At 47.1% G+C, this 72089-nt stretch overlaps 2 protein-coding genes across 2 annotated transcripts; both read right to left on the reverse strand.

The window, feature by feature from the left end:
• Nucleotides 1-4898: 4898 nt before the first annotated feature.
• On the reverse strand, nt 4899-6500 carry LOC136529219 (uncharacterized). Its single transcript, XM_066522310.1, has 2 exons — nt 5877-6500; nt 4899-5821 (listed from the first exon to the last, which is right to left on the reverse strand). Exons 1-2 carry the CDS (start codon nt 6154-6156, stop codon nt 5331-5333), a joined length of 771 nt encoding a protein of 256 aa, XP_066378407.1. The 5' UTR covers nt 6157-6500; the 3' UTR covers nt 4899-5330.
• A 2060-nt stretch (nt 6501-8560) lies between these two features.
• LOC136527447 (SPX domain-containing protein 1-like) lies at nt 8561-21639 on the reverse strand. Its single transcript, XM_066520188.1, has 3 exons — nt 21038-21639; nt 20811-20943; nt 8561-9289 (listed from the first exon to the last, which is right to left on the reverse strand). Exons 1-3 carry the CDS (start codon nt 21332-21334, stop codon nt 8796-8798), a joined length of 924 nt encoding a protein of 307 aa, XP_066376285.1. The 5' UTR covers nt 21335-21639; the 3' UTR covers nt 8561-8795.
• Between the last annotated feature and the right edge of the window lie 50450 nt (nt 21640-72089).

Below are 72089 nucleotides of genomic sequence, written 5' to 3' on the forward strand. Positions count from 1 at the left end.
TAGATATCTCTATAAACGGCTCGGGGACTGGCTACCTGCTCGGCTGGTCTTTTATTATTTTTATGTTTCTGACCCTGGCACCACATGACTGTGTCACCTACTATCAGGCTCGGGGACTAAGTGGCACACTTCACCTTGCGGTGAATGTGCTCTCTCTCATTTTAGGGCTTCACTCGAGGACTATTGCCTGCTCGGCTGGTCTTTTACTATTCTTCTACTTTGGACCCTGGCACCACATGACTATGTCATCTACTGTCAAGCTCGGGGACTAAGTGGGCACACTTCACCTCGCGGTGAATGTGCTTGCTTTATTCCGAAAGACTCCATGCCTCTTGAAGTTGAAGAAGACTATCTCCTTTTCACGTGGTCGGACTCTAAGTGGGCACACTTGTTCCACTGTGAAGAAATTTTCGGTTCTGAACTTGAGCTCCTTACACCCTTATGGCAAGCCATGCTTGGGTTATGCTGCTCGGCTACGGTTTGAGCTGCTCAATGACAGTACACGCTGCTTGGCAACTGCTCACAACTGCTCGGCAACTCATCATGGTGGTCAGACCATGAGTTCGACTGCTCGGCTTCGTTCGCACCTGCCCGGACAAGCTCAAGACGGTGTTGCACTATGGGTATAAGGCGCTTGGGGACTAGCTATGGGGGTATGATCCTAGATACCCACGGCAGACCACATGGGTTGCACCCTTAGGGGCGGCCCAGCCCATAAGACGAAGCCTTACGGGGCATAACTCTGGTCGGCACCTTTTGTAAGACATCTGGAAGATATGCTAAAGATACTACGATATCTGTTAGGATATGTATGATCCCAAGATTCCTGTAATCAGTTATTACTTTCTGGTTATCTCTCAGATCTAACCGACTTGTAACCCTGCTCCTCGGACTATATAAGGCGAGCAGGGACCCCCTTCAAACTCACACAATATCATATGATAGCTAATACAAACCAACAGACCACAGAAGTAGGGTATTACGTCATACTGATGGCCTGAACCTGTCTAACTTGTGTGTCTCTGTTGCCTTCTTGTTCTTGATCTTACACTCCTCTGCCAATCAATCTACCTTCGTGGAATACCCCTTAGAGGACTATCGACAATATTCTGTCGACACTTGTCTCGTAGATGCTTTTCCCCAACCTAGCCTAACCGCTGCACCACTGAAGTCGCCGGCGTATGAACCTCGCCGGAGTGAGCTTCGCCGCTGCGCGGCCAGGATTCCTGAGCACATCCCCTAACCCTAGATAGTCCTAACAGCTTTGCCTAAGCACCGTGGTACCATGGACCCTCTCGCCTAGCCTAGTCATGGTCAGAGATGGCCAGCTCACCGCCGTGCCGCCATGACCGGCGACGGGCCACCTCCAGTGCACCTTCGTGCTAACCACCTACATGAATCGATGCAGGAGAGAGAGAGGAACATCACGGTGGGGTTGGTTTCGCCGAAGGATTCATCATCGGCGATCGACCGTCGTCCCCTGTCCCTATGTGGCTGACCTGTGGGGTCTGCTGACCACTGGGCCCCGAGTGTCAGTGTCTGTAGTTCTAGGTTTTGATATTTCTTTTCCTGATTTTTGTGCTAACTTTGGAATTTCTAGACTAGATGTGCCTGTTTCTAGACTAGATGCATGTTCAAAGTTGGTCTTCAGAAATTGTAGCTCTCTGGAATTTCTAGACTAGATTTGATAAATGTGCCTGTTTTACCTTGTTAACATGGGAATCATGCTGGGATGTTTAAATATGAATTGTAGAAAATTTCTTAAGATTTCCAGATTGTCTTGTTACATGTCTTTTGGATTAGTACAACTCTAGTTATGAGTTAAACTAGCAGCTGCTGTTTGCAGCCTTGAATCTTTGAATGCAGTGAATAACTCGTTTGCTTTATATGAGTTGATGTGATGATTTAGATGCTAGGCTAATTAAGATAAATTGTTAGTTGCAGGTGCTAGACCTCTTACTGAAGATGAACAACTTTATCTTAGGTTGTTAGAGCTTGGTGAGTGTGTAGTTCTTGCCTTCATGAAGAGATATGCATCTACTCAGTAAAATAAACGTTAATCTTGAATCATCATGTCATTCATGTGTCCATCTTGACATGGCTGTACATTTCATCATCACCTTTCACCTCTTGGTCATGCATGACTCTTATGCTATGCATATGCATGCAATAGGTGTTCTGGAGGGAGTCACGCTTCTGAAATTCGAGCAAAGACTTCTGGATGAGCAGCAGCAAGCTCAGGAGCAGGAGGTGCAGGCCCCAGAAGGAGGAGCCAACGAAGAAGAAGTCCTTGAGTGTCTCGATCACCAACCTTCATCTTTTCTAAAAGGCAAGCCCCGGAGCATTCTAGGTCTCCTATGTTTTGAAAATGATTACTTTGAGTATCTTTATATGTTTGATGCATTAAGTGATAGGAATTGGATGCAAACACTTGTTGCATATATATCTATTCCTTGTCCAGTTAACGTACCCTAAATCGTATTTAGGTCCAGGAGCGAATCAAAGCTTGGCCTTGCTTAGACCGGTAAAGTCAGGTGATTTCCTGTCACCTGCAAGATAGGATGATTTCTGATCACGGTTGGCTATATTTGCTATCATGGAAATAACCATGTGTTAATAATAAATGGAGACCGGGTGGGATGTCGATAGAGAAGCAACAAGGCACGGAGGTCTTGGGTGTGGATCTATCCCCGTCAATGTCAGTTAAGGACCAATTCGCTGTACGTCCTCATGTCATGTTGAACGCATGCCTATCACTTAGTTGGCCAGATAACTCGTTCCGACCGTGAAGCCGAGTTGCTCAACTCAGACCGGGAAGTGAAAGTGCGCACTCTGGCGGTAGTAAGGATGTGCGGGGAGCCATTGGCGTAAGTCCAAAGGTGAGATTGACCACCTGGTAGAGTGGATTCCCTGAGAGTGCGGCGCTGCTCGGACCCGTGAGTTTGTTCCTGAGTTGTACCAAAGGTGACCCAAGACAACCACTGATCAGGTTGATTGGGTTTGTGTTAGGAATAATTCCCCAGCTGGGTAGGAATCGATTCGAGTCGTCGTCTCTCTCGGATAGTGAGAACTTGACTGAGCAGCGGCAACGTAGAGACACTTAATTAAACTTGATGGTTAAAATGATGATGATGATGTTACAACATTATACTGGATATGGTTACTAATGTTTGGAGTTTAATCAATTGCTTGCTCTAGTACATGTGCTAATCTAGTTGATAGGTTAATATTGATAACTTGCTGCTTAACTAATAATTTAAATTATGCTCTTGTATCATTAAAGCTTTTATGCAAAATGGTTGTCAAGCGAGATCCACTGATAAAGCCTTGCATACTCCTTGGTGTCATTTATTTTTGGTTTACGACGGATAAGTGTAGCTGAGTACATTCTCGTACTCAAGGTTGCAGATGACGTGCTCTATAATGGCTACTGCAAGTATTGTCTCCACCCTGTGGGGGATAAAGACTAGATCATGGGGCATGATCTTCTATGTTATCTTATCATGTTGTTTTTGCTGGATATGACTATGGAACTGGCTTTTATTTGAACTAAGTGTGTGTGATGGTCTCAAACTACTTTACTTCCGCTATTTATGAACTCGTATTGTAATAACTATGTGAACTCCAATGTATGAGATACTTGTGAACTACTTGTGAAATGGATGTAACATGTGGCTTGTTATGTTGAATCACTACGATCTTGGTTGCATGCAAGTTGGTTTGAAATCCTTCGCGGTTTCAGTTAACTACCGGGTTTATATGGGTTCAAGTATGACGGTTTGATCACTCCGGTGATTGCTTTCGTACTTGTGCTCTTATAAATTGATCGGTTCTGTTACAGAGGGGTGTAGTCTTGGCTAAACCGATAGTTTTAATTCCGCACTTGTATCGGTTAGCCGGCGTGATTAAGTTTTTGAAAGAACTATTCACCCCCCTCTAGTCTGTCATCTCGACCCTACATCGTTAGACGAGGAGATTTGTTTTTTAGTTTGGCTTTTTATCTTCTTAGGTACTTTAGATACCTAGAGACTGATTACAGCAGTTGATAGGAGTTTGGTCTGATTAGGAGATAAGTCAAGAGTTTGTTGCTTGAAAGACGTGTGTGCGTGTGTGTGTGATTACAGACAAGCTAAGCTAGCCTCTATCCCCTTCTCCTTACTCTGCCTCTTTATTGTGACACCTCTCACAGTTTCCAAGTCGTGGCCAAGAGGGACCAAGGCCTAAGCCGACTACCACACAAGACTACGCCCTTCGCCATCCTCCACGCACTACATCCCTGCTCATAACACCTGATGATCATGCAGAAGTACATAACACAGAGGTGAAGACAAAACTAAAAGTTGAAGTACAATACGGATGTGGTTTACACTGTGAAACAGCTGAACCTGTGCTGTGTAAGCACGGAAAAATGGTGAGTAAACTCAAGCATATATAATTAGCTACAGCCTACAAAAGTAACACCATAACATGGACAATCGAGCATATATGTCAGATCAAGTTCCAGTGCAAGATAATGGGCTAAAACAATCAAGCAACATGGATACTGTACCTGAACATTGCGGTTGCCTATCATCGCAGCCATTGCGATTGGGATTTTCAATAATTGGCCAAACAGAATATTGTACTGTATTTCACAATCTAAGTTTTGTTAGGCCTTGTTTAGATTACCCCAAAATTCCAAGTTTTTTCACTCTCTCTCCATCACATCAATTTTTAGCCACTTGCATGGAGCATTAAATGTAGGTAAAAAAAAAACTAATTGCACAGTTTAGTTGGAAATCACGAGATGAATCTTTTGAACTTAGTTGGTCCACGATTGGACAATATTTACCAAATAAGACGAAAGTGCTACTATTCATCGGGTTGAAATTTTTCTCAATCTAAACAAGGCCTTAGTTTATTAAGTTTAGTGGTCCTACAAAGTTGAATAGAAAGCACATCTTTGTTGGTCCTTTGGCTGTCAAACAGGAACACTTTGGGTTCACATGCTCAATATATATCTTCAGTACAAGAGCTGAAATGTTTGTCGATTACCTAAATATTTAAGATGTTGATATGCAACTTGATGAAATAGATACATATGAAAGATTATACCAAGCTAAAAGGACTAAGTAGAAATAACTATAGAGATGATTCTTAATATGAGTACCACCATCTGAAACTGGACTTTTATACCTATCCTTTCAGAGGTCACGAATTAAACTTTTCAATCTAGCCGAGTGTGATGAGTGTGATCCAACAGCCCCAATTGGTCAATGTGAAACTGAATTCTCCAATGGACTCGAACACTCCATCATGATGCACAGGTACAACAGAAGAGGGCTCACCGCCTAGAAGTCCATCTGCAGCCACTTCTTGTAGTAAACGCAGGTGCTCGGCGAGATGACCCCCTCCGGTGAGCACTCGTCAATCCTGGGGCAAACCCCACAAGGAATTTCCTCCATCGTCCCTCCCTGCGGAGCCCCAGTCACCTGCCGGTAGCACATTGTGCCGGCCCTGAGGGCCTTGAACTCCCCCGTGCCGGTGCTCTTGACCTCCTCGAGCACCATGGTCTTGATGATATCCCTGATCTTGTCGATAGTGTACACGGCCCTGGGGTCGTCCTTCAGAATGCCGTGTTGGATCATCTGGACAGTCGCGGCGCCGAGCCTCTCGACCTGCGCCTGGCAGCAGCGGCGCGCGGTGGTCACGGCGTCAGTGTCCAGGCGGCCATCGTGGTACCAGGTGCCGCCGGTGATCTCGGCGGAGGGCTGGAAGTCGGTGGTCATGAAGATCTTCCTACTGCGGTGGCGCACATCGCTGACCTCCTTGAGGAGCCCCCACAACCACCCCCCCCCCCCCCCCCCCCCCCCCCCCCCCCCCCACCCACCCACACACACACACAAGGGTGCGCACAACCTTGGTGGCGATGTTGGGGCCCATCAACAACTTATTGCGGATGTCCAGCATCCACATGCCCTTGTTGCCCGCCTCGAAGATGAGCTTGTACGCTAGGCGCTCCTGGGTGGGCAGTTGGGCGAGGATCGTCGCCGAGATGGTCGGCTGCTCGGAATCGGGGGCGGGTTTGGAGGGTTCGGACGGCTGGGCGTCAAGTAGAGGCTTTGAGGAAGGAGAGGGCTCCTCCGGCGGCGGCGGCGGGCGCTTTCGCGGTGGCATGGCGCAGGTAACGAGGGGTTGGCGGCGGCGGCGCAGGGCAGGGGAGCACAACTGCAAAGGAAGGAAGAGGAAGGAGGTTTTTGCTCCTGGGCCGCTCTTGGGCTTTTACGTGGGTTTTCGATTCCCATTGGTGATGTCAAAAGCATTTTTTTATCATGTCAAAAGCATTTTTAGCTGTAGCATTTTCCTTTTCTAATCGCAAAATCTAACCACTGTCCTCAAATATAAGAGATCTAAATTTATCCCTAAGTCAAATCAAACTATGTAAAATTCAACCAGAATTATAGATAAGAATATTAATATCTATTGAATCAAAGATGTAAGTTATGAATATACATAATTTTAATATCTATTAATATCTATTCAACCAGAATCATAATGTATCCATAGATGATAAAGTACAGGTCACTTAATTTTTGCCAAACTTCTTTTAACTTTGCCCAAGTTTATGAAAATGCAAAACATTGACAACATCTAATTAGTTTCATTTTATCCATTAAATAGTCCTAACTTCTTTTAACTTTGCCCAAGTTTATGAAAATTTATAACATCGACAACATCTAATTAGTTTCATTTTATCGATTAAATATTTTTTGATAGTGCATTTATTTGAACTTCTAGAGTTTGATATATCTATCTAACAACTAGTTAAAATTTAGAGAAGTCTGAGTTCAAATAAAACTAAAATGGACTATAATTTGGAACTAATGGAGTAGCAAGTCAAAAACTGCTTTTCTTTTATAATCACAAGCAGTAGCAACACCCAATCATAAACTCAGTAAACGATTGTAGATCAGCAAAAATACATGATCAATTCACAATAGTGAATAAAATCAGTTCAGTTCTAATATTCAGAATGCAGTGTCTCTCCTATTCAATGTTCAAATGAAGACTTGGCTATGGTTCAGACTCAATTTCCATGTGTAGTTCATGAGTTTCCCTGCAAATATCTTGGCCTTCCTCTTTCCATCAAGAAGCTGTCTGAGACACAGTTACAACCTCTGATTGAGAAGGTGGCTGACCATCTGCCAGGTGGAAATCTGAGTTGATGAATCGAGCTGGTCGGGCTACATATGTGCAATCGGTTCTCACCTCAGTTCTAATCTATTTCGCCACTGCCTTGGAGCTTCCTCCATGGTGCCTAAAGGTGGTGGATAAGATTCGTCGTAATTTCTTGTGGCGAGGCAGAAAGGAGGCAAAAGAAGGTCACTGTTTATTAGCTTGGCCCAAGGTGAGCCGTCCAAAGGAGCTTGGTGGCTTGGGCATTTTAGACCTTCAAAGATTTGGCTGGGCACTCAGGGTCCGTTGGTTGTGGTTGGGTAAAACTGAACCTGATAAGCCATGGGCAGCCTTCCCGGTCACGGTTCATGGGAATGCATAGGCCCTATTTGATGCTGCTATAACTACGGAAGTCAGCAATGGGGCGAACACCAAGTTCTAGACTGATCGGTGGTTACAAGGGTCCTCTATTAAGCTATTAGCTCCCAATTTATTTCAACTGTACCCAAGAGGCGGGTTGGTTAAGAAACGTACAGTTCAGGAAGCACTAATGGACAATCAGTGGGTACAGGATATCCAGGGGCACCACTCTGTGGAGGTCCTATCAGAATTCTTAGACATTTGGGACTTGGTTCAGGAAACATTACTCCTGCCAGAGGTTGAGGATGTTCATAAGTGGAAATTAGACAATTCAGGTCAATTCTCTACTAAGTCAGCATATGAGGCTTTGTTCCTTGGAGCAGTCCAGTTTGAGCCGAGCACTCTAATTTGGAAGAATTGGGGCCTCAGGAAGTGCAAATTCTTCCTTTGGTTAGTTGCACATAATCGATGTTGGACAGCTGATAGACTTGCTAGAAGAGGTCTTCCTCATCCTGAGCACTGCCCCTTCTGTGACCAAGAGGATGAAACCATTCAGCACCTCCTCTGTTCCTGTGTCTTCTCTCGGCAATTCTGGTTTCAATTATTTCACACCTTTGCACTCCCGGATATTGCACCTCAGCCATTTGCCACTGGGTTCTTTGACCGGTGGCAACAAGCCGGTAGCACTCTTGACAAAAGAACCAAGAGAGGATTCAATTCATTGGTCATGCCGGAGCCTGGATGCTTTGGAAGGAGAGAAATGATATTGTGTTCAATGGTGCCTCGCCTAGGATAGAGCGGGTGCTTCTCCTTGCACAAGAAGAAGCCGCTCTCTGGAGGTTGGCAGGCGCTAAAGGCATTAGTGAACTGGTCGCTGCTCGACCTGGGGTTTAGCAGCGCCGGTTGAGGAAGGTCGTCTTTTTACAGTTTTAACAGGCGCATATGTAATCCAGAGACGGTGTGTGTGTGCTGTTGTATGGCTATATAAGCCCTTTATCCCATTTCTTAATGCAATGATACGCATCTCTCCTGCGTATTCCAGAGAAAAAAAATCAGTTCAGTTCTGTCTCATGGTTGTGCAAGTCAGTTCAGTTTTGTCTCATGGTTGTGCTGGGATTCTAAGATTTAACATTTCCACCATTTTACAGTTGTTAGGAATCCTGAATTCATACAAATTACTGAATATACGACAGGGAGATTGAGATCCCAGTCTCATCTCCAGCAAATGTAAGTCTAAAATTGTGACGAATTGAGGCATCAGATGTTGCACATTCGCCCTGTCATTTGGCCGCCTGCTCTATCACTGTTACTTTGCTCCACCTATCTGGCTCCTCATCTAGTTTGGTTTGCTCTGCCCGGATCTGGTAACTGTCCTGTGCATTGTTGCCCTGAAGAGGTGGCAACGAGAACATACTGACAGTTGAACTCTTGCTCCGGATCTCCTTCAGTGACCTTAGGGCCACAACGGTGCTCTTCATGTACATACTCTCCATGTACTCAATCTCATCTAACTCTGGAATGCCACCACCATTTACCAAGGAAGAACTTGGCTTTGCCAGCTTCTTTTCATCATTACTGTCTCCTTTTACATCTTCACTTGATACAGATGCCTCACTAACCGGAAGGAGCTGCTCCAGCATGGCTTCACACTGCTTCACAAGCTTGTACAGGAGATCAGTGGTGAAGAAAGGCTGCTGAAGAACTTTCTGGATGAAGGGCAGCCGGATCAGGGCTCCAGTTCTCTTGTCGTATTTCTTGAGAATCTTAACCAATCCTGCAAATGGCAACACGGTAAATAACCATAGTGATGATGAAAGATCTAAATAGCTAAGGTATCAAGAAAGTGATCCATGAGCATAAGTGGTACAGACAAGCTAGAAGGTCGACAACACTGATTTGACACAGAATACAACCAACAGAATTACCATAACAATGCAGCAAGCATGCCAACTATACTAAATTGATTGTAATCAGTTTCTCCAAGACCATCATATTCTAGGCAGAACTCTCACAAAAATGCTTCAAATTCCAAATAATATATGATTATCAGATTACTATTTTCATGAAACCAAAAATGTATGAACTACAAAATCAGCAGACAACAAATTCTACTGAACGCAAATTACATAAGTTTAATTTTTTATTAGCTGGTACATGTGGAAAATGTCCCTGTTGTCAGCAAAAACTTATGGTGTCTTTCTGCATTCCTGTTTGTCAGCAGAAAATTATATTGTCTTTGTATGGTTAGAAAGGGGCTATGACTTCTGAAACAGCATAGCCAAATTATACCTAATGATGTGCACCACTAGTGAACCTTAATTCTCAGGAAATGGCCTATGATAACACGCTGTAAAGGAAAACAGCAAAAACTTATATTGTCTTTGTATGTGCACCACTAAAGGCGCCATTGATCAACTGAAATGCATAAACCATCATATACTGGGAAAAGATGATAAAAAAGAACAGTTTGGATGTTCCTATTCACAAAAGTATGTGAAATGGACTAACAAAAGAAGTAATAATCAAGCAACAGAAATGAGTCACGTAATTAGAGAACACAAATAATTCAAGTACAGATATCCCACAACAAGAAAGAAACTGATAAGTATAATGTTTATATTAAACAGCTTGCAAGATTAAATCACCTTGTTATTATATTCCACAAAAATAAGAACCTAAAAGTTGTTTCGCCTTTAGTGTCACAGTATATCAATCAGAAAGCCAACGAAACTTCATGAGTGCATCTAGATTCAGATGCAATTTAATAAACTAGACAAGTCACCTGATCCAAGATAAGAGTGACTCAACAACTGGCTCTAAGCAGACGCTTGAACACTACGAGTCTTATTGGTTGCCTGCATACCCAGGCCCCCGTAGTACAACTCGTCCATGTTTGGTTACCTGCACAAGCCCATGTGCAGGCTAGCACTATCCTCAAAGCAAGCCCACAGCCTGCATCCCACAATTCAGCCAAATCCTATGTATCCAGCTATGCATCCTCCCTCCCACACCCGCTCTGCATCCCAAGGCTCAGTCTAGCCACTCATGCAGGAAACCAATCACGGATAACACTATACAACTTCCTATCCAGACAAACCAAACAACAACAAATTGTGTTGCCTTATCTAGGTTAAGGGTATGCTCCATAACCTCTAATGCAATGCAATACTAATGTGAGGAACCAATCAAACCCTACAACAGAAGGAATGCATATAATGAACCTTATGCAGAGTCAAATTTATAGGGGAAAATTGTTCCCTGCTACACTGAAACCACGCTCCATTCAAGTAATCTTTAGTTAAATGGACACATCAGAACAGAGAAAAATTGCATACATGTGGGAGAGGGAGTTAGTGGCACTGGCACTGTTGGAACTTAGGGACCTGAGGGAGTAGGAGTGGGAGATGAGAGGCATGGGCTTGAAACCCCGGCGACGAACTGGTGGCGCCGTGCTCGGCGCCTGGCTGGAAGATCGGTGACAACAGGAGATCGTGAACAGTAACGCCCGAGGGCCCAAGGTGACATATACTCAATCTCAGGCTGATCTTTATTCCTTTAGATTGTTTAATACTTATAGCAACTCAATAACAAACCTTTCCTAAATCTAAGGGCTAACAGCCCTGACTTAACAAACTCCAACTCAACTAGGACTCTTAATAACTAACTCCTATAGAACCGGCTGAAGCCCAAACCGGCTCCCACGCCTGGGCCTGGTGGCCGCACCCTAGTGCCTGGCCCCGCCCCCCTACCTTAGCCACTCTTCTTGTCACGGCGGTGGTACACCTTTCCCACCATAACATCACTCCCCCCCTCGACGAACAGCTCGTCCTCGAGCTGGAAGGCGGGGAACTCAGCGCGGAATTCGTCCAACGGCTCCCAAGTGGCTTCCTCTTCAGGCAGCGTTGCCCACTGGATCAAGACATGCCAAGTGCCCCGCCGAAGCTGGGCACGCAGAGCACGTGCAGGTTGCTGGAGGCGACGGCCGTGGCGCAGTGGAGGAAGGGCCGGGGGCGTTGCTGGAGGAGTCTCCCGGAACGGTTTGAGGACGCCAACATGAAAGACGTTGTGGATGCGCGCTCCTTCGGGCAACAGCAGCCGGTACGCGACGTCGCCAATGCACTCGGTCACCTGGAAAGGGCCGGCGAACCGCGGTCTGAGCTTGCCTCGCGGCCCCGGCAGCAGCGACTGTACCGGTCGATGAAGGATGCGGAGCCACACCCAATCGCCCACTGCAAACTCCAAGGGGCGATGGTGGCCGTCGTAGTAGCGCTTGGCATATTCCTGGGCCTGAAGAAGGCGTTCGCGCACCTCAGCCAGGAAGGCGTCACGATCCTGGAGAAGCGCGTCAACGGTGTTGGTGCGCGCTGTTCCTGCAGTATAGGGAATTAAGGCAGGCGGAGGTCGGCCGTACACGACCTGAAATGGCGAAGTCCGTAAGGTCGTGTGGTAGGCCGTGTTGTAGCAGTACTCTGCCCAAGGCAGCCATTCCAGCCAAGACCGGGGACGGTCGCCGGTGATGCAGCGCAAATACATGGCGATGGTCTTGTTGACTGCTTTGGACTGGCCATCAGTTTGCGGGTGGAACGCCGTACTGAGGCGGAGCTTGACCCCCGCCAACTTGAATAGATCCCGCCACACATTGCCAGTGAACACGGGGTCCCTGTCGCTGACAATGGAGTTGGGAAACCCGTGCAGGCGAACGATGGCCTCGAAGAACGCCTTGGCGACCGAAGCCGCGGTGTACGGATGACTGAGCACGATGAAGTGTGCATGCTTGGAGAAGCGATCGACCACCGTTAAGATGACGCTCTTACCACTAACACGCGGCAGTCCTTCGATGAAGTTGAGCGAGATGTCGGACCACACTTGTGATGGCACCGCCAGGGGCTGCAGCAGCCCCGCCGGCCAAAGGGAGTCCACCTTGTTCTTCTGGCAAACGGCGCAGGCGTGCACGAAGTCACGCACGTGTGCGCGATCGCCCTCGACGTAGAACTGGCCACGCAGGCGGTGGAGGGTCTTCTGAACGCCCTCATGCCCAACCGAGTGGGCAAGCTCCAGCACTGTGGGCAGCAGCGCCGACTGCACCGGCACGAAGATGCGGGTGCCGTGAAGGATGAGGCCGTCCACAACGCGCCAAGGGGCGCCGCGGTCAGCGGCTATGGAGTCCCGCAGCGCGCGCAGGGCTGTGTCCTCGTCGAGCTCGCGGCGGAGGCTGTCGAAGAGGTCGAAGGACGGTCCTGACAAGGCGTGCAGATGACCAGCAGCCTCGTCGCGCCGGGACAGCGCGTCTGCCACCACGTTAAGGCGCCCCGGTCGAAATTCGACGGCGAAGTCGTAGCCGAACAGCTTGGAGACCCACTGGTGTTGAGGCAGGGTGGAGAGGCGCTGGTCGAGGAGGAACTTGAGCGCATAGTGATCTGTGCGCATGACGAAGCGACGCCCCAAAGATATGGCCTCCAGTGCCGAACAGCTTGTACCAATCCAATGAGTTCCCGCTCATACGCAGCGAGCTTCATGTGCCGTGACGAGAACGGCCTGCTGAAGAATGCTATAGCGCCCGTGCCCTGGTGCAGCACAGCGCCGAAACCCGATTGTGGGGGTATGGCCCCCAAGACATGGGCCGCACCATCGGAGGTGGCCCGGCCCACAAAATCAAGGCGTGCACGGCGTTGCTCGGCGTGCATCGCAAGACATTGTATAGTACCAAATAGGATACTTTACTTGTAACCCTGCCCCTCCAGAGTATATAAGGAGAGGCAGAGGTCCTCTACTCGACATCATGTATTCAATACAATACACTAAAGATACAGGACGTAGGGTATTACGTTGATCAGACGGTCCGAACCTGTCTAAATCGCTGTCTCTGCGCCTTGTGTCACCATTCGGTTTCTGATCACGTGCACCCCCACCGATCAATCTACCATCGCGGGATACCCCTCGGTGGACTGCTGAGCATATTCTGTCGACAGTTGGCGCGCCAGGTAGGGGTGTGCGCTTGATCCATGGCGAGCCAGATGGATATCAAATCAAAGCGCATTCTCGTCATCAATCTCGTGGAGATCCATGCCGGTCCATGACGACGATTCATCACTGGCTATACCAGCCCTCGCGATAGCAGATCCGATCTCGGAACCACCTCCGAGGTCGTCTTCACCAACAACTCACCGCCCGCCAGGTGCTCACCGTCAACGCCGACCAGAAAGCGTCATACGTCGCCGACCAGACGCTCCGTTCAAAGCTAAGTCACGCTTTAATATTCTTCTAAATATTCTTCGATCTTCGTATATCACCATAATGTTTTTCCGAACTGTTTTCTCCATGTTTGCTCTCCAAACGATTTTCCGAACCTACGAACAGTCCTGTTGATGCTCGGACGCCTCCAGAGACAGCCCTGTCTCCGGCTCCTCCCTACACGTGCTACGGGCTCCGCGCTCTACGTTATGGGTGGTCGGCAGCGGCTCCTTGGTCACGCCTATTCCTCCTACACGTGCACGGGCTCCACGCTCGACGTTATGGACTATAGGCTAGCTAGGGCTGGAGACTCAGCTACACACTAACTGATCGGGCGGTTTATATTAAACATAAATATATTTTCACGCCAACTAATCGCCGAACTGCATACGCCGTTTCATCACCATTGCTGATTTTTCTCCAGAGTTTCTTTATTTGTACATCATGTACTACCCGTTCTACATATTTGTATTGCAGGATCGTCGTCCAGGTGATCGGACCACCTGGTGCTCGGGCTTCTCCACCGATCAACTGGTCGGACCGCTTGGTTTATGGACTCCGTCGCCGACCAGTTGATCGGACTGTTCGCCGGTCGCTTCTACTCAATGTTCACTTCGCCGCCGACCAGTCGACCAGAATGTTCGTCGCTCGTGCTTCATCGCCAGTTACGTCGGTTACTCCTCAGCCCTCGGATTCTTCGTGCTCGAGGACTAAGTGGGCACACTTCACCGCACGGACGTCATCAGCTACGTCGGTGCTCGGACCTCGCCACCTACGCCGGGTACTCCTCGCTCCTCGGTTCTCAGTCACCGCCAGCTACGCCGAGGACTCCTTGCTCCTCGGTACTCGGTCATCATCAGCGACGCCGGGGACTCCTCGCTCCTCGGTGCTCGGACCTCGCCGCCTACGCCGGGTACTCCTCGCTCCTCGGTGCTCGTTCATCATCAGCGACGCCGGGGACTCCTCGCTCCTCGGTGCTTGGACCTCACTGCCTACGCCGGGTACTCTTCGCTCCTCGGTGCTCGGTCATCGCCAGCGACGCCAGGGACTCCTCGGTGCTCGGTCATCGCCGGCGACGCCGGGGACTCCTCGCTCCTCGATGCTCGGTCATCGCCGCCTACGTCGGGGACTCCTCGCTCCTCGCTCCTCGGTGCTCGATCATCGCCGCCAACGTCGGGGACTCTTCGCTCCTCGGTGCTCGGTCATCATCAGCGACGCCGGGGACTCCTCGCTCCTCGGTGCTCGGACCTCGCCGCCTACGCCGGGTACTCTTCGCTCCTCGGTGCTCGGTCATCGCCAGCGACGCTGGGGACTCCTCGCTCCTCGGTGCTCGGTCATCGCCGCCAACGCCGGGGACTCCTCACTCCTCGGTGCTCGGTCATCGCCGCCTACGCCGGGGACTCTTCGCTCCTCGGTTCTCGGTCACCGCCAGCTACGCCAGGAACTCCCTGGTTGGTCGGACATCGTCGGCTACGCCGGGGACTCCTCGGTGCTTAGATCTTGTTACGTCTCGTCGGTGTGCTATCAAGCTGCTCCATGCTGTTCGGATCAGGGTGCTGATCTTGGACAGCACGTCTGGGGTCTTAATACGTGCATGTCAGACGACGTCGGCAAGCTTTCAGACTTATTTTTCGTTGACCCTGCTACAAGATTCATTCTTCATCTTCTAGCAGGCTCGGGGACTAAGTGGGCACAATTCACCTTGCGGTGAATGTGCTTGTTCTCATCTCGAGGCTACGCCCGGGGACTGGCTACCTGCTCGGCTGGTCTTCTACTTTATGATCTTGGCACCACGTGATTGCGTCACCTACTGTCAGGCTCGGGGACTAACTGTGGGGGTATGGCCCCCAAGACATGGGCCGCACCATCGGAGGTGGCCCGGCCCACAAAATCAAGGCGTGCATGGCGTTGCTCGGCGTGCACCGCAAGACATTGTATAGTACCAAATAGGATACTTTACTTGTAACCCTGCCCCTCCAGAGTATATAAGGAGAGGCAGGGGTCCTCTACTCGACATCATGTATTCAATACAATACACTAAAGATACAGGACATAGGGTATTACGTTGATCAGACGGCCCGAACCTGTCTAAATCGCTGTCTCTGCGCCTTGTGTCACCATCCGGTTCCTGATCACGCGCACCCCCACCGATCAATCTACCATCGCGGGATACCCCTCGGTGGACTGCCGAGCATATTCTGTCGACACCGATCCAGAAGCATCGCAATCCACCATGAAGGGTAGCTCGAAATCCGGCAATTGGAGAACCGGAGCTGCAGCCAGGGCTTGTTTCAATGCCGTGAACGCCGCTGTTGCCGCCTCAGACCAGAGAAAAGCATCCTTGCGCAAGAGCTGCGTGAGAGGCGCAGCAATGGCGCCAAAGTCCTTGATGAAGCGGCGGTAGTAGCCCGCCAAGCCGAGGAAGCCACGGAGACCCCGCGCTGAGCGCGGCTGAGGCCACGACGTCACGGCCTCCACCTTGGATTGGTCCATGGCCACCCTACCAGCGGAAATGATGTGGCCCAGGTACGCGACAGAGGACGCGGCGAACGAACACTTGCTGCGCTTGATGCGCAGCTGCTGTTCCCGCAGCACGGTGAGGACTGCCTTGACATGCTGGAGGTGCGCCGTCCACGAAGGGCTGTAGATTAGAATGTCATCGAAGAAAACCAATACGAACTTACGGAGGTACAGCTGAAGGACCGTGTTCGTGAGGCTCTGGAATGTCGCCGGCGCGTTGGTCAGGCCAAACGGCATGACCAAAAACTCGAAGTGCCCATGATGTGTGTGGAAGGCCGTCTTCTCAATGTCATCGGCGTGCATGCGGACTTGATGGTAGCCCGAACGGAGATCCAATTTGGTGAACAATTTGGCGCCTTTGAGTTCATCCAGTAGCTCCTCTACTACTGGAATGGGGAACTTGTCCTTAACTGTGCGGTCGTTGAGGGCGTGATAATCCACACAAAAGCACCAGGAAGAGTCCGGTTTCTTCACCAGCAGCATCGGCGCTAAAAATGGCGACGTACTTTGCCGGATTATGCCCTGGGACAGCATAGCCGCACACTGTGATTCGAGCTCTTCTTTCTGGAGCTGTGGGTATCTGTAGGGGCGGACTGCCACCGGCGTCGTGTTGGGCTGTAGGTGTATGCGGTGATCACATGAACGGACCGGCGGCAAGCCCTGGGGCTCAGCGAAGAGGTCCTCGAAAGACTGCAGTAAGCGCTCCATCAGAGCCGGCCCATCTTGGCGCAGTGCATGGAGGCGCTGAGTTGCTTGTACATCATGCCGTGTCGAGCCGATGCCGCGCCAGAACACACGGCGGCCGTCGCGTGAGAACGCCATACACAAATCATCGAAGTCCAAGAGGATGGGTCCCAACGTCCTCAGAAAAGTGACGCCGAGGACCATGTCGTAGCCATCAATCGGGATCGAGTAGCAGTCGATGGAGAAGTGTTCGTCGGCAATGCGAATGGCGACGTCCTTCGCGAGGCCACGGCAGGCCATGCGGTCACCATTGGCGACTATGACCCTGGCGCCCGGGCAGGGATGGAACTGAAGACCCACGCGTCGGGCGACGTCGCCGCGCACAAAATTATGCGTGGACCCCGAATCCAAGAGCGCAACAAACTGCTCATTGCCCATCTGGATGTAGAGCTGCATGGTGTCCTCAGTCCGAATGCCAGTAATGGCGTTGAGCGAGATCATGGGGGCATCAGGGTCGAAGGGCGGCTGGTTCGCTGCTGCCGGTGCCGCTGGTTCCTCGTCGACGTCATCTGGTTCCTCGACGATGTAGTCTGATGCCTCCAGATAAAAGAGCCGGGCGCACTTGTGGCCACGGACGTACTGCTCATCGCAGTTGTAGCAGAGCCCCTGTTTGCGACGTTCAGCCATCTCCTCCGGTGACAGCCGCTTGAATGGCCTTGTAGTGACTACTGGCGCGGATGAAGCTGACGCCGAACCCCCCTGGGACCCCGCCGACGCGGTAAGTGCTGGTGCAGTCCCCGCATTGCGGCGAGCCGGGCGGCCCGACGGCGCTGGCAGGGCGAGCGGTGCAGGCATATTCCGCCGCTTGTATGCGCGTGCCAGCCGCATGGCCCGCTGGAGATCTTGCGGGTCGTGGAGCTCGACGTCGACGCGGATGTGGTCCGGAAGGCCCCCGGTGAACAGCTGAGCCTGCTGATACGGCGAGAGGCGACCGGCGTGCGCCATACGCGCCTGAAACGCCTCCAGGTACGCATCAACCGATGATGTGAATGGTAGGCATGCCAGGTCCGCCAAGTGATTGGTACTGAGCGGGGGTTCGAAGCGCTGATGGCACAGTCTCTTGACCTCTTCCCACTCGGGCCGGCCAGCGTCGCGTTCCAGGATTGTGTACCACATCTGGGCTGTGCCGGTGAGGTGGTAGGACACGAGCCTGACCCAATCCGCGTGACGAGTCTGCTGGCCGCGGAAAAACTGCTCACACTTGAGCAGCCAGCCAAGCGGATCCTCCTTGCCGTCATAGGTGGGGAAGGACAGCTTATGGTAACGGGGAACAGCAGGGCCCTCCGGCTCCGGCGGAAGATGAGGCAATTGCGGCGGCATGTGCATCGTGGCCGAAGGTGGCGGCGCAGCGACCCCTGCTCCTTGCATGATGGACGACAGGGAAGGCACGGGCGACGGCGAGTAGGGAAAAGGAATCTGGGTGATGGGAACACCCGTAGATGGCGGCTGCGGCGGCAGGGACAGGGCACCGGCAATGGTGACTCCCGTGGTCGGCACTGGTGGTGCGGAGAACGGAAGCTCCAAGATGGCCGGACCCGACGCAGGCAGCGCCGGGATGCCGCCGTAGCCCGGCAGCCCGTACTGGAAGAACGGTTGCCCCGAAGATGAGGCCTGGCGCTCCACCGCGGCGAGACGCAAGGAGATGTCCCCCATCTGGCGTTGCATCGCATAGATGGCCGTCGTCAAGGCATTGAAGGCCTCAGTGGGAGATGCTGGGGTCGCGGATGGTGGACTGGGCAACAATGCGGTGGTGGCAACAATTGGCGCGGAGGTGGTGAACACAGGGAGTGCGGAGGTGGTGGATGCGACGGTGGCAGCGGCGGTGGTTGGAGCGACGGCGGCGGCGGCCGACCCAGGACCAGACATGGCTGATACCAGGTTGTTGGAACTTAGGGACCTGAGGGAGTAGGAGTGGGAGATGAGAGGCCTGGGCTTGGAACCCCGGCGACGAACTGGCGGCGCCGTGCTCGGCGCCTGGCTGGAAGATCGGTGACAACAGGAGATCATGAACAGTAACGCCCGAGGGCCCAAGGTGACATATACTCAATCTCAGGCTGATCTTTATTCCTTTAGATTGTTTAATACTTATAGCAACTCAATAACAAACCTTTCCTAAATCTAAGGGCTAACAGCCCTGACTTAACAAACTCCAACTCAACTAGGACTCTTAATAACTAACTCCTATAGAACCGGCTGAAGCCCAAACCGGCTCCCACGCCTGGGCCTGGTGGCCGCACCCTAGTGCCTGGCCCCGCCCCCCTACCTTAGCCACTCTTCTTGTCACGGCGGTGGTACACCTTTTCCACCATAACAGGCACACTTTTTGGACATCGATGGATCTAGTGGATGATTCATAAATCTGATGCATCACTCTAAAGGCAACAGGAGCAGCCAGCTCAAAGGCTGATATTATGGTGAGTGGTCAAACGGCATCCACTGAAACCATTATGCTCCAAAACATGATGACAAGAGTAACTACTCACTACCTTTAGTTCATGACAGCTCGCAAAATTTGACTTTATGAGAGTAGCCTACCAGTATAGTACTAGCAAACCAATCTTGCACTGCAGGTGACGTCATAGCAGTCAAATGCATCTCAGCCAAGCAGAATGAATCTCAGTTTAGTTAATGAAGCTTGCAAAAATGGCAATACTAGAACAGAACCACATGACCATTACCTTAAATATCTATCTATTTATTTCAAAAAACAAGAACACCTAAACTGAAAAAAAAATCCACAAAAATTCAAATTGCAATATAACACCAATTATATGGCCAAAAAAGGTTGAGTTAGTGTATATTCATGAACTCACGAGACACGAGTCGAAACAGAACAGGAAAGTTACTGCCTGATCTTACTGTCTAAAACAAAGCCCACTATAACAATGAAACCTAAGATGGTGCAGGAAAAATATCTTGACAGTAAACAACAAGAATTAATTCATAGCTTAAGGAAGACAGTTTTTCTTCTGAGATTAAATACAGTTATTATAAAGGCAAAGATAACACCTAGGCACTTAACAGTAAATCAAAACAGCACAGGGAATTTTTTTTGTCCTACTAATCTAATAAAAATTGAGTAATGCACTACAGTCCAAGATAGCATCCATTAGTTAATCCCAATCCGAGCAAAGAGCTCCGCACAACATGTTAACTTTCAAACATGTCACATGTGTGACTGTATGGTGACTATCAAAAAGAGAGTGCTGTTTTTCTTTCAATTGTTTACTATTTTTTATAAAAAAATAGTATCACCAAACTGAATACTATATTAACCGTTGTCTCGCCACGAGCGTTCCGAATCAAACATGTGCTTTTCTATTGTGTATAACATCTGGGTACAAACTAAATGATGTACTTGCACTCATGTACGAGATATAGCTAATTTCTCGCGAGCTATCAACACACTGACCGCAGATCACAATTTCTTGGCATAGATTAATTTTTAGCAACATTACTTCATCAATAGCGAGGATAAATGGACTCTTGCCATAGTCACTAGTATGCATACTCAATGACAGCAACAAGAATTCCCACTTGCTGACAAGCAACACAGAAAGTGGTCTCTTTATTTGACCCATGTTACCTATGGCAAACACTGGTGGTTAACTCCACGAATCTAGATGCTTCATCCCCAATTCACAGCACACTCCAGTCTAAATTAAACTTACCAGGAAGAGATAAAACAACAACAGAGACAACAAAGTTCTGGAAAACAAATCAACCATAAGAGTGACATGAAAGCAACACCTAACGCGACGCGGCGGGACGGGAGTGTGCAGCGGTGGAGGACGACTCACCGGTGTAGTTGAGGGCGCTGTAGTTCTCGAGCAGCACCATCTCGCCGTGGAAGTCGACGATCTCCTTGCGCACCCGCATGAGCTCCTCCTTGGACTCCCGGCCGGCCGCCCTGGCCACCCGGTCCTGCAGCTCCTGCTCCACCCAGCCACGGCCAGACAACCCGATCAGATCAAGGAACACCAGAATCGTTTGGGAAGCGAGGGGAGGAAGGACGGCGAGCAGGCACCTTCTGGCGGATGATGTACTCCTCTTCCTTCTCGACGAAGAAAGAGTTGAACTTGTCGAGCTCGGCCTCCAGGAGCCGCATGAACTCCGCCTCCTCTGGCGTCATCGCCGCCGCCGCCGCGGACGCGTCAGCCTCCCCGGCGTCGTCGCGGCGGGCCCGCTTCGGCTGCCGCTCGGCCCCGTTCCCGGCGCCGATGAGCTTGAGGCGCTTCTTGAGGTCCTTGTAGGACAGGAACTTGTCGCGCCACTCCGGGAGCGTCTCCACGATCTGCCCGCTCAGGCTCTTGCCGAACTTCATCGGCGCCGCCGCCGCCGACGTCGCCTAGTCGCAGGAAAGAAATGAGATTCCCGGTGGGGGCGTGGGTGGGTGGACGGATTGCGCCGGTGATCGTCGCGGTGGAGGACGGCTGATGGGGTTGTGAAATAGAGGGGAAGAGAAGGGGGGACGGAGGGAGGGAGGAAGGATATGCGTGGCGGGGAGGTGGGAAGCGGCGAATATTCGCGTGGAAGGATATTATTTGTTGCGGTGCGTGCGCGACGCGAGTTTATTCCTCGCCCTCGCTCGCCGCCGAAAAGGCCACACTTCGAGGGTGGACGACGCCGAGGTGAGGTGGACGGAAGAGGAGACGGGGGAAGAGAGGAGGGACCCGGGTGGTAGTGGTGGCCTGGTGCCTGGTGGAGGCGTGGAGCGTTCGGCCGTGGAGCTATGCGGCGAAACTAGCATGGGCACGCAGCACCGGGCGGGGGCTATGAGCACCTCTAGCCGTCCCCTTTCCTAACTTAGACGAGGAAAAACTGTTATTTTCGTGCCCTGGTAGCTCGAACAGTTCTTCATACTAACTTTAATAAATAAAAAAAAATCTCAGTCTCTCAAATCATAGCTACCACCCCTCAAATAAAGGGGAGACTTCTCCTCCTCTAATCCAATATTTTTCTCATTAGGGATTAGATTTTCTCATTCTGTTGGAGAAAAGACCTTTAAAATTCCAAAACACATTTTATATCTCCCCCGATAACTAATTTTTGGGGTTAAAGTTTTCTCCTACTACTGGAGATACTCTAACTCGATGAGCTGACACGCCCACGTACTCACGTGGATTAAGATTGTCGTGTGGTTGTGCAGGTGGTTTGTTCCAAGTGCCCGACGTTTGGTTTCGAGGACATCCGCCAACGGGATGGGAAGGGATGAAGTACTTTTCACGAGATGGGAACACATGAATTTTGCAAAAAGAAGGTCTTTCGAGGAATTAGCTTATTTCTATAGGGAGAGAAAACAGAAAAGTTTCATGTATTCCAAAAGATGGTTCATTGGTGTTCAGTTTTAAGGCATCAAACGTTTGATTTGAAAATATCAAGGACAAGAACAGAGTTATATTGGTTATGTGGGATAACTTAATCCCTCAAATTTAGTACATTAAGTCGTCCCACGCAGATAGCATCATGTGGCTAACCACAAGCGAGCGCGATGAGCAGAAGGAGCAAAGCGAGCCGAGGAAGCTGTGGTGTATGAAGGTCCTTGCAACCGGCGACACAAGGTGTGGAGAGGCCCGGGAAGGGACGACGCAAGGGGAGATGCCAAATGAGGTGGAGCTCTGAGCTCGGAGTAGGATGAAGGAGAGGAGGCAGGTGGGCATGACACCATGGGGCAAGGCTACGACGGTTGTGCATGCAAAAAGCCCCGCTACGACAAACAAATGGAAGGAAGAATCAAAGGAGGAGAAGAGGAAAACAAGGATGAAAATCAGGTCCACACAAATGGAATAACCAAAGGAGATGAAGAGGAAAATCGACATCTATCCTCTTGAAAAGTGCTTGTTTGGTTTTGGTAATTGAGTGACAATTTTAGGTGGACTAATTGTGTTTAATGTGAGATACAGAGGTGATTAGTCCATATGTACTTGTGTGAGCAACTCATGCCATGACGATGAAGATGGCTTGGATTTGTTGCAAGGCTCACACATGTGATGAAGGAGCTCATTGCATATGAGACATGACATTGAGTCATGTGACTAAGGTGGAGAAGATCAAGATAAGACTTGGCTCGATAGACCTGTTGCAAGTGTGAAGGGCAAGTTGAGTGATGACTTGGCACCGATGGACCGAAGCAACGGTGAAGAGCAAATGATGTCAAGATCAATGAATCAATACGGTCATGTGATGATATGAAGTGGATCATATCATTTGGTGATTGGTTGGTGCATGTGTTGCATCGATATCAAAGGAGATGGAATGGAATGCGCAAGGCAAAGGTATAACCTATAGGATATTTCATTTCACTGGTCATAGGTGTGTAGAGAAGTTGATGACCGGGTTTAGGATAGATGGCCGTACTATCAAGAGGGACAAACTTGTTTCAATATCAGTCATCTAGTGCCACTCAAGTGATCTAACTTTGCATAGTTGCTAGGATCGAGTGGCGTGGTAAGTTGAGTGGCTAACTCCTTAAAAATGATTGTGAAAATGTTAACACATATACATATGGAGGTGTACACTTGGTGGTGTTGGCACATTTACAAAGAAGAAAGGAGTTGGAGTTGAAACGGATCAACTCAGTGAAGAAACGGAGGCGAAACAGGTCACTGGAGGTGATCGGATGCTAGCCTCGGGAGGACCAGCATGTCCGGTCAGTTGGTGGTGCTCTCAGTCTGCCTCTACGGTATGACCGGAGGCTGGGTCACTTTGTGACCTGACGCGCGGTGGCTGCGTCCGGTCTCGTTGACGTGGCGGCGCGTGGTGCTCAGGCAGCAGTGTTGTGAGGACCGAACGCTGGAGCACATCAGGTCACCCTAGACCTGACGCGTCCGGTGGTGTTTTAGCCTCCTCGGGACCTCTCTGGACACAACCAGATGTGCGTCTGGTCCTGACGAGGGTGGTGCATCCGGTGCTGCTAGTCTGCTATGCTATGTGCGGGTCTATGACGACCGAACTCGACAGAGGTGCGTCCGGTCCTCACTTGACCGTTGGCGCGCGGCAGCCGACCGTTGGAGATCGACGCGCAACGTTGAACGTGGGCGCCACGTGGATGGCCAGGAGTGACTGGACGCAAGGCCTGGCATGTCCGGTCATCACGATCGGCGTGTTCGGTCGCTGCGAATTTTGCCCAATGAAGGGGTAACGGCTAGTTTAGCCCGTAGGTCTATAAATGGAAGTGTTGGTCAGCCTTTGGCCGGTTGCTGAGCACCCTTAAGCCTTGGTGGCTGTGTGTAGGTGTGCTTGAATGCCCTCTAACTAACTTGTTCTTGCAAGAGTGCGATCCGATTATGAGTGAGTGTGATTCTAGTGCATTGCATCGTGAGGTTGCATCAAGGGGCACTAGGTGATCGAGTTGCAAGCCGGTGGTGCTTGTTACTCTTGGAGGTTGCCCCCTCCTAGACGGCTTGGTGGCTTGTGACTCCGTTGAAGCACGTGAGAAGATTATACGATGCTCTAGAGGAGGATTTGTGAGGGGGGTTGTGCTCACCCACGGGGATCGCGAAGAGCAACTCTAGTTGAGCGTGTCATTGAGCTACCCTCACTTTCGGGGGTAGGTTCTTGTGGTGCCCGATGTGCGGGCTTGACGGGTGATGCCAATTAGCTGCCGAACCATCAAGTGAGTGGTCGACACAACAGGAACATAGCTTGGTGGTAATCAAGTGAACCTCGGGAGAAAATCACCGTGTCAACATTGTCTTCATCATCTTCTCGGTGGTTTGCATTTCATGAAACACAAGCTTGTATTACGTTCATATACATTGTGCTTGTGTAGTTGCTCTTGTGACTAGTTTTAGCTTTAGTAGCTTGCTAGTTGCCTTCTTGCTTGTGTAGCATAAGAAGTAGCTTTCTTGAGTGGCTAATTTGGTTTTAATAACCTTGTTAGTCATATTGCTTAGTTTGTGTACCTAAGTAATTTGCGCTCTCTAATTTGGCTTGTGTAGCCTTGTTATTGAGCATTGCTATTAAGCTTAGGTGGCTTTGTGCTTTTCTTACTATATTGTGTAGGAGCTTCCTCGGCTGTGTGAAGTACTAGTTGCATAGGTTTGTGTGACCTTGCAAACTAAATGGGTTAGGTAAGCTCTAGCTAGCCCGGTACCTTAGTTGTTTGTTTATGATCTTTTTAAGGTGCTTAATAACTTAGATAGAGGGGTGTAGTCTTGGCTAGATCGATAGTTTTAATTACGCACTTGTATCGGTTAGCCGACACGATTAAGTTTTAGAAAAGAACTATTCACCCCCTCTAGTCCGTCATCTCGATCCTACACCTCTACATGCCTATCTCTTACCACCCCTCATACAAAAATAAACACAAAGATGACTCCTCTCCCTCAATTAAACAAAGTAATGGGATGACCCTATCCTAAAAAAGTACTAGGACATAACAATCTCGTCCCACCTCATCAACAAAACCAAATGCAACCTTAAATTATGACTTCTAACAATTTACAACTGTTTCGTATGTATCAGTGAAGGATTAATGTTTTTATGTAATGAGAATCTCCAAATAGCCAGTGTTTTGGTAGATAATTGGACTCTAGAATCTCATTCTAGAATCAAGTATTCATATCCCAGTTTTATTTTTTCTACCTCAAATTTTTATATCCAAACAATAGGCTCTTTGTTTTTTTTGCTGGGGCCGTTCTTGTAATATGTTTTCTAAAAACAACCGTAATCTGTATGATTAGAAAAATAATAGGCAATGAACCTTGATAGCCAAATGGCCGGCTTCTACTCCCCCCTCCCAAAATAAGTGAAGTTCTAGGTTTGTCCTAAGTCAAACTATTTCAAGTTTGACCAAATTTAAACAAAAAATACTAATATTTATAATATCAAACAAGTATTATTAGATTTGTCATGAAATATATTTTTATATTCTACCCATTCGGTATCATAAATATTGATGTTGTTTCCTATAAGTTTAGTCAAACTTAAAATAGTTTAATATAGGACAAATCTAAAATATCACTTATTTTGGAACGGAGGGAGTACCATTTAAGGAAGGAGACTTGTTAGGTCAATTTGTGCTTCTACCAAAGTAGTCATAAGACGTGATAAAAGTGAGCTACCATAAAATGTGTCCTGGAGTAATGCATGAATTTAGTAGTTTCGAGGGTCATTTATACTGTGATATCAACGATTAATAGTGTCCTGATGTGCTCCAAGCTACCTTTTTCTCTGGTGAGAAGGTTAGCACCGATGGCATCATAAAAATCTATCATTTATGTCTACAACAGAAATATTCTTTCTTTTTAGGGAATTAAAGTATAAATGATTTCCATAATTTTTTTTTCCAAACAACCAAACAACTGTTGGTCATGTATATTAATTTTTTTCTATAAACACCTAGCTAGCTAGTTTATTGGACTTCCATGTTTTTTTTGAACTATGATTTTGCTATCCGATAAAGACATCTACAATGATGGAGAAAATCCACCATCTCCAGCTAGCGAGATGTGCTTGGATCATACCAATTGAGTTGGACAAGAAATATGAGTTGGGAGGTGGAGATTTGTGAGCACAAAAGTGCTTAAAGAGTGCATCAATTTTATTCGGGCGTTGTTAGATAAGATATCCAGAATAATCAGCCTGTTCACTTATGCTGAAATTTAACTTATGCTGATGCTTATACTGATTTGTTGTGAAGGAAAAACACTATTTGTTGGCTGAAAAGTAGTTCAAGCGAACATGATGAATATATTCATAGCAGGCTAGCAATAATAAGCACGCCTTAAAAACTGAGCTGTGCCTTGACATGTCCCTCCCCCTTCTAAATACCTCGTGACGTGTGATAATACAATGAGCTGTGCCTTGACATGTCCCTCCCATTCTAGAATACCTAGTTTTCATTTCTTTCTAAGGCCAGTCTCAGTAAAAATTTCACTAGAGTTTTATTTGTATTTAATAGCCTACCACATATGCACTTTTGATGACATGGCAATGTTTTAATGAAGAGAGAGAAAAATTGGGTTGCATGGGGATAAAACTCTCTTCGCACTGTTACAAACTCTTTACAAGTCATAGAATTAAATGTTTATGAAACTATGGAATGAAACTTTCCATTGAGAGTGTGTGTTTCATCCAAGTTTCATTTCATTCTATATGACATGGTAGTCTTGGAAACAATAAAATGAAACTCTCCACTGATACTAGCCTAATGTTCCTATTTCTAAGACATACTGTAACAGTTTTAAAAACTGGGACATGAAACATCTCTCGATTCATAGTTTTATTTCACCGATTAATAATAGGCTAGGTGCTCATTCAATTATTACATGGTGTTATGTTCAAATATGCCATAAAATATCAAAAAATAGTTTACTACTTCAATATTCATATGATATATAAAAAATACATAATAGACTTGATTATGTAAAATATATTCATATCATGCATGATAAACATGAGAGGCACAGTGCACAACAAGGATCCAAGCCGCACAAAATTGGCTAAAACACACGGGGATGGAACTATGAGCTCTTCAATGCAGGTTTTATTAGGGTTTTATTCACTAGGATTAGGAAGTAGTCATCATGTTCGCTGATGCTGAAATTTGGTTTATGCTGATGCTTATACTGAAATGTGGTTTATGCTGATGCTTATATTGAAATGTTGTGAGAGTAAAACACTGCTGAAAAGTAGTTTTAAATAAGCTCAAGCGAACAGGGGCGAGTGTGGAGTGTGTTTCATTGGGATGTAAGTCAACTCTCCTCTCTCATCTTAATTTTCATGCCACCTCACCACTTTTGATGATGTGGAACTATAACAAATGAGTATGAAATCTCCACTAAGACTGTCTTTAAGACCAACACAAGGCATTTTCAAGTAAATGACATCGATAGATGTTAATATATATGGGTGAAATGTGTCATTATTAAACTAAACTGGAAAAAGATGTTCTTCTCTTCCCCAAAATCATTGATTAAAATCAAAATGTGACATTTAAATTAAGAAACCGATCTTTTTGCTGCCAAAATTAATGTCAATGTTGTAATTTATTTTTCTTCCAAAAGTACCCAAATCAGAGGGCAATCACCAACGCACGACAGGAGTTATACTCAATGTGTCATTAATGAATATACATAATCCACCAATTGTGTAAAGCGGCGATTTGGCATTGTTGGACGCCGGAGCAAAGCAAGTTTAAAAAAAAACAAAACTACCTTCTAACACAGTTCGCGGGGCGCAGAGGATTCAAGCAAAACTCCAATATTCTAGTACATGCAGGGGTGTTTAGTTCTTTAGTCGTTCCTAAAATTCATGTCACATCAAATGTTTAGATACTAATAAGAAGCATTAAATATATATTAATTACAAAATCAATTACATAGATGGAGACTAATTTACGAGATAATTTTTTAAGCTTAATTAATCTATCATTAGCACATGTTACTGTAGCACCACGTTGTTAAATCATAGACTAATTAGGTTTAAAAGATTTGTTTCATAAATTAGTCGTAAGTTGTACAATTAATTTCATAATTAATCTATATTTAATACTATATATATATATATATATATGTCCGACAGGAATTTTAGAAGGGCTACCGTAACCAATCAGGGCCGTACTGTAGGCTCTTTTAAGAAAGTACCCGCATGACCAGCACGCTGCGGCAGTGGAAGATTCGGGGCATATATCCTTTCCCGGAAGGGGGAATATCCATGCGGATATGTCCCAGATCCTCTGCGCGTCCCTGTCCCAGCCTTCAAAGCCTCGGTCCTTCTCTCTCTATCAACCATCAACCCAAGGTAAAAAAAAAATACTACTGTAAACAGCCGCTTCCACGACAAGATCTAGAGAGCCAAAGAGATTATCGCGTCTCTTGAAGCCGCCGATTGTCACTTGATGCCCGCGCTATCGTTTCGAAATGGCAGATGGCTGCCCTGCCACGTAGAGGTGAGAGAGACTCAGGCTCCGTTCGACTGGTCTATAGGCCGCTTATGCTGATTTGTACAATTGATTTGTTAGAAGAGAAAAATACTATACCATGACTGATAAACCGGTTTATAATAGCAGTCGAATAGAGCCCCAAAGGCTTTCAGGCTCCACCTCAGTTTACTCTTGTGTAGTACAGTACTACTTTTTAACACGGGGTACTTTTGTTTGTGGAAACAGTGATGTCGCCGACGAGATAATGGATTCCTATTAAGCTGATAGTGTAGTTCTCACGAGTTCTCGTGTGTGTGTGGCACGCTTCACGTGGCAATCAGTGTCCATCTCATTATTTTAAGGATTAAGAAAAGCGGTTCGGTAGCCGCCTAGATTTTTAAGGAAGAAGCCAAAGCTGAAAGGGAAAAAAACCAAGTGGCCACTGGTACTGGGTTGGTTGGTCAAGTCAAGTGACATTGGTCAGTGAGAAAAGCACATGTCAGGGTAGGGCCATGCTACGGTCTACCTAACATGATAGTGGAATATGCCTATCTGACGTTGACATAGAGAAAAGTACACATGATAATTTGTCGAGTCTTAGGTCCACATGAACAACCATTATATGGGTCGCTCTATTATCGTGCTTGGAGGTCATATAGATATGTTATTTAAGCGTGTTTTTAGGTTTTGTACTTTAGAACACCTAGTTATAGTTAGAATAAGTAGCTGTGGCCATATAAATATTTTTAGAAAATCCACATTATAATAATGGGGTCGATAGTTTTTCCTCCTTAGTTGTGGTTGTCCTAAACTACCATAGTTTTTTTTCATCTACATAGTATTTTGTTCTATCAATATTCGTAAATTATGGTTTTGTTCCAGATCGATGTGGTTACACCTTTTCTTATATATTACTAAAAGATAAGATATGCGCCGATCCATAGTTTTCATGAGCGCTAGTGCAAAACTACTCTAATAAACAATTGCGGTGACGAGAATAGAGCATAATAATACATTTTTCTGTGCACAGAGAATATTGCTTTTCCCAGTTTCAGTGTGGAACAGCAAATGCTCATCTATTTGTCTATCTCTAGATTGCTTATTCTTCTTCAAACCGGGCCAAATCCATGGGCATACCGCATACATATGCTAATGCACATAGTAGCTTACAGAAAGACGTGGTAGTCCGGCCGTGAGCATGGTTGCAAGCTAATCTAGTCAAATAATAATAATAACTAGCAGGAACCCCGCGCTATGCGCGGGCAATAGTGGAGAAAAAAGATTTGTATTGAGACATAAAAAAAGAAAAGAAAACAGGTGTTGCTGTTCCTTAATGGGCTGAACACGGTTCATAGTAACCCGTTACTGTTCGTAAAATCCGGTAAAGCAGTGCTCATAAACCTGTTACTGTTTATTTAAAACCAGTTACTGTTTATCTGCGAGCCCCGTACTGTTTATAAAAAAACGTTACTGTTCATCCGGTAGTTAACTGTGCCGGTAACAGTGGTTTGTGAGAGAGATGGGAGATCCGGTCTTTATACTATAGTATAGATTGTAGCGGTACAATTTGCAGCTTGAATCGATACAGGCCACTACAGCCTACTACTCCATATCGACGACGACGAAGCACAAAAGATCGCTTCGAAAAGGTGCGCTAGCTCCTCCTCGGTTTCTGAGTTCTGACGCCGGAGACGGCGATGGGCAACAGACAGCCTGATCTCCCTGGCCTGAACCGTGGAGACAAGTCCAGAACCGTGGAAAAACCTTGTCCAGATGGCCCGGATTCACAGGAAAATGACGCGAATCTGGGAAGCGCCACTCCGCATATTCTCGTGGAGATGCCTTCGTCACTTTTTGTGCAGCCTATTGTGCCCGTTAGACCGTCTCCAACAGAATACGTATTTCACAACCTAAACCTAAAATGCATGGTGTACAGTAAAAAATCTTCCTCCAACAAAGCTGACAATCAAACTACGCATTTTGCGTGGGAGGAGAGAGGGAAGGCAAATAAACGTCCTCCCAGACACACGACCCAAATCTCCAGCGCGGTGGAGGGCTCGGACTACGGCTGCGCGGGCAGGGAGAGGGAAGCAGGAAGAGTGGAGGAGGAGGAGGAAAGGGAGCCGCCGACGCTGCCCTCTCGCGCTGCTCGCCTCCGGATCTAGATCGGTGAGCACGCTTCCACACCACGGGCCTCCCCGTTGGCGCGGGACACGCACGGAGGCACGGGCGAGAAAGCCTCTTCGCCGGCGCGGGCCATACCCAGGCGAGCGCACATCCTCCTCGCTGCAGGCCACGCCCAGGCGAGCGCGCATCTTCCCCGCCGCGCGGGCCACTGCACGCCCGCCCTCGTGTGTTTGGGGACGCAAGAGGATGGCCGGTGGAGGAGAAGAGAAGGGCGCCAGATCTCGACGGGGAAGAGGATGGGGCGCCGGTTGAGGAGAAGAAGACGGGCCGGCAGATCTGCCTCTGCCTCCGCGCCGGCCGCGCCAGGGCAAGCCCCGCCTCGACGCCGGATCTCTCTGTCTCCGTCTTCGCCGCCGAGGAGAGGGAGCAGGGGAGGATTTTTGCGTAGCTGTTGGAGAAGAGCTGTTGCGGATGAGGGACTCTTTTACTGTGCGTGACCAAAATAATGAAATAGGTATCTGGTTTGGGTCTGTTCTCTTGGAGATAGTCTTATGTTTTTTTTATCAAATACATTCATACGCATGCCTGAAGCAAATACTTAAACGAGTGTATGCATACTGTTCTAAAAGCCTTTTGCACCCGTGCTTGTTGAGGTTTGAAGAGGAAACATATGAGCGGATGAAACGAGAGGATATGGTTTTTCTTCAGTAGCAATGTGGAAAGCTAATCGTCAAACGGCATAAAAAAGGCATATCCATGGCGGCCTTCTAGTTTTAATTGCTTTCGAACTAACGCCAGATATCATTGCTTGGCCGTAGCATGATTTTCTAGCTTTCTGGCTTTGTATTCATATATATATATATATGTGCCTTGTTTAAATTCAGGGGCAAAAGTTTAAGATGTCATTGTTAGTGGGAGTGTTTGATAATAATAATAAAACAAATTACATAAGTCCTCAGTAATCCGCGAGACGATTTTTATTAAGCCTAATTAATCCGCCATTAACGCATATGTACTGTAGCACCATATTGTCAAATCATGGACTAATTAGGTTTAAAAAATTCATCTCATAAATTAATCGTAATCTGTGTAATTAGTTATATTTTTAGTTTATATTGAATACTCTATGCATGTATCAAACATCCAATGTGACAGGTAAAAAACTAACTCCATATATATATATAGGTCAATGCGAAGGAACAGTTTGGCGCAGCCAGAAATCTTAAGGTCACAGGGTAAGTGGGTAACCAACCGTTACTTCGCTGATAAATAAGTACAATGTGTTTTGTACATCAAATCTATCGACACTTTTGTACTATATATTGTACGTATCCTAGTGCTATTCCCCCTTACTTTTGTTGCATGCATGCATGCTTACCTTGATGCAAAACTAGTTTTTGTCCTCTTGAATATATATTTGAGGATAAATTTTGAATGCTAAAATATACTATATTACAGGGAGGGAGTACACTGTTTGGTTTTGCTTTCATGTTAAATGGATCAAAAACTTTTGAGAAAGCTTGGGCCATTTGTTAAATAGATAAGGTAGCTCATTTAGAGGATTTCATTTTCAATTTCAATGTCGATAGAAATAGTGATGTGTATACACTAGGCAATATATTCTTTCAACATTTAATTTAAGAGGTGAAATATCTTTCACTTTAATTTAATAGTATATAGTAGTAATGAAATGAAATAATGCAATGAGAATTCCATCACCATGATGGAGATGAGCCGTATTCACCAGGCGCTCCTCCTGAAAGCAGACTCCTAAACATCATACTTCTACTCGCTTTGTTTCTAATTAAAACTAGTTGTGGTACAAAGCCAGCTTTGTTTTATAATATGGTTGAGAGAAGTTGTCCTGAACAGGGTCCTAATAATCACGTTATCTTGTACCTTGTCTTTAACTTTGAGCACATCTTCTGGATACACATTGACACGATTTTTGTCGTCCATGATCTACAACAAATGTCCAATTGTTACGAATGTCAATTCCCTAGCTCTGAGTGCGACGTGGTCACTGCGTGGTGTACAATGTTTTCAAGATGTAATAGTTCTCCCCTGCTTCCCCCTTGTAAGGGACTGTTTGATACCACAACAACAACATAGCCTTTCAGTCAATAAAAAATTAGGATAGGCTAGAGTTAAAACCCACCAAGAGCCTCAAGTCACGGTTCAAACACTTCAATAGTTGTTTTTCAAACACTCCTATTCAAACATAGATCTCTAGGTATATTCTAAGTTTTCAAATATCTTTTTATTGCCTCCTCCATATCAATTTCGATCTTCCTCTACCCCTCCTCATATTATTAGCTTGGCTTAGGACTCTTCTTTGGACATAGCCAAACCACCTCAACCGATGTTGGACAAGCTTTTCTTCAATTGGTGCTATGCCTAGGCGATCACGTATATCATCGTTCCGAACTCGGTCCATTCTTGTGTGACCATAAATCCATTGCAACATACGTATTTCTGCAACACTCAGTTGTTGAACATGTCGAATCTTTGTAGGCCAACATTCTGCTACATACAATATAGCCGGTCTAATCGCCGTTCTATAAAACTTGCCTTTTAGCTTTTATGATACCATCTTGTCACAGAGAATGCTAGAAACTTGTCGCCACTTGATCCACCCTAGTTTGATTCTATGACTAACGTCCGCATCAATATCTCCATCCCTGCATCGATCCCAGATACCGAAATGTATCCTTCTTAGGCACTACTTGACCTTCTAAACTCACATCTCCCTTCTCCTGTGCAGCTCCGTCAAAGTCGCATCTCATGTATTCGGTTTTAGTTCTACTCAATCTAAAACCTTTAGACTCAAGGGTCTGCCGCCATAACTCTAGTTTCCTATTTACTCCCGCCTGGCTTTCGTCCACTAACACTACATCATTAACGAACAACATACACCAAAGGATATCCCCTTGTATGTTCCTGGTAACCTCATCCATTACTAAGACAAAGAGATACGGGCTTAAGGCTGACCCTTAATGAAGTCCAATTTTAATTGGGAAGTAATCAGTGTTACTATCGTTTGTTCGAACACTAGTCACAACATTGTTGTACATGTCTTTGATGAGGGTCACTGTCGATGTTTTCGGACCACCGACGAGTAAATTTGTATTTGCATGTCTGGCTCGGATGGTGTGCTCGGAGGACACAAGGGTTTATACTAGTTCGGGCGGAACGTCCCTATGTCCAGTTCGTTGCTGCTCGTGTTATCAGCACTTGGTTTGCAGTAGGGGTTACAAACAAGCGAGAGAGGGAAAGGATTACAAGTCTCTGGTGGAAGGAGTGAACGGGTGCTGAGAGCTCGATTGCCGCTCAGCGTGTGCGTGTGTCGTGCTCTTGTGTTTCGATCTCTCGTGTCCAGATCTCCATGTTTTTTCCCGCCCCCTTCATGAGGCGCCCTACTTCCCCTTTTATAGACAAAGGAAAAGCGCGGATTACAGAGGAGGAAAAGTAGAAGAACGAGAGAGAAGAAGGCTTACAGGGTTGCAGTGTCCTTCTTCTCCTTCATGCGGGTCCCGCTAATCCTGTAGATGTCAATAGGGATGGCTCCATGTCGTGGCCGTATTCGTCACTAGCACCATGTGCTGGCATCATCTACCGGTCATGGCGTTCCACTCCATCCCGACAGATGTCATGGTAAACTGACGCGCCTGTCAGCATCTGTGTGAGGGTTAGACAGAATAGCACCGGCATGTCCGACACTGTTCTTGATATGAATCCCTAGGTATGGACCGTCATGGCCATGGGTTACATCAAGGCGTGCCAGCCTCTTCCATAGCATCAGAGTTTTGACCTAGGCCCATACGCTTGGACCTAGAGTGGTTGGTGGCGGTATGGGTCCTCGTCGGACGAGATGGAACCCACACCCTCGAGGTCGGGCGAGACGGAACCCACGTCCTTGGGGTCGAACGAGACGGAGCCCGCACCCAAGGGGTCGGGTGAGATGGAACCCGCTTCCTTGGGGTCGGGCGAGACAGAACCCGTGTCCTTAGGGTCGGGCGAGACAGAGCCCACGTCCTCGAGGTCAGGCAAGACAGAACCCATAGCCTTGAGGTCGGGCGAGACGGAGCCCGCATCCTCGAGATCAGGTGAGACGGAATCCACGTTCTTGGGGTCAGACGAGATGGAGCCCGCACCCAAGGGGTCGGGAGAGACGGAGCCCATGGCCTCGAGGTCAGGCGAGACGGAGCCTGCATCCTCGAGGTTGGGCGAGACCTTTTAATACGTCTTGAGCCATCCGGGCAAGTTAGCGTGGGCGCTAATTTCCTTGCTTTGGGTATCCCTAATATCGATACCCAATAGTAGCCCCCGAGCCTACAGAAGAGTAGAATGCTCCTTTGGAGGCTTTTGCGTATGGGAAGACTCTGAGGGCCTTGGCCTTCTTTTTGTAGCCCATGGCATGTCCTAGTAGGACGATGATTCCCTTTTGCCATGATCGGTCTTCTAGGGGGCATGTAGCCATAGGATTTGGGAGGTCAGAAAGATTGTTCTTGATTCCGGTCCCCTAGAATCCGATCGGTCCGCCGTCGTACTATGACCGCGTGTTCGATCTCCTTGCGAGTCCAACTTCCCTTGAGCCCCTACACACAGTAGGGGTCTGGTCGAGGGTCGGCTCATCTTTGTGATCGTCATCCCTCAAGCATTTTTTTGATAAAATGGAGGGGCTGAGCCACGCCTCGTTTTTCCTCGATGGACGAAACATGGTGCTCGGTGAGCTGTTAATGGGCTAGTCCAAGTGGAGCCCTGGCTTCTCATTCATGAGGGTCTGGCATGGGTTAGCTGGTGACCGATTCCAGATTCTCAGTGGCCAATCCATATACTTCTCGGGTCCATTCGGCTGGTGTCGGTGTTTTGGATAAACACCAACTAGTAAATTTATATTTGTTGCGCGTTGGGCCCGGATGGTGTGCTAAAAGACACAAGGTTTATACTGGTTCGAGAAGAATGTCCCTATATCTAGTCTACTGCTGCTAGTGTTATTAGCACTGAAAAAGGTTCGTAGTAGGGGGTACAAATGGTCGAGAGGGGGACAGGTCCCAAGTCTCTGATGGAAAAGTCGAGTGAGTACTGAGAGCTCAGTTGCTGCTCAACTATGTGTAATGCGGTGTGTGGTGTGTAGGATTGATCCATCCCCTTAGTGGGGTGCCCTGCCTTCCCTTTTATAGATCAAGGGGGAGCAGGGGTTACAGATGGGAGAAAGAAGAAAAACCAGAGGCCAAGAAGGTCCTTCAAAGGTGCTGGGTCTTCCTTTTCCTCTGAGCCAGCCCTGCTGACATGGTAGATGGTGCCAGGGATAGCACATTCGCTGATCTTGATAGGGCCGCGCTCTGGCTTCGTTCAACAAGTGGTCACATCCCATCCTGCCTCGGCGGACAATGCAATGCACTAGGGTGCCGAGCCACGACCCTACGGGGGACAAACGAGGAAGTGACCATATGTTCATTACTGTAGATGATGTGAGTTCTCTCCTAAATCGTAGTGGTTGTCATATGTTTATGTCAGGATCCGTGTTCGAGGGTTGATGGTGGCGCCCACAACACTGTAAGACAAAAGACGACGCCTACAACACTGTTCGGGCTCTATCATGCCTAGAAGGGCTTAAAGCGCCCATCCCGTCATACCCTGACGGTACTTTCTAGCAAGCATGTAGGGTATGGTCCTTGGTACTGCGGTTGACTTGAGTGTCCTATCTTACCCTATACTCGTCATTATGAAGGAGCATGGTGTAGACATTGGGCGAGGCAGAGCTAGCCCCAAGACGTCAGGCGAGGCAGAGCCTGCCTTAGGTTGTCGGGCGAGGTGGAGCCTACCCTCGGACATCGAGCGAGGCGGAATCTACCCTCGAACATTGGGCAAGGCGGAGCCTGCCCTCGGTCATTGGGCGAGGTGGAGTCTGCCTCTAGATGTTAGGCGAGGTGGGGCCTGCCCTAAGATGTTGGGCAAGGTGGAGCCCAGCGCTCAGACATCGAGTGAGGCAGAGCCTGCCCTGAGATGTCGAGTGAGGCAGAGCCTGCCCTCAGATGTCGAGCGAGCCTGGAGCCAGCCCTCGAGGGTCGAGCGAGGTGGAGCCTTCCCTGAGACGTTGGGCGAAGCGGAGCCCAGCCCCTAGACATCGGGCGAGGCGGAGCCTGCCCCCAGGTGTCGGGCGAGGTGGATCCATCATTTGGTCATTGGGCAAGAAGTGTAGTTGCATTCTTGTCTGTTTGAAAGCATCAACGTTTGATGGTTATTAGCTCCTCCTCTTTGGGTACCCCAGTATTCTGTCCCCGACAGTAGCCCCCGAGCCCCCGGGTGATTTGGACAGAATCGCTCGGGGGTGATTTGACTTGCCAGAGGGTGCACGCGAGCGCACCCAATGGGTGTAGCCCCTGAGCCTCTAGGTGATTTGGATAGAATCACCTAGGGGGTGTTTCAATTCACCAGAGGGTGCACGCGAGCGCACCCGTCGGGTGTAGCCCCTGAGCTTTTGGGTGATTTGGATAGAATGACCCAGGGGTAATTCGGACCCTTTGTGGATATGGCTGTGAGATTTGGTGTTTTGACAACTGGATAGTTTGAAGGAAACCCTAGTATCCCATTCATGGGGATTCATCTAGGGTCAGCCCGGTTGAGACTCAATCGTAGATCGAGACTCCCTTGAGGCTCATGCGCCTGAGTTTTGGCCGCTCGTGGGCCCATCCTTTGTTGGGATGGCCGTTGAAACTATTGGGCCAACCCTTGAACTCTTGGGCCTAGGTGGGCTGGAGAAATGCTTTTTGACCCGTATCCCCTCTATGGGAAAAGAGTCCTAGTCTACCTGAGAAGGCGGAATGTCCTTCATGACTTTGGTGGGAAAGGATAGGGATTGCGCGTGCATATCCCGCAACATGACATGGTGGTGTATCATGGCTGACATGGAGATCTAGGTGGACGGTTGCCCTTCTCGCATCTATCGCCCCTATAAAACCAAGGGGTTCGCCCCTAGGGTTCCGTACTTTGCCTCCTCGCCTTTGCATCTACAACCTATGCTGCCAATCGCCTGAGCCTCCTGCACTCGCATTGCAGCCACCATCAAGCTCACATCCAACTACCCCAATCGTCCAATGGAGCCATGGTGCAGATCTGATGTCACCCTCCAGCGCCTGGAGGGCCTTGTTTCACCACAACATTCTTTGCGTGCGGACCACCACCGAGGAGTGGCGGCTTCCCAGCAATGAGGATGTGTCATCACCGCCCGATGGCTATGTCGTGTCCTTCGCTCAGTTTCACGAACGGGGATTCGCCACTCCCGCCCACAATTTCCTTTAGGGGTTGCTTATTTACTACAATATGGAGCTGTAGCACCTCACTTCCAATGGGATCTAGCACATTGCGGTGTTCGTCACCCTGTGTGAGGGGTTTCTGAGGATTAGTCCCCACTTTGACCTATGGTGGCACTTCTTCGCTGTCACCCTCCTGAAGAAGCGGGAGAAGAAGCATGAGCTGAGCGTGCCGATGGGATGCATCGGCATTCAGCTATGCAACAATCGGGTAAATGAATACCATCGATGAGTCTATCGACCTCTAACAAAGGGTGGCATTCGCATTGGTTCTACATCAAGAACGATGTAGCCGCCCCCTTATCAGCGTTCACCGGTCGCCTCATTAAAGAGGTCCTGAAATCATGGAGGAAGTGGGGGTCCTAGATAAAGACAAGAAGAAAATCCTGTACCATCTCACCGCCATCTGAATTCTAAAGGAGAGGGGCGTGAAGGGGTCGAGGATCATCGGCGCCTATCATACGTGGAGGGTGGCACCGCTGATGAGTCGTGCTTTCCCCTATACTTGATGGTGCCTGAAGAATCCCTCGATGGGACAACGCTCGCCAATGGAGCGTACTCCCCCTCCAAAGTGGTGCAGCGTATCAAGGAGGCGATGGAGTCTTCGAAGGACAATGCCAGTGTTGTTCTTGATTTCATGTATCCGGTGCCGAGGCACCCACCCAATGCGGTCGGAACCGGGGTACATCGACTTCATAAGTTCTCTTTCCCCGTGCCTCCTTTTTAATGCTGATATTGAGATAGCGTGACTAGCCAAAGAGTAGGCACACGGCTCCACTGCCGAAGGACCCGCTTGTGGTGGTAGTGAATCGCACCATGGCCGAGTGGTAGAAGAAGACAAAGGAGGTCGAGAGGAAAAGGAAGCAGTAGAAACAGTAGGCACGGGAGTGAGGAGAGGAGACAGATAGTGATGACAATGATGACGAGGATGATGAGGTAGTCATAGACACCGAGTGGGGTGATCTGGGAAGCGAGGACACGCTGACAGGCACCCACTCTTTAATGCAGGGACCCTTCCTGTTCCACGCGGGAGAAAGTGCGTCCGCGGGGCTGGCGGAGATGGGCCAAACTATTGGCCTACCTCAAGAGATAGCAGGAGCAGGCCAGTCTACCACCGCACCCGAGGTGCTAGCGCTAGGGGGACCTGAGGTGTCGATGGAGGGCGGTGGCTCTACTGCTGCACCCCCATATGCAAGGGAGGCGGGCCCCTCTGCCCAAGAGCAGGGGGCAGGCTCAAAATAGGCCCGTACCAACGAGGTGGAGCAAAGACCTGGGGGTTCATCCCCCAAACGGCCCCACCCAACAGCGCTGGTGTAAGCCACCAATTCCTCTGTTTTTCTCTATTTTCATCGTGACTCATGCTTTTTGAGTTTTCCTGCAGTATCTTGAGGCGGCGTGGTTCTTTGGCGGTGGCGCCCAAGAAGAGCGTCGTCATTCAAGCAAGATGAGGACTGCCACAAGTGGAGCCAATGTTGTGGCCTCGTCGGCCAGCCAGGCACCATCCGCGGTGGCGCTCATGCCCTCGGTGGGTCAAGCGGACACCGGGGCTGAAGGAGCGCCCCCGGGGGCCACCGAGCAAACGATGGCGAAGGTGATTCCGCTACCTACATCAGAGCGAATGGAGCTACCGCTCATGCTTGTGGTTCCATCTGTGGTGGGCGCGGCGCTGCAAGTTGAGGCCCCAACATCGCAGGCGGAGGTGGCCGCGGCCGTGACAAGCCAGGCGTAGCCAGACACAGCCGCGACGGTGCCCGAGGGAGTGGTGCGATCTGTGCCACCGACGGCCCAGGCGATGGCGCCCAAGGTGGGCCAAACGGAGGGGGATATGGCTGAAAGGTCCCCAAGCATCGTGGCGGTTGTGGAGAGGACCAGCGGGGGGTCGCCCTTGGCCCTGACATCGGGGGGCAGCCATTCGCCCATGCGGGGTGAGTCGCTGCTCCAGTGGATGGATCCTCGAGACCCAACGTTGATTCTCTTCTCGCTCGACGATTCTACCAAGAGCATAGCGCAGGAGAGTCTCAACAGAGGGATCTCGGCTATGGTGGATGTCCTGAACTAGGTCAGGGGCGTCCTGCGTGACATCATCATTCCTACTAGCTGGGTATCTACTTAATCTTCCCTCTCGCTTTCTTCTTTCTTCATGTATTTTTGTGTTTTTGACATTGATCTTCTTTTTAGTCCCTTATCGCTCATAGCCAGGAGAAATCCTAGTTCCTCCACGAGCAGAAGGTGGGGTGGGACCACCTTACCAAGGAGGCTTGGCTGTGCGGAGATGTGAGCGCCTAGCTTGCTGCCGCTCAACAGCGAGTGGCCAAGCTGACTCCCTTGGTTGAGGAGGCAGCTAGTCTCCGGCAGCGGGAGGCTGAGGCACGTCGGGACGCGGAGGACACCAAGAAGTCCTAAAAGGTCCTAATGGCTAGAGGGGGGTGAATAGCCTATTAAGAAATTTCTACAACAACACTTAACAAACCGGTTAGACAATTATGATGCTAAAGCGAGTGTTGCGCTAGCCTACTAAAAATGCAAGCCACCTAACACAATTCTAGTTTATATAGTTTCTATCCACACAAAAACTATGTCACTACACTAAGTTAGCGTGCTCTCAAAGGCTAACTAAAGAGTCACACTAACCAAACTAACAAGCTCTCACAACTAGCTACACTAAAGAGCTTGACAACTAGTTTGCGGTAATGTAAAGAGAGTGAGCAATTTGTTTATACCACCGTGTAGATGAAAAAGTCAATCAATCACAAGGATGAATAACAATGAAGACCAATCACCTCGGAATCAATGATGAACATAATGATTTTTTACCGAGGTTCACTTGCTTGACGGCAAGCTAGTCCTCGTTGTGGTGATTCACTCACTCGGAGGTTCACACGCTAATTGGCTTCACACGCCAAACCCTCAATAGGGTGCCGCACCACCAACACAAGATGAGGATCACACAAGCCACGAGCAATCCACTAGAGTACCTTTTAGCTCTCTGCCGGGGAAAGGTCAAGAACCCCTCACAATCACCACGATCGGAGCCAAAGACAATCACCACTCTCCGCTCGATGATCCTCACTGCTCCAAGTTGTCTAGGTGGTGGCAACCACCAAGAGTAACAGGCGAATCCCGCAGCGAAACAAGAACACCAAGTGCCTCTAGATGCAAGCACTCAAGCAATGCACTTGGATTCTCTCTCAATCTCACAAAGATGATGAATCAATGATGGAGATGAGTGGGAGGGCTTTGGCTAAGCTCACAAGGTTACTATATCAATGAAAATGGCCAAAGGTATGAGCTTCAACCAGCCATGGGGCTTAAATAGAAGCCCCTACGAAATAGAGTCATTGTACCCCTTCACTGGGCACAACGCGGGGTGATCGGACGCTCCGGTCGGATTGACCGGACGCTGGCCCTCAGCGTCCGGTCACGTGATACATGCCATGTGTCCCCTGATTCAAATACTATTCGTCAGATTTCAACGGTCATCTATTGACCAGACATAGCGCACAAACTGACTGGACGCTGAGCCTCCAGCGTCCGGTCGTTTCTAGTAAGGTTTTAGAAACGATTTTCTTCAACCGGACGCATCTGGTCAAGCTTGACCGGACCCTGCAAGTGTCCAGTCACTTAGTGACTTTTCTCTGTGCTGCCTGACAATAGAACCGGACGCTGGACCTTAGTGTTCGATTAGTCCAAGACCCAGCGTCTGGTCGATGACCGACGCTGGTGTCTACACTACCACACTTGACCAGGCGCACCGGTCCCTCTGAGACCAGCGTCCAATCACTCAGTGACCAGCAAGACTAACTCCTTTTCACCTCTAACTTCTTTACCCTTGCTCAAATGTGCCAATCACCAAGTGTATCACCTTGTGCACATGTGTTAGCATATTTTCACATACATTTTCAAGGGTGTTAGCATTCCACTAGATCCTAAATGCATATGCAATGAGTTAGAGCATCTAGTGGCACTTTGATAACTGTATTTCGATACGAGTTTCACCCCTCTTAATAGTACGGCTATCAAATATAAATGTGATCACACTCTCTAAGTGTCTTGATCACCAAAACAAATAGCTCCTATGGTTTATACATTTGCCTTGAGCTTTTTGTTTTTCTCTTTCTTCTTTCCAAGTCCAAGCACTTGATCATCATCATGTCATGATCTTCATTTGCTTCACCACTTGGAATGTGCTACCTATATTATGATCACTTGATAAACTAGGTTAGCACTTAGGGTTTCATCAATTCACCAAAACCAAACTAGAGCTTTCAATCTCCCCCTTTTTGGTAATTGATGACAACCTTTTCACAAGGATATGAATTAAAATTCAAGTGAATCCATGTTGCTTGCCCAAGCATATTTACTATATGTAAAAGGATATGGACAAGTTTCATGAACTTCATATGGTAGCAATTGCTCCCCCTACATATGTGCTAAGAGTTTGGATTATAGCTTGCACATATGCTTAGATAGGAAATATAGGAGACAATGTCTACCAAATGATGCTAAGGTATAAAAGATGGACCTTTGAAGCGTGATACCAATCGGAGTGCACCATTATACCATCCTTAGCACCATGGTTAGCTTGATACCACTTGGAAATGAAATCATTAGATATCCTATGCATGCTAGTTTTTCATTTTATCATTCAAACCTACAACTAGCATACACCACACAAGCATGGATATTGAAATTTAAAATTTGTGCCATGCAAGCAAACATATGAAATGCACCATACAATTTCATAAGCTTGCTCCCCCTACTTGTGTGCTCAAAGTTTTAATTTATCCCTTTCCTTTGTCATATTTCTCCCCCTATATCAAATTCTCCTTTTTGTTGTCTTTTCACTATCTTTGTATACTATTTCTCCCCCTTTGTCATCAATGACCACAAAGGCTTAAATTATAGATAGGTTGAGATTATCAATGTCAATCAATGGGGTGAGGATCATTTTCCCAAATTTGGTCCAATCTAGATCATTTACCAAAGATATTTAACTCGGTTTGATCCAAGGACAAGCTTCTTCACACCTCCAAATAAGGGTTATCTTGTACCATGTTGAGTTAAACACTTAGAGTTCATTTTCTAGATTAAACACTAGGTTTACAAGCCCATAAACATGTCATATGCTACCACTAGATCAAGTCAAGTATAGAAGCAATAGTGATACCATATAAACATCAAATTCATTCGATTTTCATGAATGAGCCTAATAAAATGGAGAGATGACTAGATGCACTAAACATGTCCTTAGCAAGGATGTATGTCATATCAATCAACTTTTACCTTGGATTGCTCGAAGAAGAGGCATGTCATATAAGTGGGGGGCGCATCAACACATATTTGTGAAATCCAATATGTTCAACTCATTCCTTAGCTTGCAAAACCTTTTCTCATCCAATGGCTTGACGAATATATCAGCAAGTTGATCTTCGGTGCCTACACTCTCAATGCAAATGTCCCTTTTTTTGTTGGTGATCTCTTATGAAATGGTGGCAGACATCAATGTGCTTTGTTCTTGCATGTTGAACCGGATTGTTGGTCAACTTGATTGCACTCTCATTGTCACATAGCAATGGCACTTTCTTGAACTTGATTCCAAAATCACTCAAAGTGGCCTTCATCCAAAGTATTTGTGCACAACAACTACTGGCGGATATGTATTCGGCTTCGACGGTTGATAATGCAACACTATTTTGCTTCTTTGATGACCATGAAACAAGTGATCTTCCTAACAATTGACATGTGCCTGAGGTGCTCTTTCTTTCAACCTTGCATCCCGCATAATCCGAGTCGGAATAACCAACTAGCTCAAACTTTGCTCCTTTGGGATACCACAAACCAACATTTGGTGTATGCTTCAAGTACCTCAATATTTTCTTTGTAGCCTTTAAATGGCTTTCTCGTGGTGAGGCTTGAAATCTTGCACACATGCATACACTAAACATGACATCCAGCCTTGATGCGGTTACATAGAGTACGCTTCCAATCATAGACCGATACAATTTTTTATCCACCATATTGCCACTTCCATCACTATCCAAGTTACCATTTGTTCCCATTGGTGTACTAATGACTTTGCTATCATTCATGCCAAACTGCTTGATCATGTCCTTGATGTACTTGCCTTGACTTACAAATATACCATTCTTCAATTGCTTGATTTGAAGACTAAGGAAGTAACTCAACTCTCCAATCATGGACATCTCAAACTCATTAGCCATCATCTTTCCAAACTCATCACAAAAATCTTGATTGGTTGATCCAAATATGATATCATCAACATAGATTTGCAATACAAATAGATCTTTTCCAATCTTCTTGATGAAAAGAGTGGTGTCAACCTTGTCCATTATGAACCCTTTAGAGAGTAGGAAGTCCCTCAATCTCTCATACCATGCTCTAGGTGCTTGCTTCAAGCCATACAATGCTTTCTTCAATTTGTACACATGGTCAGGCTTCTTGTCATCTTCAAAACTAGGAGGTTGCTCAACATATACTTCTTCATTGATGTAACCATTGAGGAATGCACTCTTAACATCCATTTGATAGAGCTTGATGTTGTGGGCACAAGCATAGGCTAGCAAGATTCTAATTGCTTCCAATCTAGCAACCGGGGCATATGTTTCTCTAAAGTCAAGACCTTCAACTTGTGTATATCCTTGTGCTACCAATCTTGCTTTGTTCCTTACAACTAACCCATCTTGATCTTGCTTGTTTCTAAAGATCCATTTGGTTCCAATCACATTGTGTCCCTTTGGTCTTTCTACTAACTCCCATAGTTGATTTCTTGTGAAGTTATTCAACTCTACATGCATAGCATTCACCCAATCAACATCCTTCAATACTTCATCTATCTTCTTTGGTTCAATGGATGACACAAATGAGAAGTGTTCACAAAATGATGCCAATCTTGATCTTGTTTGTACACCTCTTGAAATATCACCAATGATAGTGTCCAATGGATGGTCTCTTGCAACATTAGTTGGTTGAAGCATTGGAACTTGATTGCTTGCACTTGCTTGATCATTGGGTTGAGATGATGTACTAGCCACTTGATCTTGTTCATTGTCATGAGAGCCACTTGTACTAGCTTGATTTGTATCATCTTGCATATTTGAGTTAGAGAGCACTTGTACTTGATCATCTTCATCATCATTTACTTGCCTCGGCCTCAATTCACCAATATCCATGTTCTTCATGGCATTTGAAAGTTGAATGCCTCTAACATCTTCGAAGTTCTCATTCTCTACTTGTGAACACTTGTTTCATTAAATTCAACATCATGAACTTCCTCAAGAGTACCATTATACAAATTTCAAACTCTATATGCTTTTCTTGTAGTGGAGTAACTAAGTAGGAATCCTTCATCATATTTCTTGTCAAACTGGCCCAATCTTGTGCCTTTCTTCAAGATATAACATTTACAACCAAAGACCCAAAAATATGCAATGTTGGGCTTTCTACCATTCAAGAGCTCATATGGTGTCTTTTCTTTCAATCGGTGACAATAGAGGTGGTTGCTACAATAGCAAGCCATGTTGATGGCTTTGGCCCAAAAAGATTGACTCACATTGTACTCACTAAGCATAGACCTTGCCATATCAATGAGTGTTCTATTCTTCCTCTCAACAAGGCCATTTGATTGTGGAGTGTACTTGGCCAAGAATTGATGTCTAATTCCAAATTCATCACACAACTCATCAATTCTAGTGTTCTTAAACTCACTACCATTGTCACTTCTAACCCTCTTGATGGTTGTTTCAAACTCATTGTGAATGCCTTTGACAAATGATTTGAATGTTGCAAATACATCACTTTTGTCCTCTAGAAAGAATACCCATGTGTATCTACTATAATCATCCATTATCACAAAGCCATATTTGTTTCCACCAATGCTAGTGTATTGTGTTGGCCCAAATAAATCCATGTGCAATAACTCAAATGCTTAACTAGTTCTCATCATGCTTTTCTTGGGATGGGTGTTTTCAACTTATTTTCTAGCTTGACAAGAGCTACAAAGCTTATTCTTTTCAAACACAACATCTTTCAAGCCTCTAACCAAGTCATGCTTAACCAATCTATTCAATTGTTTCATTCCAACATGACCAAGCCTTGTATTCCATAACCAACCCATGCTAGACTTAGTGAACAAGCATGTAGATAATCTAGCTTCACTAGCATTGAAATCAACCAAGTATAGATTCTCATATCTAAAGCCTTTGAAGATCAAGTTAGAGCCATCTACACTTATGATCTCTATATCATCTACCCCAAATATGTATTTGAATCCAAGATCACACAATTGAGCCACAGATAGCAAATTAAAGTTCAAGCTCTCTACTAGCAATACTTTGGATATGCTCATGTCATTGGATATTACAATCTTACCAAGCCCTTTGACCTTGCCTTTGTCATTATCACCAAATGTAATACTATCATAACCATCATTGCCATTGGTGTTGATTGAGTTAAACATTCTTGCATCACCGGTCATGTGTTGAGTGCACCCACTATCAAGAACCCAATGCCTTCCTCCGGCTTTGTAATTAACCTACAAAAAAAGATCAATTCTTTTTAGGTACCCAAACTTACTTGGGTCCTTGAAGGTTAGTCACTAAGCTCTTTGGTACCCAAATGGCTATCTTCTTTGAGCCCATCCATGGTTTACCAATGAACTTAGCCTTCACACCATTTATACCCTTAGTAAGCATATAGCATGAATTAAGCTTTATGAAGGATATATTAGCATTTTTGCTCTTGTTGTTGCATTTTTGCTCTACATGACCCACTTGCTTGCAACTAGTGCAAAACCGACCATTGTTCTTCACAAAACTAGTCTTGTGAGGAGCAAAGGCCGCCTTGCCTTTCTTGGGGGTATAGCCCAATCCCTCTTTGTAGAGAGAAGCTCTTTGGCTACCCAAGCATATAAGCAAGCGGTCCTCACCCCCATAAGCCTTAGCCAAGGTGTGAGTGAGCTTATTGACCTCCTTCTTGAGGTTCTCATTCTCAACCACTAGTGAGGCATCACAAGTGAGACCATCACTACTAGATGAGGTGGAAGTAGAAGTACTACAAGAAGGGTTAGTGGGAGCAACAATGATAGGTATAGATAGTGATGGATCAATTAAATCACAAGTTAAACCTACATTGCAAGTTTCAACATGCTTCCTTTTATTTTGCTCATCAAGCAAAGAGGAATGAGCCTTTTCAAGCTTTTTGTGAGCCTTGCCAATCTTCTCATGGGCTTCCTCTTGCCACTCATGAGATGCATTGAGCTCATAAAAGGCTTGCTTAAGGGCTTTTAGTTCCTTACGCAAGCTTTTGCATTCCCTTCTCTTAATGTCAAAGTGTTCTCTAGCATCTTCTAGCATGTCAAATAATTCATCCTTAGTAGGTTCATCATCATCACTATCACTATCATTTTCATTTTCATTTTCATTTTCATTATCATGTTCCTCATCACTTCCATCATCACAAATTTGTACCTTAGTGGCCTTAGCCATGAAGCATGATGGAGTGTCGAAGAGAGAAGGCTTCTCATTGATAGCAATGCTTGCAAATGCCTTCTTCTTGGTGGTCTTGTCATCATCACTATCATCATCATCACTTGAGGAAGCATCACTATCCCAAGTGACCACATATGAACCACCCTTCTTCTTCTTGAAGGCCATCTTGTCCTTCTTCTCTTTCTTTTCCTTTTTGTCCTTCTTGTTCTTCTTGTTGTCATCATCATTGTCGCTATTGTATGGGCATTGAGCAACAAGATGATCTTTGCTTCCACACTTGAAGCACCTTCTTAACTCTTCTTTGTTCTTGGATGAAGACTTCTTTCTTCTAGCACGGTAGCCCTTATTCACCATGAACTTGCCAAATCTCTTCACAAAGAGGGCCATCTTCTCATCATCATCATCATCCCATGATTCATCTTCTTCACTTGAGGTTTCTTGCTTAGCTTTGCCCTTGGATGATGTGGCCTTGAATGCCACACTCTTTTTCTTCTCATCCTTCTCATCTTTCTTCTCCTTTTTTTCTTCCTTCTCCTCTTCATCTCTATATGTATCATCGGTCATGATGTCTCCCAACACTTGGTTTGGTGTCATGGTGTCCAAACCACTCCTTACTAGAATAGTGACCAATGTGCCAAATCTTGAAGGTAAGCATCTCAAGAACTTGTGGGAGAAGTCCTTGTCCTTCACCTCTTCTCCAAGTGCTTTGAGACCATTGATAAGCACTTGAAGCCTATGAAACATCTCCGGCACACTCTCATCCTCCTTCATCTTGAAGCTTGCAAACTTCTCCTTGAGAATATAAGCCTTTGCACCCTTCATGGCTTGAGTGCCCTCAAATGATTCTTCCAACTTCTTCCAAGCCTCATGAGCCATCTCAATATTCTTGATTTGCTCAAATGTTCTCTCATCAATTGCATCATGAATAGCACTTAGAGCAATGTCATTGTTTTGGAGAAGCACTTCTTCGGCCACGGTGGGATTCTCTGGATCACCAATCTCAATTTTGGTTTCTACCACCTTCCACACCTTTCTATTGATTGACTTGATGTGTGTGGTCATCTTTGATTTCCAATAAGGATAATTTGTGCCATCAAATTGGGGTGGCTTCTTGGTGTTGTTGATTTGAGCCATTTTTACAACGAAGGTTGTTAAGCCTCAAATCACGGTGACCTCGGCTTTGATACCACTTGAAAGGTCCTAATGGCTAGAGGGGGGTGAATAGCCTATTCAGAAATTTCTACAACAACACTTAACAAACCGGTTAGACAATTATGAGGCTAAAGCAAGTGTTGCGCTAGCCTACTAAAAATGCAAGCCACCTACCACAATTCTAGTTTATGTAGTTTCTATCCACACAAAAACTATGCCACTACACTAAGTTAGCATGCTCTCAAAGGCTAACTAAAGAGTCACACTAACCAAACTAACAAGCTCTCACAACTAGCTACACTAAAGAGCTTGACAACTAGTTTGCGGTAATGTAAAGAGAATAAGCAATTTGTTTATACCGCCATGTAGATGAAAAAACCAATCAATCACAAGGATGAATAACAATGAAGACCAATCACCTCGGAATCAATGATGAACACAACGATTTTTTTACCGAGGTTCACTTGCTTGCCAGCAAGCTAGTTCTCGTTGTGGCGATTCATTCACTTGGAGGTTTACACGCTAATTGGCTTCACACGCCAAACCCTCAATAGGGTGCCACACAACCAACACAAGATGAGGATCACACAAGCTATGAGCAATCCACTAGAGTACCTTTTGGCTCTCCGCCAGGGAAAGGTCAAGAACCCCTCACAATCACCATGATCGAAGCCGGAGACAATCACCACTCTCCGCTCGATGATCCTCGCTGCTCCAAGCCATCTAGGTGGTGACAACCACCAAGAGTAACAAGCGAATCCCATAGCGAAACACGAACACCAAGTGCCTCTAGATGCAAACACTCAAGCAATGCACTTGGATTCTCTCCCAATCTCACAAAGATGATGAATCAATGATGGAGATGAGTGGGAGGGCTTTGGCTAAGCTCACAAGGTTACTATGTCAATGAAAATGGCCAAAGGTATGAGCTTCAACCGGCCATGGGGCTTAAATAGAAGCCCCCACAAAATAGAGCCATTGTACCCCTTCACTAAGCACAACATGGGGTGACCAGACGCTTCGGTCGGATTGACTGGACGCTGGCCCTTAGCTTCCGGTCATGTGATACACGCCACGTGTCCCCTGCTTCAAATATTGTTCGTTAGATTTCAACGATCATCTGTTGACCGGACGCAGCGCACAAACTGACCGGACGCTGAGCTTCTAGCATCCGGTCATTTCCAGTAAGGTTCTAGATATGATTTTCTTCGACCGGACGCGTCCGGTCATGCTTGACCGGACCCTGCAAGCGTCCGGTCACTCAGTGACTTTTCTCTGCGCTGCCCAACAATAGGACCAGATGTTGGACCTCAACGTCCAGTTAGTCCAAGACGCAGCATCCGGTCGATGATCGATGTTGGCGTCTATGCTGCCACACTTGACTGGACGCACCGGTCCCTCTAAGACCAGCGTCCGGTCACTTAGTGACCAGCAAGACTAACTCCTTTTCACCTCTAATTTCTTCACCCTTGCTCAAATGTGCCAACCACCAAGTGTATCACCTTGTGCACATGTGTTAGCATATTTTCACAGACATTTTCAAGGGTGTTAGCATTCCACTAGATCCTAAATGCATATGCAATGAGTTAGAGTATCTAGTGGCACTTTGATAACCGTATTTTGATACGAGTTTTAGCCCTCTTAATAGTACGGCTATCAAACCTAAATGTGATCACACTCTCTAAGTGTCTTGATCACCAAAACAAATAGCTCCTATGGTTTATACCTTTGCCTTGAGCTTTTTGTTTTTCTCTTTCTTCTTTCCAAGTTCAAGCACTTGATCATCATCATGTCATGATCTTCATTTGCTTCATCACTTGGAATGTGCTACCTATGTTATGATCACTTGATAAACTAGGTTAGCACTTAGGGTTTCATCAATTCACCAAAACCAAACTAGAGCTTTCAAGTCCTTTGATGAACTATCAGAGAGGGCTTGGCGGGATGCGGAGGAGGCCACTAGATTGTGAAAGGAGCAGGATGAGCTACTCCAGCAGGATGTCAAGGCCCGCTAGCGGGCCCTCGACCTCCTGGCTAAGGTAGATATGGAGCGGGAGCTCAAGTTGGGAGTGGAGGAGAGGTTCATGGCCCTATAGCAGAGGGTGAGCTTGGACACCGAGGTGATAGCCTAGCTATGCAAGGAGCAGGACGAGCTGCACCAGACTGTAGAGAGACTCTACTCAGAGCGTGGCGCAGCCCTCGAGGAGCTCGATCGGACTATCGAGAGGTCAGCTCCCTCCGGGCCAATGTTGGAACCACGGTAGTCTGAAGGCTGGAGGCCAAGAGCGTTTCCATCGGGCTAGCCATGGAGCTATCCGAGACACGGGGGATCCTTTAGGCGAAGGGCAATGAGCACGATCTTCTACACGCTGCCGTTGGGGTGGTCTTTGATGACCTGAGCGTGGCACGACCGGAGGGAACCAGCTCACTTGCGGCCTCTGCCATAGACATCATGGCGTGGGTACGCTAGCTTGAGGAGGACGCTTTCCACGCTGGGATCACCCAAGCCTTTGCTGTTGCTCGGTCTCATTATGCAGAGAGCATTGACTTGGAGACAATGAGCATCGGCTTTGCGCTTGGCTATGAAGCCTCTGAGCTGGATGAGATCGAGACAAATGTGACTCCTATTGCGCGGAACCTAGCGAATAGGATCAAAGACATGGTGCTCCCCTGGAGGGGATAGTTAGTCGAATGGGTCTGATAGACATTATCTTTAATCTGTGGACAAGTGTTGGCACTTTTGTATCCTAAAAATAGATTTGTAATTTCATTTCATTTGAACAAATTCATAATTTCATTTTATTTGATTGAACTTGCTTTCTTCCCTTTTTGCATTCGAAAAAAGATGCTTATGCAATCTGACCCTTCCGTTTGTTAAGACCGTAGGGCCCGAGGTGTATAAGAGGGAAATTTTGATTATGCTGGTGAGCAAAGTTACCATAGCTGCCGGGGCATGGATTTTTTATAGTTTTACCAGGCACCCTCAGTTATTTGTTCCCACAAACCATGCCACTAACCTTAACACGAGGAAGATGTCCGACGCAGCGACTGTTTTGAAAAAAGAGGGTTTTATAGCTTTACCAAACCCCTGAGTGAGATCCGACCATTTGTGGTTGCTAGGGTTGAATGTCACTAGAGATCGAAGAGAGGATAGCGAAACTGCTCTTGTATTCGCACGTACCCCTTCCTTAGGATTTTAGCTATCATTCTACGACCGTGCATTCAGTCTCCTTGCAAGTCCAATCCTTCCCCAAGCCCATGCGCGTGGCGGGGATTTGGTCAAGGGTTGGTTTGGTTTTGTGACTATTGCCCTATCCGAGGTTTTCACAACCGAAGGGGTTAAGGCGACGTCACTTGCCTCGTTGGCTCGAGTCACGCGCTTGATAAGCTCACTAATAGGGATGTTCGAATGGAATCCAGTCCCATTGCTTGAGATAGGGTCGGCAAAGCCCTTGGTTGGTGTTCCATTGCTCCTTAACCCGCCTTCCAATAAATTCCCCCTCAATGGGGATTCTATGGGCTTGGCTAGAGGCTGGATTGAACTAGAAGGTTGAGATAACCCTATCCGCCTCTATGCAGGTTGGGCGAAGGCCGCTGAGGCTCATCTATGTCTTCTCCCTTGGATCTTGCTCGGCGCGAGGTGGCCTCGGGCCCTTCGTGGGCTAGCCTTCGAACCTCGGTCACTCGGTCTAGGATCAGGCGGCTTGAGCCCCCAAGCCCCTTGGGGTCTGATAGGGGTCAGTCATGTTTCACGTGTCACCCCGTCCTTGATTTCCATAACCGGAGGGGCTGAGCTAACGACACTTGCCTCGATGGCTCAAGTGTCATGCTCAATGAGCTCGCTAACGAGTATGTTCGTGTGGAATCCGGGTCCATCATCCGCTGACAGGGTCAGTAGAGCCCTCATGTGGCATTCCACTACTTCTTAACCCGCATCCCGATAGATGCTCGAGCCATTCGATAGGCTCAGGTGGCCCATTGGACTCTCCTCGATGGAGATTCTATGGGTTTGGCTTGAGGTTAGAATCAAACGAGAAAGGTCAAGATGTCCCTGTTCGCTTCTGAGTAGGGTCGGGCAAGGACGTGGGGGCTCATCTCAGGTTTTCTCCTCTGGCTCTATTTGACATGAGGCGGCCTCGAGCCCTTCATGGGCCAGCCTTCGAACCTTAGTCAGTTGTCGCTCATATCGAATGAGGTGACTACCGCTTCATGACGCGACGCGAAGCATTGAGATGCGGCAATTGCATATGCAACGCTTGAATGTATGGAATGAATGTATGATATAATGGAAATGAAAGCAAGGGTCGATAATGTTACCTTGGTGGCATGAATGACTAGAAGTTCTTACTGGACATGTCCGTGCAGGGTTTGGGTCCGACGTTTGCAATAGGCCCGATGTAACCTACACAAACATCACAATTTTTTGTTTCTGTCTCTCGGCAATGATCCAAGCCATTTGATTGACTTGGGTGACCTGATAGCTTCTCCTTGAAGGAGATTCCATAGGCAGACCCCTCCGAACCCTTCTCGAGGAGGCGGATGCTAAAGCTTGGGATGTGGGGACAAAGAATTTGATTACGCTGGTGAACAAAAACGCCATAGCCGCTGGGGCATAGGGTCTAGCGGTTCGTCCAGTTTTACTCAAAGTTTACATCCACACACCATGCTTCTAGTTTTTTAAACGTAAGGAGGGGTCAGGCGAAGAGAATGTATAAATGAGTAGACACTCTCGGTAGCCCCTGAGCGATGTCTGTGCTCCTGCCATTGCTGGGGTCGGAGGCTCGGTAGTAAAATTGACACATAAAGTAAGTAAATAAGGGTGCTTATCTTTCGGTGGCCATTCATTTGGTATTTGTCTAGGCTGTCTGATCGACCTAGGGGGCTGTTGGTCTCCCCTTGATTGAGGTTCCATCATTGGGTCCTTCCAGGTCCTACCTGGGGAAGCGAAGAGCCACCTGCGTGCGGCTGTGCCTTGTTTCTCGAGCTCGGTGTGCGGTAGTGGTGGGCTATGCCCAGCCACGTCCTATTTGACCAGGCGCTGTCTCATTGAGCAGGGCACGTCCCATCGGTCAAGACGCATCCCCTTGAATTCCCATCAGCATCGAATTCCTATCTGCATTGAATGGGGAAAGGGAGAGGGGTTTTCACCCCAACCCTTCGCCTTTCTCCAACTACTGTGTCTTCTCCTTAAATAGGGGAAGGGAGAGGGTTCTCATCCCATTCCTCCACCTATTCTTGGTCTGCTACCTCTCCTCCTTTTTCCTTCTCTCCGAGTGTGTTTGCATGCCGTGGTGGTTCCTAAGTGAGAGAGGGTAATGCGAGGGAGAGGAGAACTCATAGATCCATTCATGAATCTAGAGCGCGATGTCGAGCTGGAGGTCATCCAACATAGATGAGATGGTGTCAGCCGCCTTTGCCGAGAAGGGGCCGCTTCCGCTGAAGGAGGAGGTGCACTAGTGGGTGCTGCGTGTCATTGGCTTTGTCATCGTCTATGAGGCCTTCATCGAGATGGAGCCGTACATAGGCCTCTTTCGATGAATCTTCTCTAGGTGAGCCTTGTCGGTGGGGAAGCCGCCCAGGACTACGCCGATGGGGGGTTTCGCCCTTGTAGCCGCTCAGATCGGCCAGTTCATGAAGTTTGATGAGATGTTAGAGAAATCCATCAGCCATGGCGGCCATTCTTCGGCGGGCATCGCCTCCTATCCAGGTGCTGTTGTTAGGGTTGCAGCTGATTACGATGGTGTAGTCCCTAGACATCCTAGTGAAGACACCACAGTTACCAACGTGGTGCTCGACGTTGCAGACGACGACGCCCTCAAGGATCCCACGGAGCAGTAGGACGTTGCCGATGGAGAGCGTGGCATGATGGTCGTAGTAGTATTTAGAGTAGAGCTGGTCTGCAAATGTAATCGTTTAAGTTGTGGGGGAGCCCCCATGTGAACAGTCTTTTGTATTCATGAATACATCAGTCCCTTTTCATAATGAAATCACTTTATAAGCGATGAATTTGTGCAAAATATGAACCAATTCTCTAATTTTGTTACAGCAAACAGCTTCTCAGTTCTTCTCCCTCTTTTTGTAAAAGAGGTTCAGTGCCTTTCGACTCTTCCCATAGTTAAGGTCACAAAAAGCTCGGAGTGCGGGTGAGCCAATTCTGATCACGCTGGTGAGCGAGAAGACCATAGCTGCTGGGGCGTGGGTTTACCATAGTCCTACCAGTTATACTCAGAGCTTGTTCCTGAAATCCTAGCCCTTAGGACTTACCATGAGAAACAAGGGAAAACACAAAGAATATTTGTAAGATAAACATACTTATACCAGCCCCCGAGTGAGTTCTGACCCCTCGCACTTGCAGGGGTCAGATGTCACGAAAGATCAGGGATTTTAATGACAAAACTGATAAGAGAAAGTATGCGCTTATTTAGGGGTAAAAACGACATAGCTACTCAATGTTCTAGGCATTGGTGAAGATCTTGATGTTGATGGTTTTCAGCTTGTAGGCGCCAGGCTGGAGTACTTCTGCAATGATGTATAGCCCCTCCTAGGGCGGGGAGAGCTTGTGGCAGTCCTTGTTGCTCTGCACGAGGCAGAGAACCAAGTCCCCGATGTTGAAGGCTCGATCCCGCACCCATCAGCTATGGTACCATCGTAACGCCTGCCAGTACTTGGCCGAGCAGAGGAGGGCAACATCATGAGCTTCGTCTAGCTTGTCCATGGCATCTTCGTGTAATGCCTCGGCTCCCTATTTGTCATATGCCTTGATTCTTGGCGTTCCATAGTCGAGGTTGGTTGGGAGGACGGCCTTGAAACCGTAGACCATGAAGAAAGGCGTGTAGCCAGTGGCTCGGCTGGGAGTTGTCCTTAGGCTCTAGAGTACCGTGGGGAGCTCGGTGACCCAGCGTGCGCCAAATTTGTTCAACTGGTTGAAGATCCTGGGCTTGAGGCCCTATAGGAGCATGCCGTTTGCGAGCTTGACCTGCCTGTTCGTTCGGGGGTGCATGACGGCGGCCCAATCAACCCGGATGTGGTTTTCATTGCAGAATCAAAGGAACGTCTTGCTGGTGAACCCCCTTTATGTTTTGAATTGGGCCGATCTTTGTGATGCCTGAGATTTTCTTCGGGTTGGCTTCGATGCCACACTCGAAGATGATGAAGCCGAGCAGCATGCCCCTCGGGACCCCAAAAACACACTTCTCGGGATTGAGTTTGATGCCATTTGCTTAGAGTTTCACAAAGGTCTGCTCAAGATTGGCCATGAGGTGGTCAGCCCATTTGGACTTAACCATGATGTCGTCAACGTAGGCCTCAATGGTCTGTCCGATGAGGTCCCAAAAGCATTTGAGCATACAGTGCTGGTACGTAGCCCCAGCGTTCTTCAGACCGAATGACATTGAGACATAGCAGAACAATCCAAAGGCGGTGATGAAAGATGTCATGGCTAGTCGGACTCTTTCATCGTGATCTGATGGTACCTAGAGTACGCATCAAGGAAGCAGAGGGTTTCGCACCCCGTGGTAGAGTCGACTATTTGGTCTATGCGTGACAAAGGAAACGGATCCTTTGGGCACACCTTGTTGAGCCCCATATAGTCAACACACATCCTCCATTTCCCACTCTCCTTTCATACAAGAACAGGATTAGCTAACCACTCTGGGTGGTATACTTCCTTGATGAATCCGGTCGCTGATAGTTTTGCTATCTCCTTGCCGATGGCCATGCGTTTCTCCTCGTCGAAGCGACGCAGGCATTGCTTCACCGACTTGGAGCCTAGGTGGATCTTCAAGGTATGCTCGGCAACTTCCCTTGGAATGCCTGGCATATTCGAGGGTTTCCACACAAAGATGTCTTTGTTGCTGCGGAGGAAGTCGACGAGCGTGCTTTCCTATTCGGAGGAAAGCATAGTACCAATGCGCACCGTTTTACCTTCAACGCTCCTAGGGTCTATGAGGACTTCTTTAGAGCCCTCTGCAGACTCGAATGATCCGGTCAACTTCTTAGTGTTAGGTGCTTCTTTGGTGACTTCCTCCTTGAGGGTGGCGAGCTCTCCGGAGGCGACGATTACTGCAGCGTGACTGTAGCATTCGACCTCGTACTCATAGGTGCACTAGAAGGAGTTGCCGATGATGATGACCCCGTGGGGGCATGATATTTTTAGCTTGAGGTATGTATAGTTGGGGACAACCATGAACTTCGCGTAGCATGGACGTCCCAGGATGGCATGGAAGGTTTTGGGGAACCCAACCACCTCGAAGGTGAGGGTTTTAGTCCTATAATTGAACTGATCCCCGAGGGTAACGGGCAGATCAATTTGCCCAAGTGGCATGGCCTGCTTCCCGGCATGATGTCATGGAAAGGCGCTCGGGTTGGGCGGAGGCATGTCTTGTCGACGTCCATTTCATCGAGTGTCTTGGTGTACATGATGTTGAGGCCACTGCCTCCGTCCATCGGTTCTTTGGTGAGCTACTTTGGGCCGACGATTGGGTTGACCATGAGTGGATATCTCCCTAGATGTGGGACGCTCTCCGGATGGTCGGTCCGATCAAAGGTTATGGTGGATTCTGACCATCGGAGGAAGGCAGGCATGGCCGGTTCGGTCATATAGACCTCGCAGCGCGTGACCTTCTGACGGCATTTGGAGTCATAGGCCGCTGATCCTCCGAAGATCATAAGGTAGTCGTCCGATGTCGGAAAGCCACCATCCTTCTCCTCGGTGTTGTCCATGGTCGGGGCAGGGTCCTTTCCTTGCTCCCCTTTGTTGGAACCAAGGCTGCAGTCCTTGAGCGGATGTTTAACCGAGAAGGCATGGTTCAGGCATGGCCCCTCGAGTAATTTTTTGAAGTGGTTAGGAGTGCCATCCATGGGCTTTCGACCACCCTTGTGGTCAACAATGGCCACAAGTGAGTCCTCGCACCATTGCTTCTTGTTCTTCCTTTTGGCAGAACGATTGGAGGTGCCTTCGCCGGTGCCCTCGTCCTGCCTTGCCATGCCCTTGAGATGATCAAAGATTGCTCCAACCACCTCTTCTCCTGAGGCATGGCTGGTGGTGATGTCTAGGAGTTCCTTGGTGGTCCGCAGGCCCTTGCGTCCTAGCTTATGAACCAAAGACTCACAGGTAGTCCCAGATAGGAAGGCTTCTATAATGTTGGTGTCAGTGATGTTAGGGAGCTCGTTGCACTGCCAGGAGAAGCACTAGATGTACCCACGGAGGATCTCACCAGTCTTCTATCGGCAGTTCTTTAGGTCCTATGGGTTCCTAGGGTGCTTGTATGTGCCCTGGAAGTTCCCCACAAAGATCTCCTTTAGATCCGCCCAACTCTGGATCGCGTTGGACGACAGGTGTTCCGACCACGCTCATGCTGAATCGACTAATAACAGTGGAAGGTTGCGGATAATGAAGTCGTCATTATCCGTACCACTAGCTTGGTAGGCAAGCCTATTGTCTTTGAGCCAAAGCCTAGAGTTTGTTTCCCTAGAGTACTTTAGGATATTGGTAGGTGGCCGGTACCTTGGCGGGAAAGCAGCGTTGAGGATGTGCCGGTTGAAGGCCTGAGGGCCTAGCAGGCTAGGGCTCAGGCTCCGGTCCTTGCCGCTATCGTGGCGTCCACCATGACGAGCATGATAGCTATGGTTGGCTCCTTCTCTCGGGTCACTATAGGTGCGTCTACGGGTGTCGAGAGTGTTGTGTGTGTCGTGGTTATGGCCGAGACGCTGATGCACCAGGACAGCGGCACGCTGCCCACTGCCCCATGGTGCCTGGTGGACCGACGCATCCCTGCTAGGATGCCCAGAGGGTGTGCGCTGGCTGGCATTGAGCTCATGTTGCCGAGACAATGAGCTTTCTACCTGCTATGCCGCCACACGCTCAAGCAGCGTGCGAATCTCACGGTGGGCCTAATGATCCTCGGGCGTTGTGGCCTCTAGAAGGCCATCATGGCAGTGATGTTCTAGCTTGCCTGGGTGAAGCAAGGAAGGGCTTCATCGTTGGCAATGATCCTTTGGTTTACATCATGGGCCATGGTGCGTGTGCGCCCACCATCTCTGCGGCGCTTGATCTCCCGATTGAGCTCCACGCATTCCTGCACAAGCTGGAGTCATGCTTCCTTGATCTCTTGCTATCGGGCTCTTAGCTGCTCCACCCCCATGCAAGGTGGGGCCACTGTCTCCCCTTTGGTTTTGTCACCGAGGTTGCCCACTGGGGTAGCCTCCTCCGCGGGGACACTTTCAATGTGTCCCTCGGGGGTACCCATCATGAAGCATTCCTAGGAGGGGTGTTGGCTCCTCCTGCTAGAGTCAGAGCCAGAGGATGACCCTGGCTCCTCTGTGAGGAGGTTGTGGAGAGATTCTATGATGTGTTCAATCACCCCCACAAACTCATTGTTCACGGGTGGTAGGATCATGCGTCGTGCCACAAGGTGGCTAACGGTCGCCGTAGCATTGCAGAGACTGGATAGAAGTGCTATCGGGGTGCTCCATATGTGGCCTTCTGGAGAGAGGGATCCTCCTCTAGGAAACCATGCCATGTCATTGGCATTAGAAAGGGTGAGGCGGTGCTAGTCCTCCCTGGGCTGATGGGGCCCAAGGGAGACACTGAGCTAATGATCAAGCCTCTCATGGTTGAGGCCGATGGAGGGGAGAGATTGGATGGTGGCGTGAGCCAATGCCAACTCCCCTCCCACCATGATGATGAAGTCTAGGCTCCTAAAACACACATGTGCTTCTAGGACCTAGCTAATACCGTGGCTAGCCATCCGTGGCTTGATGTTTAACGTCAGAATGCGCAAAGGTCCCCTACCTAGCACACCAACTGTTGGTGTTTTGGATAAACAACAACTAGTAAATTTATATTTGTTGCGTGTTGGGCTCGGATGGTGTGCTAAAAGACACAAGGTTTATACTGGTTCGGGTAGAATGTCCCTATGTCTAGTCTGTTGTTGCTCATGTTATTAGCACCGAAAAAGGTTCATAGTAGAGGATATAAACGGTCGAGAGAGGGGCATGTCCCAAGTCTCTAATGGAAAAGTCGAGTGAGTACTGAGAGCTCGGTTGCTGCTCAGCTATGTGTAATGTGGTGCGTGGTGTGTAGGATTGATCCATCCCCTTAGTGGGGTGCCCTACCTTCCCTTTTATAGATCAAGGGGGAGCAGGGGTTACAAATGAGAGAAAGAAGAAAAATCAGAGGCCAAGATGGTCCTTCGAAGGTGCTAGGTCTTCCTTTTACTCTGAGCCAGCCCCGCAGACATGGCAGACGGTGCTAGGGATAGCACATTTGCTGATCTTGATAGGGCCATGCTCTGGCTTCATTCAGTAAGTGGTCACGTCCCATCCTACCTCGGCAAACAGCATGACACACTAGGGTGCCAAGCCGTGACCCTACGGGGGCAGACGGGGAAGTGACCATATGTTCGTACTGTAGATGATGTGAGTTCCCTCCTGGATCATAGTGGTTGTCGTATGTTTATGTCAGGATCCATGTCCGAGGGCTAATGGTAGCGCCCACAATACTATAAGACAAAAGACGGCGCCTACAACACTATTTGGGCTCTGTCATGCCTGGAAGGGCTTAAAGCACCCGTCCCGTCATACCCTGATGGTACTTTCCTGCGATGGTTCTTGGCCCATCGATCGGACAAACCATCATCCAGTGTGTCCTTTGAGGGCGCGGCCAGAGATAGCATGCGCATGATCTTCGAAGGGAGGTGACATGACATAGTGCAGCAAGCGCGTGAATCTAGACGGACGATTTGCCTTCTCGCCCTACTCCATCCTATAAATAGCAGCCCCCCTTGACGTTTCTACACACCAAAACCATAGCCTTACCTTCTTCGTTTCTTCACCGCTACCGTTTGAATCTGCCATGCTTGCTAATCCACCACCGGAGCCCTAGATCTATAGCTTCCGCTTCTCTACTGCCGCCTTTGCTTCTCCGTAGCCGCCTCCATCCTCCATGGATTCATGGTACCACTCTGATGTTAACCATGCACGGATGGAGGGCCTCGTCAAGCATGGTCTTCTTTGTGGGAGTACCAATGCGGTGGAGTGGCTTGTGCCTGGCCGTCAGGATGCGCCGGCGTCGCCCGACGGCTACGTCATCTTCTTCGCTTCCTTCCATGAGCGTGGACTCACAGTTCCTCCCCACCTATTCTACCGAGGTCTATTGCATCACTATCAGATCAAGCTGCAACACTTGAACCCCAACAGGATCTAGCACATCACGGCCTTCATCGCGATGTGCAAGGGGCAGTGTTCGCCTAAACGGATTAAACAGCCATTTAAACGGCCAATAAACGGTAAATGGTGGTAAACTATTTTGTTTAGGGGGTAAACGGAAATTAAACGGTTGACCATTTAAACGGTCAAAAAATAGGAAAAACGGCCTAAACGGCCTAAACGGAACGGAGATAAACAGCATTAAACGGGCTAAACAGCTGTTTAAATGGCCGTTTAGGCGAACACGAGGTAAATCTAGTTCAGTTTTATATGGATAAATTTGTATACTTAAGTTTATTATATTTATAAATGCGTACACTTGATATGTTACATGCATAAATATCTATATTTGGTTCTTTTCACATGCATAAATATCTATACATACCAAAATAATTGATTTTTATTTGGATAAATATGTATAAATGCTAGAATACTTGATTTTTTACATGCACATATATAATTATATGTAGTTTTTTTAAAAGTACAAAACCGTTTAGACCGTTTAACTTCGTTTAAACACCGTGTAAACAGCCTAAACGTGAAACGAAGGGCGACCGTGTAAAGACCGTTTACCGTTTAAAAAAACATTGGCAAGGGGTACCTAGGGATCGAGCCCTACTTCGAGCTATGGAGATATTTCTTCTCCATCTCCTTGATCAAGAAGAAGGAGAGAGGCTAGGAGACCCCGATGCCGATGGGATGCGTAGGCATCCACCTCTAGGGACAGCGAGCGGCCGAGTACATGCCCTGCTAGCTCTCTAGATCCAACATGGGGTGGCACTCGCATTGGTTCTACCTGAAGGATGAACCTGCCGCTCCCTTGCTGATCTTCTTCGGGCGCCTGGTCGAAGAGGCACCGCCATCATTGCCATGGGGGCCACCCATCAAGGAGAAGAAGAGGATGTGCGACCTCCTCAAGGCCATCGTGTTCCTGAAGACCCACGGCCTCCATGGGGCCGGCATCATCGGGGGGTATCACATGAGGAGGGTGGCACCCATAATGGCACGTGTCCTCCCGCTGTACGGGATGATGCCCGGTGTGTAGCTCATTGGGACGATGCTGCCTAGGGACTGCTCCATGATAGCGAGGTCATGCAGCGCATAAAGGAGGCCATAGGGGAGGCCAACCCTGTGTTCTTGATCCCAGGGCATCCCATGATGCGGCTAGACACGGGCTTCATCAAGCTACCGGCGGGGTTAGTCTTTTAGGACTCTATCTCACCGCTGCTCGAGCATGTGGCCATGAGGGCGGCGAATCGTGCCATAGATGAACAAAGGAAGAAGAAGAAGGACGATGAGGAGAGGAAATGGCGGTTGAAGCAGCGAGCGAAGCTACAGTGATGGAAGCAGCATCAAGGTTCGTTAGAAGAAGAGGAGGAAATAGAAGAGAATGAGGAGGAGGAGGATGCTCCATGTTGCCCATCCCGTGGAACAATCTAGCCGCTAGGGATGAGGACCCACCTTCACCATAGGTGAGGCCCTTCCTATGGCATGCCATGGGGCAGGAGGGGGAGGACGTGCCCCCGGAGCTGGTGGAATCAAAATGCCCCGCCACATCCAGACCTTCGACGGTGGCCTCGGAACCGGTGGAATCAGGCCACCTAGCCTCGTCTAGGCCTTCGACGGTGGCCCTAGAGCCGGTAGAGATAGGTCACCCTGCTCTATCTGAGCCCTCGGTGGCACCTTCAGAGTCAACGGGAGGCGGCCATTCTGATTCATCTGAGCCCTTCGAGCCAACGGTAGGCTCGAAGTGGCAACGTGCCGACGAGGTGTAGCCAGGGTTGGGCAAGCCGACCACAAACTGTCCTTGCATGATGGCGTCAGGGTGAGTCAAGAGTTTTTTCATCCTTTTGTCGTAGCAAATTTTTGCCACTAACTGACTGTCGTGTCCCTTGCAGCATCGGAGGATGTGGGACTCTCCTATGGCTCACTTCGAAGAAGATCTTCCACTGGCAAATGTGCTAGGAGCCAGCTGGTGCCCTGCCAATGGTGAGCATGAGTGGCGTTGGGGTGGCCACGACGTCGTCTAGGGAGGCGCATTCGATTGCTGCATCCATGGGAGAGTAGACGAAGGAGGGCACATTTGGGGCGCCTGTGGTGGGCGCGACATGGCCGGTCATGTCCTCGACGTCACAGGCAGAGGCGGCATGATTAGAGCCATCATCCGTGTAGGTGGTCATGTCCACGGCAGGGCAGATGGAAGGGGGCACACCCAAGGCATCCTTCGTGGATGTGGCGATAGGGCAAGCCTCCGTGTCCACATCACCCGCCCTCTCCATCGCTAGAGGAGCCGCTCTGGAGGAGCTACCACCGCAAGAGAGGTCGACCTCGCTTGAGGTCAGCACGGGGATGTCTCAGTCTCTGGTTCGGGTGGCTGCCCTCGATGACGCAGTAGAGGAGAGGGAATGGGGGGCATTGAAAGTTCTAGTTTGGTTTTGGTGAATTGATGAAACCCTAAGTGCTAACCTAGTTCATTAAAGTGATTATGAGATAGGTAGCACTACTCCAAGTGATGAAGCAATGGTGAAAATCATGATGATGGTGATGGCATGGTGATGATCAAATGCTTGGACTTGGAAAAGAAGAAAGAGAAAAACAAAAAGCTCAAGGCAAAGGTGAAACTTGATAGGAGCTTTTTTGTTTTGGTGATCGAGACACTTAGTGAGTGAGATCACATTTAGGATCGATAGCCATACTATTAAGAGGGGTGAAACTCGTATCGAAATGCGGTTATCATAGTGCCACTAGATGCTCTAACTCATTGCATATGCATTTAGGATCTAGTGGAGTGCTAACACCCTTGAAAACATTTGTGAAAATATGCTAACACATGTGCACAAGGTGATACACTTGGTGGTTGGCACATTTGAGCAAGGGTAAAGAAGATAGAGTTGAAAAGGAGTTAGTCGCGCTGGTCACAGAGTGACCGGACACGTCTGAAATTCGGATCGGATGCATCCAGTATTTTATCCAGTCTTGGGGTAGTCACACAGAAGTGACCAGACACGTCCGGAATCAAGACTGGACGCGTCCGATATTTGGACCTGAGGTGAGCGACTAAGTGAAAGTGACCGAACTCTGGCTCAGTGGAGTGACCGGACGCTGATGAGTTACTATTCAACATTAGGTCAAAGTGATATAGCCCGATGCAGGATTGTAGAGAGCGACCAGACACGTCCGGTCGCCACACTGGACGCGTCCGGTGTGAACCAGTAAGTCTCGGGTTTTCAGTGCAATAATTCATCGAACACTAGGAGTGTCCAGTCCGGTGTGATCGGACGCGTCCGGTCATCCTAGAGTGGCTCTGGGAGCTCTCTGGACTCGACCTGACGCTGCGTCTCCTAGGTCCAGTCGCTTTCTAACAGCGCGTCCGATAATGTAGTATTACTATGCATAGAGATAGCCGTTGGGCGCCAATGGCTAAACAATTTTAAAGGGACATGTGGAGGTCAGGCTGTGACCAGATGCAGTGATTGGACGTGTTCGGTCATCACATCGGACACGTCCGATGCACACAACCTGCGTGTCTTGTCATCCCGCAGTTAGCCCAACAATCGAGCCAACGGCTCTATTGACTAGGGGTGTCTATAAATATCATTTGGTTGGCTCTAGCTCACTCTCTTGGACATTTGCATTGACATAGCGACCTTATGAGCCTATCCAAAGCCCTTCCACTCATCTCCATCTTTGATTCATCATCTTTGTGAGATTAGAAGAGAATCCAAGTGCATTGCTTGAGTTTTCGCATCTAAAGGCACTTGGTATTCGTGTTTTGCTGCGGGTTTGGATTGTTACTCTTGGTGGTTGCTGCCACCTAGATGGCTTGGAGCAGCGAGGATCAACGAGCGGAGATTGGTGATTGTCTCCAGCTCTGATCATGGTGATTGTTAGGGGTAATTGACCTTTCCCTGGCGGAGAGCCAAAAGGTACTCTAGTAAATTGCTCGTGGCTTGTGTGATCCTCATCTTATGTTGGTTGTGAGGCACCCTATTGAGGGTTTGGCGTGTGATGCTAATTAGCACGTGAACCTCCAAGTGAGTGAATCACCACAACAGGGACTAGCTTGACGACAAGCAAGTGAAGCTCAGAGGAAAAATGATTGTGTCTTGATTATCTCCTTGGTATTCATTAGTATTCACTCATTGGTCACTTGCCATGGCGGTTACCTATCTACCACTCTCTTGAATTTCATTATACATTCACTTGGATAGAGCTAGTGGTACTTAAGACTAGATAGTGTATCATTTAATTGTATTACTCTCACTAGGTTGATCACCTAGGTGTATATTAGTGACATAGCTTTGTTGTGATATACTAGAGATCATAGAAAATAAAATTGGGTAGGTGGCTTGCAACCCCAAGTATAGTGCTAGCGCAAAATTTGCTTCGCCATCTTATTGACTAATCATTTGTCTTAGTGTTGCTGTAGAAATTTTTAATAGGCTATTCACCCCCCCCCCTCTAGCCATTAGGACCTTTCAAGTGGTATCGGAGCTGTGGTCATCGTAATTTGAGGCTAAACAACCTTCAATGTAAAAATGGCTCAAATCAACAACACCAAGAAGCCACCCCAATTTGATGGCTCAAACTATCCCTATTGGAAGGCTAAGATGATAATATATATCAAGTCAATCAATAGGAAAGTTTAGAAGGTGGTGGAGACCAAGATTGAGATAGAGGATCTAGAGAACCCCACCGCCGCCAAAGAAGTGCTTCTCCAAAATAATGACATTGCTCTTAGTGCCATTCATGATGCTATTGATGAGAGAACATTTGAGCAAATCAAGAACATTAAGATGGCTCATGAAGCATGGAAGAAGTTGGAGGAATCATTTGAGGGCACTCAAGCCATGAAGGGTGCCAAGGCATATATCCTCAAGGAGAAGTTTGCTAGTTTCAAGATGAAGGAGGATGAGAGTGTGCCAGAGATATTCTAAAGGTTACAAGTGCTTGTCAATGATCTCAAAGCACTAGATGAGAAGGTGGAGGACAAGGACTTCTCCCATAAGTTCTTGAGATGCTTACCCTTAAGATTTGGCACATTGGTCACTATTCTAGTGAGAAGTGGTTTGGACACCATGACACCAAACCAAGTGTTGGAAGATATAATGATCGATGATACATATAGAGATGATGATGAGAAGAAAGAAAAGGATGAGAAGAAGAAGAGTGTGGCATTCAAGGCCACACATCCAAGGGCAAGGCAAAGCAAGAATCATCAAGTGAAGATGAAGACTTGAGCTTTGATGAAATGGATGATGAGAAGATGGTTCTCTTTGTTAAGAGATTTGGCAAGTTCATGATGAAGAAGGGCTACTATGATAGAAGAAAGAAGTCTTCATCCAAGAATAAGGAAGAATCAAGAAGGTGCTTCAATTGTGGAAGCAAAGATCATCTTGTTGCTCAATGCCCATACAATAGTGACAATGATGACAACAAGAAGAACAAGAAGAAGGACAAGAAAGAAAAGAAAGAGAAGAAGGACAAGATGATCTTCAAGAAGAAGAAAAAGGGTGGTTCATATGTGGCCACTTGGGATAGTGATGCCTCCTCAAGTGATGATGATGATACTGATGATGACAAGACCACCAAGAAGGTACTTGCAAGCATTGCTATCAATGAGAAGCCTTCTTTCTTTGACACTCCATCATGCTTCATGGCTAAGGCCACTAAGGTACAATGGATATCATGAGAGGCTAGAGGAAGCTCATGAGAAGCTTGGCAAGGCTCACAAGAAGCTTGAAAAATCTCATTCCACTTTGCTTGATGAGCAAAATGAGAAGAAGCATGTTGAGACATGTAATGTAGGGTTAACTTGTAACCTAATTGATGAATCATTATATAAGCCTATCATTATTGCTCCCACTAACCCTTCTTGTAGCACTTCCACTTCCACCTCATCTAATAGTGGTGGTTTCACATGCAATGCCTCACTAATGGTTGAGAATGAGACTCTCAAGAAGGTCAATGAGCTCACTCACACCTTGGCTAAGGCATATGGCGGTGAGGACCGCTTGCTTATGTGCTTGGGTAGCCAAAGAGCTTCTCTCTATAAAGAGGGATTGGGCTATACTCCCAAGAAAGGCAAGGTGGCCTTTGCTCCTCACAAGACTAGTTTTGTGAAGAACAATGGTCGATTTTGCACTAGTTGTAAGCAAGTTGGTCATAAAGAGCATGAGTGCAAGAACAAGAGCAAAAGTGCTAATGTATCCTCAATTAAGATTAATTCTTTCTATGTGCTTGCTAAGGGTACAAATGGTGTGAAAGCTAAGTTCACTGGTACACAATGGATGGGCTCAAAGAAGAAAGCTATTTGGGTGCCAAAGAGCTTGGTCACTAACCTTCAAGGACCCAAGCAAGTTTGGGTACCTAAAAAGAATTTATCTTCTTTTGTAGGTCAATTACAAAGCTGGAGGAAGGTATTGGGTTCTTGATAGTGGATACACTCAACACATGACCGGTGATGCAAGAATGTTTAACTCAATCAATACCAATGGCAATGATTGTTATGATAGTATCACATTTGGTGATAATGGCAAAGGCAAGGTCAAAGGGCTTGGTAAGATTGCAATATCTAATGACATGAGCATATCCAATGTGTTGCTAGTATAGAGCTTGAACTTCAATTTGCTATTCGTGGCTCAATTGTGTGATCTTGGATTCAAATGCATATTTGGCGTAGATGATGTGGAGATCATAAGTGTAGATGGCTCTAACTTGATCTTCAAGGGCTCTAGATATGAGAATCTATACTTGGTTGATTTTAATGCTAGTGAAGCTCAATTATCTACATGTTTGTTCACTAAGTCTAGCATGGGTTGGTTATGGCATAGAAGGCCTGGTCATGTTAGAATGAAACAATTAAATAAATTGGTCAAGCATGACATGGTTAAAGGCTTGAAAGATGTAGTGTTTGAGAAAGATAAGCTTTGTAGCTCTTGTCAAGCCAGAAAACAAGTTAGAAACACCCATCCTAAGAAAAGCATGATGAGCACTAGTAAAGCATTTGAGTTATTGCACATGGACTTGTTTAGGCCAACTCAATACACTAGCATTGGTTGTAATAAATATGGCTTTGTGATAGTGGATGATTATACTAGATACACTTGGGTATTCTTTCTAGTGGACAAAAGTGATATGTTTGCAACATTCAAATCATTTGTCAAGGGCATTCACAATGAGTTTGAAACAACCATCAAGAGAGTTAGAAGTGACAATGGTAGTGAGTTCAAGAACACTAGAATTGATGAGTTGTGTGATGAATTTGGAATTAGACATCAATTCTCGGCCAAGTACACTCCACAATCAAATGACCTTGTTGAGAGGAAGAATAGAACACTCATTGATATGGTAAGGTCTATACTTAGTGAATTTGAGTCAATCTTTTTAGGCCAAAGCTGTCAACACGGCTTGCTATTGTAGCAACCGCCTCTATTGTCACCCATTGAAAGAGAAGACACCATATGAGCTCTTGAATGGTAGAAAGCCCAACATTGCATATTTTTGGGTCTTTGGTTTCAAATGCTATATCTTGAAGAAAGGCACTAGATTGGACAAGTTTGACAAGAAATGTGATAAAGGATTCCTACTTGGATACTCAACTACTAGCAATGCATATAGAGTTTGGAATTTGGATAGTGGTACTCTTGAGGAAGTTCATGATGTTGAATTTAATAACTCCAAGGGTTCACAAGAAGAGAATGAGAACTTGGAAGATGTTAGAGGCATTGAACTTTCAAATGCCATGAAGAACATGGATGTTGGTGAATTGAGGCCTAGGCAAGTGAATGATGATGAAGATGATCAAGTGTAAGTGCTCTCTAACTCAAATGTGCAAGATGATACAAATCAAGCTAGTACAAGTGGCTCTCATGATAATGAACAAGATCAAGTGGCTAGTGCATCATCTCAATCCAATGATCAAGCAAGTGCAAGCAACCAAGTTCCAATCCTCCAACCAACCAATATTGCAAGGGATCATCCATTGGACACTATCATTGGTGATATTTCAAGAGGTGTGCAAACTAGATCAAGATTAGCTTCATTTTATGAGCATTTCTCATTTGTGTCATCCATTGAACCAAAGAAAATAGATGAAGCATTGAAGGATGTTAATTGGGTGAATGCTATGAATGAAGAGTTGAATAACTTCACAAGAAATTAAGTATGGGAATTGGTAGAGAGACCAAAGGGACACAATGTGATTGGAACAAAATGGGTCTTTAGAAACAAGAAAGATCAAGATGGGATAGTAGTAAGGAACAAAGCAAGATTGATAGCACAAGGATATACAGAAGTTGAATGTCTTGACTTTGGAGAAACATATGCCCTGATTGCTAGATTGGAAGCAATTATAATCTTATTAGCATATGCTTGTGCCCACAACATCAAGCTCTATCAAATGGATGTCAAGAGTGCATTTCTCAATTGTTACATCAATGAAGAAGTATATATTGAGCAACCTCCCGGTTTTGAAGATAACAAGAAGCCCAACCATGTGTATAAGTTGAAGAAGGCATTGCATGGCTTGAAACAAGCACCTAGAGCATGGTATGAGAGATTGAGGGACTTCCCACTCTCTAAAGGGTTCATGATGGGCAAGGTTGACACCACTCTTTTCACCAAGAAGATTGGCAAAGACTTATTTGTGTTGCAAATCTATATTGATGACATCATATTTGGATCAACCAATCAAGACTTTTGTGAAGAGTTTGAAAAGATGATGGCTAATGAGTTTGAAATGTCCATGATAGGAGAGTGAAGTTACTTCCTTGGTCTTCAAATCAAGCAATTGAAGAATGGTACATCTGTGAGTCAAGGCAAGTACATCAAAGACATGCTCAAGAAGTTTGGCATGAGTGATAGCAAAGCCATTAGTACACCAATGGGAACAAATGGCAACTTGGATAGTGATGCAAATGGCAATATGGTGGATCAAAAATTGTATCGGTCTATGATTGGAAGCCTACTCTATGTGACCGCATCAAGGCCGGATGTCATGTTTAGTGTATGCATGTATGCAAGATTTCAAGCCTCACCAAGAGAAAGTCATTTGAAGGCTACAAAGATAATATTGAGGTACTTGAAGCATACACAAAATGTTGGTTAATGGTATCCCAAAGGAGCAAAGTTTGATCTAGTTGGTTACTCCGACTCGGATTATGCAAGATACAAGGTTGAAAGGAAGAGCACCTAGGGCACATGTCAATTGTTGGGATAATCACTTGTTTCATGGTCATCAAAGAAGCAAAATAGTGTTGCATTATCAACTACTGAAGCCAAATACATATCCACCGGTAGTTGTTGTGCACAAATACTTTGGATGAAGGCCACCTTGAATGACTTTGGAATCAAGTTCAAGAAAGTGCCATTGCTATGTGACAATGAGAGTGCAATCAATTTAACCAACAATCCGGTTCAACATGCAAGAACAAAGCACATTGATATCTGCCACCATTTCATAAGAGATCACCAACAAAAAGGGGACATTTGCATTGAGAGTGTAGACACCGAAGATCAACTTGCTGATATATTCGCCAAGCCATTTGATGAGAAAAGGTTTTGCAAGCTAAGAAATGAGTTGAACATATTGGATTTCTCAAATATGCGTTGATGCACCTCCCCACTTATATGACATGCCTCTCCTTCGAGCAATCCAAGGTAAAAGTTGATTGGCATGGCATACATCCTTGCTAAGGACATGTTTAGTGCATCTAGTCATTTTTCACATTTAATAGGCTCATTCATGAAAATCAAATGATTTTGATGTTTGTATGGTACCACTATTACTTCTATGCTTAATTTGGTCTAGTGGTAGCATATGACATATTTGTGGGCTTGTAAACCTAGTGTTTGATTTAGAAAATGAGCTATAAGTGTTTAACTCAACATGGTACAAGATAACCCTTATTTGAAGGTGTGAAGAAGCTTGTCCTTGGATCAAACCGAGTTAAATATCTTTGGCAAGTGATCTAGATTGGACCAAATTTGGAAAAATGATCCTTACCCCATTGATTGACATTGATAATCTCAACCTATTTAAAATTAAACCTTTGAGGTCATTGATGACAAAGGGGGAGAAATAGTGTACAAAGATAGTGAAAAGATAACAAAGGGGGAGAATTTGAGAAATTGACATAGGGGGAGAGATATGACAATGTAAGGGATCAATTAAAATTTTGAGCACACAAGTAGGAGGAGCAAGCTCATAAACTTGGTGGATGCATTTGAATATGCATTTCATATGTTTGCTTGCATGGCATAAGTTTTAAATTTCAATATTTATGCTTGCATGGTATATGCTAGTTATAGGATTGAATGATGAAATAAAAAACTAGCATGCATAGGTTAAGAAACTAGACTTATGTTTATTTTATAGAAACTAGACCCTTGCTTGTAATGTTGATCTCATGGGGTATTCTAGTTTTTGTGTATGTCTAGTTATTAGTGGTGCTAAGGATGGTGCACTTCGATTGGTATCACGCTTCAAAGGTCCATCTCTTATACCTTAGCATCATTTGGTAGACACTGTCTCCTATATTTCCTATCTAAGCATATGTGCAAGCTACAATCCAAACTCTTAGCACATATGTAGGAGGAGCAATTGCTACCATTTGGGATTCATGAAACTTATTCATATCCTTTTACACATGGTAAATATGCTTGGGCAAGCAATATGGATTCAAATGAATTTCAATTCATATCTTTGTGAAAGGGTTGTCATCAATTACCAAAAAGAGGAGATTGAAAGCTCTAGTTTGGTTTTGATGAATTGATGAAACCCTAAGTGCTAACCTAGTTTATCAAAGTGATTATGAGATAGGTAGCACTACTCCAAGTGATGAAGCAATGGTGAAAATCATGATGATGGTGATGGCATGGTGATGATCAAATGCTTGGACTTGG

This window comes from Miscanthus floridulus, chromosome 19 (genome assembly GCF_019320115.1).
Source record: "Miscanthus floridulus cultivar M001 chromosome 19, ASM1932011v1, whole genome shotgun sequence".
NCBI lineage: Eukaryota > Viridiplantae > Streptophyta > Magnoliopsida > Poales > Poaceae > Miscanthus > Miscanthus floridulus.

Coding starts and splice junctions, on each gene's coding strand:
- LOC136529219 (XM_066522310.1), bottom strand. CDS start 6,156: ATGCCACCGCGAAAGCGCCCGCCGCCGCCGCCGGAGGAGCCCTCTCCT. Junction 5,822..5,876: donor TGTGCGCACCCTTGTGTGTG/TGTGTGGGTGGG, acceptor GGGGGTGGTTGT/GGGGGCTCCTCAAGGAGGTC.
- LOC136527447 (XM_066520188.1), bottom strand. CDS start 21,334: ATGAAGTTCGGCAAGAGCCTGAGCGGGCAGATCGTGGAGACGCTCCCG. Junction 20,944..21,037: donor AGTACATCATCCGCCAGAAG/GTGCCTGCTCGC, acceptor TGGGTGGAGCAG/GAGCTGCAGGACCGGGTGGC. Junction 9,290..20,810: donor CAGCGCCCTCAACTACACCG/GTGAGTCGTCCT, acceptor TGCCATTTGCAG/GATTGGTTAAGATTCTCAAG.